This window comes from Arachis ipaensis, chromosome B3, assembly GCF_059453495.1.
Source record: "Arachis ipaensis isolate K30076 ecotype BB chromosome B3, ASM5945349v1, whole genome shotgun sequence".
Lineage (NCBI taxonomy): Eukaryota > Viridiplantae > Streptophyta > Magnoliopsida > Fabales > Fabaceae > Arachis > Arachis ipaensis.
The window spans coordinates 39760471-39832559 of NC_142438.1; the positions used below are offsets into that span (position 1 = coordinate 39760471).

The 72089-nt window shown below is 35.5% G+C and overlaps 5 protein-coding genes and 1 pseudogene across 6 annotated transcripts; 5 read left to right on the forward strand and 1 right to left on the reverse strand.

Annotated features, from left to right (window-relative positions):
- The first annotated feature begins 11748 nt into the window (after positions 1-11748).
- Positions 11749-12513, forward strand: LOC148570374 (uncharacterized; annotated as a pseudogene).
- Positions 12514-12978: 465 nt separating this feature from the next.
- On the forward strand, positions 12979-14965 carry LOC148570375 (uncharacterized). Its single transcript, XM_088507008.1, has 3 exons — positions 12979-13446; positions 13535-14461; positions 14582-14965. Exons 1-3 carry the CDS (start codon positions 12979-12981, stop codon positions 14963-14965), a joined length of 1779 nt encoding a protein of 592 aa, XP_088363134.1.
- A 15490-nt stretch (positions 14966-30455) lies between these two features.
- Positions 30456-34927, forward strand: AMSH1 (associated molecule with the SH3 domain of STAM 1). Of its 2 annotated transcripts, XM_088508917.1 has the most exons (14): positions 30456-30782; positions 31435-31499; positions 31641-31716; positions 31799-31978; positions 32136-32230; positions 32453-32558; positions 32666-32712; positions 32964-33297; positions 33394-33483; positions 33670-33732; positions 33814-33888; positions 33992-34054; positions 34359-34411; positions 34504-34927. In XM_088508917.1, the coding sequence occupies exons 1-14, from the start codon at positions 30669-30671 to the stop codon at positions 34676-34678; spliced, it is 1536 nt and encodes a 511-aa protein (XP_088365043.1). In that variant the 5' UTR covers positions 30456-30668; the 3' UTR covers positions 34679-34927. The 2 variants fall into 2 exon arrangements, with proteins under 2 accessions (XP_088365043.1, XP_088365042.1); XM_088508916.1 differs by having other exon boundaries at positions 30476-30782; positions 32964-33483.
- A 2787-nt stretch (positions 34928-37714) lies between these two features.
- LOC107630337 (uncharacterized) lies at positions 37715-38763 on the forward strand. Its single transcript, XM_016333437.3, has one exon. The coding sequence runs from the start codon at positions 37987-37989 to the stop codon at positions 38623-38625; it is 639 nt and encodes a 212-aa protein (XP_016188923.1). The 5' UTR covers positions 37715-37986; the 3' UTR covers positions 38626-38763.
- A 2348-nt stretch (positions 38764-41111) lies between these two features.
- LOC107632990 (protein FAR-RED IMPAIRED RESPONSE 1-like) lies at positions 41112-43103 on the forward strand. Its single transcript, XM_016336625.2, has one exon. The coding sequence runs from the start codon at positions 41493-41495 to the stop codon at positions 43101-43103; it is 1611 nt and encodes a 536-aa protein (XP_016192111.1). The 5' UTR covers positions 41112-41492.
- Positions 43104-69979: 26876 nt separating this feature from the next.
- Positions 69980-71360, reverse strand: LOC107630338 (uncharacterized). Its single transcript, XM_016333439.3, has 3 exons — positions 70467-71360; positions 70305-70377; positions 69980-70213 (listed from the first exon to the last, which is right to left on the reverse strand). The coding sequence occupies exons 1-2, from the start codon at positions 71049-71051 to the stop codon at positions 70306-70308; spliced, it is 657 nt and encodes a 218-aa protein (XP_016188925.1). The 5' UTR covers positions 71052-71360; the 3' UTR covers positions 69980-70213; position 70305.
- Between the last annotated feature and the right edge of the window lie 729 nt (positions 71361-72089).

The window sequence follows — 72089 nt, forward strand, 5'->3', positions numbered from 1 at the left end:
GTGGTGAATGGTGAAAAGGAGCCTGTGAGTGTAGTGGTTCGAAGTTATCTTGAGAGGATGGCCTATAAGCACATGGTGGGGCTTGTTGGTAACTACAAGGTTGTCCAACATGTCTATTGGCTTGGTATGCATTGTAGAATGGTCTTTGTCCATGATATCTTGGAGGGTGTTGTTGCCTAAAGGGTTGATCAGATCCTCTTGGCTCCATCCATCTTTGATTTCTCTGACCTTAATGCATGTTCTTGTTATAACTTTCACTCCTTTCAACAATATTAAAACCAAACTCAAAGCGAGGGGGTGAGAATTCATAGTAGCTAATAAAAATTAAAAGAAGAAAATAAGAACAAATAAACAAGTAAAAGAGAATTATTTACAATAACACTACAAGAAAATGGAACATTTGTAACAAAAAATTTGTATCAAATTTAAAATTGTTACAAAAAATAGTATTTTGTAACAATAATTAGTGATTGTTACAAAAGGATAATGTTTTGTAACAAAGGAAACAAGTTGTTACAAAACATGATAATATTTTGTAATAACCTGTTTTATTTTGTTACAAATAATGTTAGTTTTTGTAACGAGATGGTGTTTTGTTACAAAATATAGTAATATTTTGTAACAAAAAAAAAATAAGTTGCAAAAATTCAGAATATTTTGTAACAAAATATTTTTTTGTTTCAAAAATTCCAATTGTTTTGTAACAAAACAACTTTCTGTTTCAAAAACTCTAATTGTTTTGTAACAAAAATTTAATTTGTCACAAAATTTAATATTGTTTGTAATAAGTTAATTATTTGTCATAAAATATAAGTATATTTTACAACAATTTTTTTTCAAAATGTTAAACACTTTAAGAATAAAAAAAATTGTGTATATATTTTTTTCAAAATAATTTCATTTTGTTTCAAAAAATAAAATTTAAAAATTATAAATATTATTTTAGATTCTTCTAAAAAATTAATATACAATTTTTATTAATAATCAAATTTTAAAATTAATTAAAATTTAATTCATGGAACTTAAAGAAATTTTAAGTTAAATTATAAATATAAATAAAAGTAAATAAATATAAAAGAAAAAAAAACTACATTACTAAATGCTGAAAGTAAAAAGAAGCTTAGTAGTGCAGTTACTCAGATTTTGAAAAATTAATAATAAATTATTTATGATTTATTTTATTTATTTGAGAACATATTTTTAGAAATTTTTGTATTAATTAAGTACTTTTTTTTATTGATTTAAAACTTTAGTGATTTAAAAACAATGAGGATTTTATATGCGCTAATTTGAATAATTAGATTTTGAAGATTATTTTATAATTTAAAAAAAATTAATTTGATTATCTCTAATTATTGAATTAGAGCGTTTATTTGAAAATAAATTAAGTTCATAATTAAATAAATATTTTTATAAATATTAGTATTAGATTAAAATTAATTTTTAATTATTCTATTACCCTAATTTTATTAAAATTATTAAATTATCTAAAATTTCCAATTTCATACACAAAACCCTAATCCCCAAGTTAAAACCCTAACCCCTTTTACCCAATCCACACACACGTAACCCCCCTTCCACTACTTGTTCAATCTTCAATTAGCCACATTCAGCCTTTCATCACCGCCACATCGCTTTCTTTTCTTTCAAAATGTTAACACCCAGCAACAGAAATCCAAAGAAAGAAAGCAAAGAGAGAGAGAGATACGAGAGTGAGGGAAACAGAGGAAGGAGAAGGCTGCTGCGCCGGCGTCACGCCTCACCGCTGTTTAGCTTCCTTCTACTCTCGTCTGGTCTGCCGTAGGGGAAGCCGTTCGTGATGTCGCTGTCGAATTGGGCTTGTCAGTTCTCACTGCCACTGCTGCCGAGCCGCCATCGATGCAAGAAACCGCGCGCGAGAGAGGGAGGAGTCGTCGAGGGAGAAGAGGTAGCGCAGAGGAGGGAAGCGTTGTTGCCTGCGCCGCTGCCTTGCCTCCATCGCCGCTGGAGCTTCATTGTCGCCGCCGTGGTTGTCGCGGTGTGCGGGCTTCGCGAAGAGAGAGAGAGACGAACGCGAAGGACCAGGGTAGGAGCGAGGCCCTGTTCCGCGCCACCATGCCTTCACGCCGTCAAACCACCACCGCCACTGCTAGGGTTTGACTCTGTCATGTTCTATTGCCGCCGGAGTTAGCCGCTATTAGAGCTGTTGTTCTGCCATCGTCAAAATTGAAGGAGGACGTCATTGCTGTTGTTGCCGGTAGCACTATTACTGTTCTAATTCTGGTCTATTCTTTTATTTAATTCTGTTTCATTTACACACTTCAATTTGTCACTGCCATGCTTGTGAACGATTTGATTTAGTATATTCCTTGTCCTAAATTTCCAGAGTTGTGTTTGCTCTTGATTTCTATTCAATTCGAATCCTTTGTCCTGGTGCAACCATCGTCGCTGCCTTAAGAAATTGACACTGTTGCTGTTCTGGTTATGTTGGAATGCCGCCGCTGCTGCAAATTTAGAACAAAAGAGGGTTTGTCATGTTTAATTTCTGAGTTCGACTAGCTGAGGTAGGAGATTTGTTTTGAAAAATAAATGTTTTAAGTTATGAATGCCAATAAAATTAAATGAGTAACTGCAAATGGTTTATGGTTGCTTTGTGTGAATAATTGTTGGAATTGAGTTGAATCATGGCTGTAGTTGGTGATTGGTTTAATAATTTAATGTAGTAATTATTGACGATGTTGTGTATTTTGAAGTTATACTTGCTGCTAGTACTTGTTGATGTTGATTTTGTGTATGGAATGTTGCTATGGCTGCTGGAAATTGATTTGATGAATCAGAACTTGAGATATGTTATAGATGAGATGCTGAAGAATAGATGCTGTGATAATATGGTTACTTTGCACCTATGATATGAAATTGTGATATATTGAATTAAGAGTTCTTGGGCAACTTTGGTTAGTCAAAATAAAGTTAGAAATGTGATTTTAGATGAATCCTAGGCTTGAATATAGGATTTGGTATGTGAGGTTGTGGGAAATACTTTGTGCAGAATTTCTGCAGAAATCTGCATAATTGGCAGCAGAACGAATGACTTTTTGGGAGTAGTCCAGACCTAATTTTTAGATGAAATTATTTTTCTGTAAAACTTTAGTGTGTCCTGAAAATTTCATAAAAATTTCAGAGAATTTGGCCAAGTGGTTTGGAAGATATGATTTTTTGAAGTTTAGTAGTTGCTGCAGATTTTTTTGATTTTCTGGTTCTGCAGTACCAACTTTAAGATGCTATAACTTTTAATTTAAACATAATTTTGAGTTGATTTCAAAAGGATATTAAAGATCTATCAGTCTATTTTAAGTGAGTACAAGTTTCATATTCATATTTATTTTGTAGACTTAGATAAGTCACTTGGAAGGTCGGTTGTTTGCTGGAAACTCTGAACTGGTTTATGAAAACAGAGCTCCACTTCCAATTGATAATTAATTAATCAAATGAAGTGATATGAACCTGAAACTTGTGGATTCTGAAACTTAGGGATGTTGACTGTAATCTCACCAAAATTTAGAAGCAACGGATTAGAATTGAAATTATTATGGAATTTATGTTATTATGGAATTTATGTTTGCATGCCTTGCCTAGCTTCTTAATCATGCCATTTTTTGTTTTATTTTGTTTGTATTCTCGCAGTCCTGATTATTCGATGTGTTCTGCTATTGGAATTGGAATACTTCACTATTGCTCTAGTTCTTTGATCAGTTTATATTTGTTAATCATATGATCAGACAAATCTGCTTAATATTTTAATTGATTATCTTGGTACAATTCTTAGGTGTCATTACTATCTTTGTGATTGTTGTTTGGTGGTGTAGGCTGTTGAGTTTGGACGAAAGCTTGCTAGCAAACTCTTCTTTTATCATGTTCTATGGTGCCTTATTATTTTACTCTAGTACCTTATTATTTTGATTCTATTTTTTGCATTTTTTTTGGTGATTTTGATACTTTTTGTTTTCTTAAATTTTTGTGTTTTTAGGTAACTACATCATCATTATTAACATAGAAATATTAATTCAATTTTTTTATTAATTTTGTGTTTTTTACAATGCATTGAATTAGGATAGTTTGTATTGTGGAGTTATAGAAAACCACCTTGGAATTTAGTTTACATAGAGCCCTTTGAAAGTGATAGTCGCTGTGATGCTAGGTTATGGCATAAAGGATTAGAAATCTAAGTTAAGGATTCAAGTACAATTTCAAGAGACAATGCAAGACCGTGAGGAGCTAACAAAGAAAATAGATGTGCTCAAAGAAAAACTTAAAAAGCAACAAACACGCCAAAAAGAAGAATAAACTCGAGTGAAAGATCAATTGGAAGCTCAACAAGCTATTGTGAACTCTCTCATAGCGCGCTTTGACAATGAAACAAACTAGACCCTAAAGGTACTCCTAAAGTTGCTTATGGTTTTAATACATTTTCGTAGATGATTTCCATTTTATATTAGTATACTTTAATTTGTATATGGATTTATTTATCACATTTTACTTGTGTCATGGTTGAAAAATGACAAATATCGTATTATTTGGTTTGATAAATTTGGTTGGGTATGACTGAGACATAAGTTGTGAATTGGTTGTGTTTGTTGGAACCGTAGACGGTGGAAATATCCAAGTTTTAGAGGAGGTGCTGCCGAAATTTTTCTAAATATTTTGGATAAAACTTAGTGGAAAAATTATAATTAGTGTTATATCTTGTTTCTAACTTTTTTGTTTCGGTTTTTCTTATTTACAGGAGTGCTGAAATGGTGACCATATGCTACCTTGAGGGCTCAAGAATGTTTTGATGCATAGAGACACTAATCTATGTTAGAACTTTTATGTTTTGGTTGAACTAATCAATGTACTCACTAGCGAATGTTATTTTGTTTCAAGACAATTTTAGCTAAAAGGATCTTGTTTGACTTATGTATGTTTTTGCATATTATATAAATGTAAACTTGCTTATTAAAATCGTTAATATATTAGTTAATTTAAAAAATAATTTAGTAAATTATGCATGTAATTTGTAATAAAAAAAAAGTTGTTATAAAATAATTAATTTGCTTTCGTAACTAAAGAAAAAAAATGTTACAAAATCATGTTACATTTTGTAACAAAATTTTTTAATAGGAAAAGAATTGACTGTCACGAAAAATACCTTCAAGATCAAAATTTGTTACCACTTTTGTAACGGCTTCTGATTTTTTGTATCAGAAAAAATTGTTACAAAATATGGTATTGAATTGTAATAGTTCCATTTTTCGTTACAAAAACTTTTTGTAACGAGACTTACTGCAATAGACCATTTTTTTGTTACAAAAACTTTTGTTTCAAAATTTTGACGTTTTGTAACAATATTTTTTGTTACAAATGCGCCTTTTTCTTGTAGTGTAACCAATAATAAAGCACACGATTGCAGTTTTCCGGCAACGGCACCATTTTGACGTTAGGATTTTTGCTAGTAAAGAATTTTATAAAAATAGTCGCGTTGTAGATATAGTTTCTAAACCAACAGAAATCCCTTCATACAAACGTTTTGGTTGTCACAAGTAACAAACCCCTTAAAAATTGATAACCGAAGTATTTAAACATCGGGTCGTCTTCTCAAGGAACTGCAGGGAAGTATGTTCTTGTTATTGGTTGTGAAGATTGTAAATTGGAGTTTTGAAAATGAGGAATAAGTAATTTAAATGGCAAGTAAAATAAATAAATAACTGTAAAATAAACTTTTGGCAATGTATGAGAAATTAGAAGTCCTATCCTAGTTATCCTTATCAATGATGATGAAGATTGAATCTTAATTCCACTTAGTTAGCCTTTACTTAAAGCAAAGAAAGGTCAAGTGACTAATTAGTTGGATCTTCAAATCCTAGTTAATCCCTAAGGAAATATTGGGATTATTGAAGTTCAATTCAATTAGCAAAGATAACAATTCTCAATCATGTTGAGTTTGATAACTCCTGAGTTACTGATTTCTTAACCAAGACCAAAAGGGAAAAAGTAAATCTACTTGAATAAAAATGTCTTCAGATTGGAAGCAACAGTAACATAAATAAAAGAAAGCAATCATAAACTGAAATACCTCAAATAACATTAATTCAAAGAATAATCTGTAACATAGAAGAATTCATAAATTAAATTGAGAAAATAAGTAATTAAAAAGGAATATTGAACCTGATAAAAAGAGATAATCCTGAAAGCAAAAGAAATCCTAATTCTAAATCCTAAAAGAGAGAGGAGATAACCTCTCCCTCAAAACTACATCTAAATCATGAAAAATAACTAATTGGAGATTCTCCTCTGAATGGATGCATTCCCCCACTTCATAACCTCTGATCTATGCCTTCTGGACTTGGATTTGGGCCAAAAAGGGCTTCAAAAATCGCTAGGAGCGTTTTCTATAATTTCTGGTGCATGGCCTCTATCACGCGTCCGCGTGGGTCACGCGTCCGCGTGGGTCACGCGGTCGCGTCATCTGGAGTTTTCCTTATCACGCGGTCGCTTCAGTCATGCGTCTGCGTCATATGTGTTTCGCTTAAGGCGCGTGATCGCGTCAATCACGCGGTCGCGTCATTGCCATTTCGCGCTGGCATGCGGCCGCGTCGTCCATGCGATCGCGTCACTGCCAGTTTCTCCAAAAACTCCGTTTTGTGCTTTCCTTCCATTTTTGTATGTTTCCTTTCCATCCTTTAAGTCATTCCTGTCTTAGAAGATCTGAAACTACTCAACACACGAATCACGGCATCGAATGGAAATAAAGGGTAATAAAAATAATTATTTTTACATACATCACATAATAAGAAAGGGAAAGTAAAACCATGCAATTTTCATGAATAAGTGAGTGAAGGATTGAATAAATCACTTAATTTGAGCACAAAATATATCATAAAATATGGGTTTATCAATCACTTAAAAAAATTAAGCCAACTTATCCCGAAAAATTATTCTTTGCGCATTAAAAAGGTGCAATGTGTTTTTAAATAAGAAAAATATACCTAATGAGGTCATTGTGATACGATAATGGAGATAATTGTTTTCAACATTTAGTGAGAATCCGGCTATGAGTGCGGTAAAAAAAGTGAAAATAAATCTGTATATCTATATGAATTTTGATCTGTACATTAATGCAATCCTGTAAAAAAAGGAAAGCCAACATGAGATTGTTACTGTTGCACTAGTCACTACTGCCTAGTACTTACTACCAAGTACTCGTGTTTCTTAAAGAACTCAGTTTCTGAAGTAGCTGGATCCCATTCTATCTCATGCTCAACAACAATTTCCTTTAAAAGGTTCAGTTTCTTTTCAGGTGATGGAGCACGAACGGATAGCAGCTCTATTAAAATCTATTCAATATTTACATTTAATTTTTTTTCTCAATATTTATATTTGATTTTAATTTTATCTTTAATGTTTCATTTATTTATTTTGCTTTTATATCTAATATTTTAAATATGTTTTACTTAGACGGTTTACTTCATGCATACAATAAAATTAAAGCATGGTATTTGCATTTATAATCTTTCTTGAATTTATTGAGATAATGCTTAATTTGGTTCCTAAATTTATATAGAGCCTCAATTTAATCTTAAAATTTTAATTGTCTTTATTTAGTCTCTATATTTTACAAATGTAACTCATGTTAATTTCTGGAACAATTTTTTATATACATACGCTAACGAAATGTTAATGTGGACAACCATATGTCACATTGCTGAATTCTATAATACAATATCATTTTGGGTACTGGCATTCAAATAGTAGTGTTTATGTATTTCTTTATCAAATTTTGAGAAGAATGTAATATAATTAACATTATTTCAGATATTTCAATTACCATTATTCCATATTTTTACTTTGTATGTTTGATATTTTATATCAAGTTTAAAGCAATGTTATAAATGGACGAAAAATAATTACTGAAAAAAATAAAAAATACTACTATCGGAATATACCGACGGTAATAGCCCAACCAATTTTTATAAAAAATTTCACAAAAAAATTTCCGTCGACATTACCGTTGAATTAATCGGCGGTAAAATAGCGCGGAGACGTACAATATGGCACTAAAATCCGACAGTAACGTTCAACAAATTCCGTTATTATAGTTTCTCTTTTTCGTCGCTAAATCCGATGAAAATTAGCGTCAGACGGTAAGTAGTTATCAGAGAGGGTTATACCGTTAGATTCATTCTGCTGTTAAATCCGACGGTATTTAATAATTTTTTTACAGTGAGAATACTATAATTCTGATATTATATTAGAGAAGTAAGAGAAAATAATAAAGAATTGATTTGTGTGTATTTTAATTATATAAAATGATACAATATACAAAATTATTTATTGGTGTTAAGAGAATTTAGATAATAAATACGTAATATTCTATAATAAATATTCACATACGTTAAATAATTTTAACGAGAATTAATTGATGTTAATATATTCAAACAATGTCTTTGGTGGAACACTACTTTTTTATTGTAGATTTCGATGAGATGGTGCTTGTCATCATTGGTTTGACATATATGATCAACAAATTAAAGCGACACGGAAAATGTGAACAATGCAATTGGCATATAACAAACAATGGACCATGTAGGGAGGTATCTTATAACAATGATAAATATATAGTTGCTCTGAGTGGAGAGAAGATACTTGTTAATTAAATAACTAATCTTTATACTAATCTTTATACTATGTACTGTAATATGTTGAGAGTATATATATCATAGATGATGTTCTTGTAATAATGCATTATTACAAGAAATATAAGTCAATGAGTGAGTTATAATTTAAATGATATAAATTTTTTTTTAATTTAAAAGTCTTAAATTTAAATCTTAATTCTAATTTAAAAAAAATAATATATTATTACAATAAATAATATTTAAAAGAGATTAATAGTGGTAACCATAAAGATGACCATCATAATGTTGTACAATATAATTCGTCCTTTTAAGAACTATTTTTAAGAAAATACAAATTATGCATAATGAATATCTATAAAAATTTTAGAAGAATTGCATTAAAAAACTTATTATTGGTGGTTGATTTAGTAATAGGATTTTAGTGTATATGACTTTATGTAGCATGATTGAAAAAATTATCAGTAATAGGCTTAATATACCACATTTTCTAAGTTGATTATTGAATAACAATTATACAAAATTTTGTTATTGTCTAATTTCATGATTACATATATTTATTACGTTTTTCGTCACAATGGAAAGAACATGATTGGTATTTATGAGTTTATGAAGAGTATCTCTAAAATGAGCTCAACATTTATGTGTTTATTGAATGTGCTATATTTATATAGACTATTAGATTTATTTAGATTAAAATCAAATACTAATATAAAAGAAGAGCATTGATGGACTCTAATAAATACAGAATATCATAGTATATAAATAAATGTTTTAAATGACAATACTTTAATATACAATACTTTAAATGGCAACAGAATCTTTTATTCTTAAATAATAAAATATAAAATATATAAATACAAAATATCTAAATATTTTTTATTTATTAAAATTAATTATTATACAAATTTTTTTATAATATTAAAAAATTATATTAAAATAATATTTTAAACTGTAACATAAAAATATAAAATAATTAAAATTTTATTTTATATCACTTGATAAATAATTAAATTATTATATTTAAAATTTATTAATTAATTATTTTTATTAAAGATATTATTATATAATATAATTTTTCATAAAAATATTTTTAAAATATATAAAGATTTCTTTTATTTCATTTTTCTTTAGCACACTGCCCAAATCAAACTCTCACAGTAAAGTATGCTGAAAAAAACCAAACAGGACTTAAGGATCAATTAAACTGGCATTATTCGATATAGAAGTATCTGAAATGTGTTAAATAAAATTAATAGTCTAATAAGTAATGACTATATGATACATTATATATATACACGTAGATTATACAATCTTATATATACGTAAATTATATTTTAAAAATATTTTTCAAAAAAATTATATTATATAATAATATCTTTAATAAAAATAATTAATTAATAAATTTTAAATATAATAATTTAATTATTTATCAAGTAATATAAAATAAAATTTTAATTATTTTATATTTTTATGTTACAGATTGAAATATTATTTTAATATAATTTTTTAATATTATAAAAAAATTTATTTCAAGAATTTATTTATTAAAAACATCTTTATTGGTGGTGATCTTGTAAATCCATCATCCAAAATATTTATATAAAAAAAATCAATATCGATCTGGATTCTATGAATACCAAATATCTGTATTATTTGGTACATATCTAGAAGGTCCATTTTCATATATTCTATAAATACATTGTTTACACTTCTTCCAATCTCTATTTTCATTATATATATCGAACTAATGACACACACCTTGCCATCGGAAGCTACAAAAGAAAAGTGTGCCACCAAAAAAATTAAGTCTAAATTCAAACTCATATGTATCCATATACTTCACAAGCCTCGCTCCAAGATCATCTTCTTTGGATTTACAATGAACTATTAAGTCTTTATGCTTTTGCATGTAATTTTGGATGGTCACATGTATTTTTGGTGTAAATTGGCCGCTGCTTAATAATAATAACTAAACCATAAGAAGGAGAAGCCATACCATAAAAATGCTTCGAGCATAAAGACCCATTGATGTTTTTATAATTATATCTCTTTCTCTCTTTGAAATCATTGTTTTGTATATATATATATATAGGTGAATGTTATGGCGTCTATCACTTTCTACTTAAGTTATTAAAAAAGGTAAATAAATAATATTTAATAAATTTTACATAATTTATTTTTTATTTTAAATATTTTAATTATTTTTTACTTTAAAAAAAAAATTAAGTACCATAACAAAGTCACAATAAAATTCACCATATATATAAAATCAAATTGAAGTATTAACTACTAAGGGAGGAGACAAAATTGGGAAGCCCACGTGCCTAATTTAAAATTAACAAAACCTGATATATATGATCCAAAAACGAAAGGTAAGAAAATATAGTTACCTAAAAAGGTGACAAATAAATTCAAATATTTCTTTTTTGATAAACTAAACTATATATTTTCATATTTAAAATTGAGTTCTACTTCAAAAGTTAATCCGTTAATTAATTTATAAAAATATTATATGTACATAAAAAATTATAGACTACTATATATATATATAATTTAACTTATTTTTAATATATAGGGTTAAGTATGATTTTGGTCCCTAACGTAGAGGCCAAAAATTTATTTCCTTCCTCGCCTTTTTTTTGCAACAAAAAGGTCCCTTAGGTTCTGGTTTGTTTTAAAATCGTCCTTTGCCCCCAAAAATAAATTTTTAATACGAAAATGCCCTTAATGGTTGGTATTACTTTCCGCGAGATCAATTTTCCTTTTCCAAGCAACGCTTTGTCTGAGAACAGGGCTCCTGAGTGAAACGTTTGTGTGAAACGATTGTGCGAAACCCTTGGAAGGCCTTCCTGCGACGTCCGGCGTTGGTAGCTTGAGAGAGGTTGCCGGAAAACTTCCTGGGTTGTTAACTTGGCTTCGTTCCAACAAAAATCCCTTGGCAAGGTAAGCATTATGTGAATGTAATTTATCGTTTCGTAATGTGGATTGTGCGAAGGTGTGTGGAAGGGTATGGTTTGAACTGATTGTAGTTGTTGTTATTCATAGTTGGTTGACTAACTCCCTGTGATGATTAATAGGGTTTTTCGGGAAGGAGATGGCGCTCTTCAACATGCGGGTGCACCATGGTGGGTTATTTGGATATGAAAATGGTGTGTTCAAGTACTTGAAGGGTCAATCAACAGTTGTGGAGGACATTGACGGCGATCGGTGGAGTGTGTTTGAGGCATACGAGGAACTGAGATAGCTTGGATACCTGAAATCCAACATTTCCGCGTTATGGTACAAAGACCCAACTGAGGATGATTATGAGCGTCACTTGAAGCTGTTGGGAGGTGACACATAGGCAATTGAAATGTGTACCATAGCAGGGAGGAGAGAGTTTGTTGATTTGTTTGTGGTGCATGAGGTTGAGGATGCCGAGGGATTTCCGGAGGTGGGTTTTCTGGACGTGGGGGGAGAAACGGTAGGTGGCCAGAATTAGAAACCCTTAGGTGGTGGTATGGATTTAGTGGTATTCGAAGGCAATGTAGATAACAGTGATGGAGTTAGGGTTACTGGTCAACAAGAATGCTAGAATAAGGATGGTGGACTGGAATTAGGCCAAGAGGGACATGAGGCGGTTAGTGATGATGTTAGCAGTGGCGAAGACAGTGATGACCCAACATACTTTTCATCTGATGAAGAGAAAAATAGTGTGGAAGACATCCACTTCACTGACAGTGATGAGGTGTACGACTATGAAAGTGGATTCGGTGAAGATAATGCTGTGCCAAATGAGGGTAATGTGGAGAAGGGCAAAAAGGTTGTTACAAGTGATTTGGATGATGAGGATGCAGTTGACAGTGATGAATTGGAGTAGGACCATGTAATAGGGATAGATGCTGATGATGGGGAGGATCATGCTGAGGAGGGGGGGCAGAGGTTTCCAGTGCATAAGACACAAAAGGAGATGAAAAAGTACCAATGGAAGGTGGGGACATTGTATGAATCTCGGCAGGAGTTCAAGGACACAGTGGCGGCCTATGCAGTCAACACAGCTAGGAACATTAAGTTCAAGAAGTGTGACTTGGTGAGGGTCCGAGCTGTTTGTCAGAAAGGCTGCCCATTTTGGTTATATGCACACAGGGTCGGTGAGGAGTCCACGTGGCAACTAAGAAGCATGAATCTCCAACATACCTGCATGCAGACACACCGGGTTGGGATTATGCACAGCAAATGGTTGGGTAGCCAGTTTAAGAAGAAAGTTGAATCCAACCCAAAGATCAAGGTGAAGGAGCTGGTTGCAAAGGCTCACAAAAAATAGAACCTAACCGTTACCAGGGCAATGGCAGCTAAGACAAAACAGGAGGCTTTGAGTCAGATACAGGGCGCCTTTAGGGAGCAGTACAAGCGAATAAACGACTACTGCCATGAACTCCTAAGAACAAACCCAGGTTCCACAGTGATTCTGAAGGTTATTAGATCACCAGATTTTGCTCAAGAGAGACAGAACGTAGAACTGATGAACTATTGTATTTTCCAAAGAATGTATGTATGCTTTGATGCTTGCAAGAAAAGTTTTCAACACTGCAGAAGGTTCATTGGGCTGGACGGTTGCTTCTTGAAAACCCCCCAAGGTGGACAACTGTTGACTGCAGTCGGAAGAGACCCAAATGACCAGATTCTTCCAATTGCGTATGCGGTTGTGGAGGCGGAAACTAAGGACTCTTGGGTCTGGTTTCTGCGTCACCTGTCTGATGACTTAGGCCCACACAACCTTGTAAAGTGCACGTTTATGTCTGATCAGCAAAAGGTAACTCACCATATATCAGCAATGCAACTTGTCCTTGTATACATTTATATATGAACTAATAGTTTGAAATCTTACCTTCTGTAAACAGGGCTTATTGCCGGCGTTTGAAGAGGTCATTCCAGGGGTGGATAACAGGTTCTGTGTCAGGCATCTCTACAGCAACTTCAGGAAGAAGTTTCCTGGTTTAGAGCTAAAGAACAAGATGTGGAGGTGTGCTAAAGCAAGTCATTGGCAGAGTTGGGAGAAGGAGATGAAAAATTTGCGAGTTCTAAATGAGGGAGCATTTAGACATCTCAATGGCATTCCACCAAGGTTCTGGTCAAGATCCAGGTTTACCTTCCTATCTAAATGTGACAGTCTTGTTAATAACATGAGTGAGAGTTTCAATGCTGTGTTAGTAGAAGCAAGAGAGAAACCAATTGTGAGCATGTTAAAGGATATTAGGGTTTATATGATGACTAGATGGGCTGCAAATAGGGAAAGGGTTCTTAATTATCCAAGAAATATTATGCCAATGATTACCAAGAAATTAGAGAAATGGGCAAGCTTAGCTAGGGACTGGAGGCCTTACTGGTCATCTGCTAGCAACTACGAGGTTATGTGTGGTCTAGATAAGTATGTTGTGGATCTGGCTACTGGTGAATGTTCTTGCAGGACTTGGCAAATGAGTGGGATTCCTTGTCCTCATGTCATCAGCTGCATCACCTTCAAGGGCCTTAATTTGGAATCATATGTGGCTTACTGCTACAAGAAGGAGGCCTACATCAAGTGCTACCAGGAGGTGATACACCCTGTAAATGGCCCAGAGCTATGGGAGAGGACTCAATATGATGATGTCATCCCACCTCCATACAGGAGGCCAAGCCACAGACCGGTGAAGAAGAGGAAAAGAGGGGCTGCAGATGAAGACAATAGAAGCCAGACTCATCTGTCACGGAGGGGAGAATTCCAGAGATGCTCCAACTGTGGTGGAGTTGGACACAAGAAGAGCGGCTGCAGCCAGCCTAAGAAGAGGGTAAGAGGGTCTATGATATGCTATTCTAGGGTTCAACTACCATTATGATTGCCAACTATATAATTTTACTGTTATATGATATGTGTGTAACTTTCTATATGATTTTCATAACTATTGTAGGCTCAAAGTTCAACCAAAAGAGCTAAGAAGAATGCACCTAAGCTGGCACCTGGTCAGACAGCTTGGGGAGGGAGAAAGAGGAATACTGCACCATCACCAACCAATCTGCCAGCATCCCATACCAGGAAAACCCCCACAAGGCCCAAGAAACATGAAGCCCGGCCCACCACAGAAGCACCTCAGCCCAAGAAAGCTTCCACCAAGCCCAAGAAAGCATCCACTCAGCCCAACATCCTGGCCCAGACCAAGAACAAGGCTGCATCTTCTGCAACCTCCACCAGCAACAAACAGCCTCCTAGCCAGCCATCTGTGAGGAAGAGGCCCTTTTCTATGATTCAATGCAGTGCACCTCATCTACCCCCATCTCAGTGGGGAAATCTTTAACATTTGAGTGTGAAATCTTTTGTGACTCTTGTGTTAATGTTTTGCAAGCAGTGTTTTTAATTTTGGTATTGGCTATTTACATTAAGAACATTACCTTAGTTACATTGGTTTGAGTACTGTATTTTGGTATTGGCTATTTACATTAAGAACATTACCTTAGTTACATTGGTTTGAATACTGTATTTTGGTATTAAGTGCCTGAGGACACTTGAAGTGTTGCTTCTCTATTTTTTGGTACTAGGCATGTGGAGGCAAACACAAAATATTTGTGTATGTTTTAACTAGTCATCAAATGAAATATTCCATTACTAATTGCTGAATTTTCAGATATTCTATTGAATGCTTTTCTGCTTTGCTCATAAACTACTTCTTTTACATTACAAAATAACACAACTCCACCATTAAAGAAGGTGACAATTTGGGCAACATTAAACAACACTTTTCTTCATTAATTCAAACAGTTTCAAAGATGCTACAAACCTATACCACTGTAACATCACAGAATACCCTCAAACTCTACCCACACAACACAGGAAACCTCATAACATTCCTTACCAAATCATCTATAACCTAAATGCATTCCATTCGGGTGCTTCAAGTTGTAACGATTCTGCAGGAATAAGAACAAAAAGCCCACCCACCCAGCAAAACATAGAGCAGCCACAACCCAAAGCTTGGTCTCCAACTCCTTCAATCTTGCCTTTAATTTCGTTATCTTCCTCCTATTTCTTACAAATTCAACCTCTTGCTGAACACCTCCAGGTTCCGGATCTGCCCATCTAAAGAAATCACACCCATCCTGAACCTAATAGGAGCCACAGAAACATATGAAGAAATCCCAAATTCTCAGACCCACATTAGCAAAATAGGAAGAACACCTTACCTCATAGTATACACAACCCCAAAATCTTCGTCCAGGGTTATCCTTCGTCGATGATGTTCGCAAAATCAACCTCTCACCATGGCCACAGAGTAACTCCTTTGCATCTGAACGAAAACGTGAGGCTCTTGAGCTCTGGAAAGCCATGGACGCCACTGTCTCCTGAACCCTAGCCGTCGACCTTCAGCAGCAGCTCCCGTCGTTATTCCTCCCTCCCCTGCACTTCACATTCATTCAATTTCTTGATTTAATCCTTCTATTATTATTTATTTATATTAATTAACGTTTCCCATATCCGTTAAAACGGTCGTAAATAAACCTAACGACCACAGGGGTAAAATCGTCCGAGGGACGATTTTAAAACAAACCGGAACCTAAGGGACCTTTTTGTTGCGAAAAAAAGACGAGGGACGAAATAAATTTTTGGCCTCTATGTTAGGGACCAAAATCATACTTAACCCTAATATATATTTTAATATGTTATCAACTTATCATATTGTTGGCTGATTTTGTATTTCAAATTTTCAATCACCTAGCATGATTTATTATTTTTGAGAATGTCTAAAATGAGCACAACAATTATATACTTATTGGATAAACTACATTTATATAAACTATTAGATTTAGTTAGATGAAAATCAAAGACTAATATGAAAGAAGAGTATTGATGGACTCTAATAAGTATAGAATATCCTAGTATATAAATAAATACTTTAAGTGACAATACTTTAATACGCAATACTTTAAATGGTAACAGAATCTTTTATTCTTAAATAATTAAATATAAAATATATAAATACAAAAATATGAGTATTTTTTATCCAATAAGATTAATTATTATACAATAAATTTTTATAATATTAAAAATTATATTAAAATAAAATTTTAAACTGTAACATAAAAATATAAAATAATTAAAATTTTATTTTATATTACTTGACAAATAATTAGATTATTATATTCAAAATTTTATTAATTAACTAATTTTATTAAAAGTATTATTATATAAAATAATTTTTCATCAAAATATTTTGAAAATATAATTTATTTAAAATATTATATATAATACATGAAAATATTAACCTCTTTTTATTTTTCTCAATTTCTTTTAGAAAAACGAAATATAGATATTTACTTATATTAGTAAATTTGTAATATGATAGGCATATTTTTAGAACTATATTATTTATTTTGTTTTTAAAAAAATAAAAAAATAAAAAAGTTAATATTTTAATGTATTATATATAATATTTTAAATAAATTATATTTTTAAAATATTTTGATAAAAAATTATATTATATAATAATATCTTTAATAAAATTTGTTAGTTAATAAATTTTGAATATAATAATCTAATTATTTGTCAAGTAATATAAAATAAAATTTTAATTATTTTATATTTTTATGTTACAGTTTAAAATTTTATTTCAATATAATTTTTTAATATCATAAAAAATTTTTGCATAATAATTAATCTTATTGAATAAAGAATACTCATATTTTTGTATTTATATATTTTATATTTAATTATTTAAGAATAAAAGATTCTGTTACCTTTTAAAGTATTGTATATTAAAGTATTGCCATTTAAAATATTTATTTATATACTATGATATTCTGTATTTATTAGAGTCTATCAATGTTCTTCTTTCATATTAGCCTTTGATTTTCATCTAATCAAATCTAATGGTTTGTATAGATATGGCGCATACAATAAGCACATAATTATTGTACTCATTTTAGACATACCCATATATTATATATATAAAAAAAAACTACAATTAATTTATTCTTAATTTGTGAACAAGTGCAGCAAAAAAAGAAGTCAGGTGTCCGTGTGTAGCATTATCCAGTAAATAAAAAAAATATTTTTAGAAAAATTAAAAATTTTTAAAAAACCAATTTTTTTTTCAATTTTAATATTATAAGATTAAATTTTTTTATTTAAAATATAAAAATAAAATAAAGTCCAGCAATATTTAGTAAACAATAGATCTGTAAATTTATTATTTTTTTTTATTTTTAAACTAAAAAAATAAAATTTATTTAATAGTACGAAAGTAAAAAATTCCAAAAATATCCAAAAAATAAAAAACTTTAAATTTTTAAAATTAATATATTCTTAATTTGTGAACAAGTGCAGTAAAAAAAAATCAAATTTCCGGGTTTAGCATTATTCGACGAATAAAAAAATAAAAAATATTTTTAAAAAAATAAAAAATCAAGTGAAATTTACAAGAAAAAATGTCATAAAAGAGAATAACTTCCATCCTTAATGGTAAGTCTATATAAATGATTTTCTCCACATAGGATGAAAAGTTAAAGAACCTGGCAATTAACACCACAGTCCGACCTGAGTTCAGTAGCAGTAGATAAAAATTTCTTCTCATATTTGGCAGCAAATGCCTGCTGAACCTACAATAACTCTAGCAGATTTACACATTTGGGTGCAGCAAAACATACAATAGATATGGCTTCCTTCAAATCTAGGGGACATTCCCTGAGAAACATTAAAAATTTTATGAGATAAAATAACGAGTCAAATGGCATATAGAAGATAGACAAAAACCTATTCTGATCCACATAGATATTGATTTATATTACTAAAAATCCTAAGAGATTTCTAAGCTAACCTGGAAACAAAAAGCTGAACAATTGACAAATAATAAGTGAAAGATGAATAATTCAGGAAAAAAAAAAGGAAAGGGGGGCGTTAGTGCTACTTTTAGTGAGAAAAAAAATACTTCATGTTAACAAATGCATGTTCTACACATTGCTACCTTAATTGTAAATCCTACTTAGATGTCAATGATGTAAAGTAAATTCAAACCAGCAAACAAAGTTAGAATACCTTTGTGCCTCGATTATGGGTAGTCTCACAGCAATTAATTCACAGAACAGTTCAATAATCTCCTGGGCAGCCATCATATTCTCCTCTATGATAATATGCTCCATCTGCATCAATAACCTTTGCAAGAGCAGGTTTTAGTATGTTAACAACATCAATAGCCTTTCAGCTGCTCCGGCTCCAATTAGAGTGTGCATTTCATCGATAAAAAGTATTATCTCATCACTTTGTTTAATTTTCTCCATCAATTTCTTCAACCTCTCTTCAAACTCACCACGATATTTAGTTCCGGCAATAAGCAAATCCATATATGTATTTGTGGATACACTAAAAATCCTACTGCATAGGATAAATTAACTCCCTAAAAGCAACTCATATATAAAAAAAACTACTATTTACTGATATGTATGATTCTGAATCTATTGATTATAATCAAATCAATCCTAATATCAAAATAGCATAATAACGAGCACCACTAAAAGAAAAATCATAAAGGATCATAAAATCCAAAAGTAATAATGATGGCTAAGAAAATCCACCTTTGAGAATAAACTTGAAATACACGAATGAAGTGAGACAAGGATTGTGTTTTGGATGAATTCCTTGAGAGAATCATCTCTCGACGTATATATATATATATATATATATAGGTACAGAAATAAAAAATCCCTTAATACTAGGAGATACAACAGAATCAGATATCTAAAAACAGAAACTATATCAAAACAGAATAACTTATATAAAGCCTATATCTCTAATCTGATATTCGACACTCCCCCTCAAGCTGGAGCATATAAATCATATGCACCAAGCTTGTTACATATGTATTGTATCCGAGGATCTCGGAGAGCTTTGGTGAAAATATCTGCAAGTTGATCGTTGGAGTTGACAAAGGCTGTTACTATTTTCCCACTTTGCAACTTCTCCCTTATGAAATGGCAATCAATCTCTATGTGCTTGGTCCGTTCATGAAACACAGGGTTGGAAGCAATATGTAAGGCAGCTTGATTATCGCACACCAGTTCCATCTTACTCGGCTCACAAAACTTAAGTTCCTTAACTAATTGCTTCAACCATATAAGTTCACATGTGGCAAGTGCCATAGCTCTATATTCAGCTTCCGCACTAGATCTTGCTACAACATTTTGCTTCTTACTCTTCCAAGATATCAAGTTTCCACCAATAAAAACACAATAACCAGATGTAGAACGTCTATCAGATGGAGATCCTGCCCAATTTACATCAGTATACCCAACAATCTGGTTATGTCCTTTATCTTCATACAACAAACATTTTCTTGGAGCACCTTTGATATATCTAAGGACTCTAACAGCTGCGTCCCAATGACTATCGCATGGGGAGTCAAGAAACTGATTTAGGATACTTGTGGCAAATGAAATATCTGGCCGAGTGACTGTCAAATAATTCAATCGGCCAATTAATCTGCGATATCTACCAAGATCTGCAAGAGGTTCTCCTTGATCTGGACTAAGTTTTGTGTTGGAATCCATTGGTGTATCTATAGGTCTAGAATCTAACATTCCAGTTTCTTCAAGAATATCCAGAGCATATTTTCTCTGTGAGATACAGATCTCAGCATTAGATTGTGCCACTTCAATTCCTAGAAAATATTTTAACTTCCCTATATTCTTAGTCTGAAAGTGATCAAACAAGTGCTGTTTTAACTGAGTGATTCCCTCATGATCATCTCCAGTAATGACAATATCATCCACATAAACAACCAGATATATGGAGGTCGTAGAGGAAGAATAACGGGAGAAAACTGAATGATCTGCTTCACTCTGAATCATGCCAAATTTAGAAATAACAGCAGTAAAGCGACTAAACCAAGCTCGAGGGGATTGTTTCAAGCCATATAAAGATCGGCGTAAATGACATACTAAGCCGGAAGACTCCCCCTGAGCAACAAACCCGGGAGGTTGCTCCATGTATACTTCCTCCTCGAGATCACCATGTAAGAAAGTATTTTTAATATCAAGTTGATGAAGAGGCCAGTGGCGAATGGCAGCCATAGAAAGAAAAAGACGAACAGAGGCCATCTTCGCAACAGGAGAGAAGGTATCACCATAGTCCAAACCAAAGATTTGAGTGTAGCCCTTAGCCACAAGGCGGGTTTTTAATCGATCAATGGTTCCATCTGAGCCGACCTTAATAGTATAGATCCAACGACAATGATAAACCATTATTTTATGGTTTACATTGTGCTTAATTGTGTGGTTTTATCAAATCTTTACCCACTTATTCATATGACTAGCATGCATTTATAATTCCTTCCCGAAATTACTTCATGGTTGAATAGCTGCTTCCTAGAGACTTTTAATTTTGTATTTTAATTCTCTTTTAGTCCATTCGATGCCGTGATCTGTGTGTCAAGTGTTTCAGGTTTTATAGGGCATGAATGACTTGGAGATTGGAAAGGAAGCTTGCAAAAATGGAAGAAACACAAGAAATTGAGGAGATGACCAGCGAGAAGTGACGCGGGCGCATGGCTCACGCGACCGCGCGAAATAGAGGAAATTGCAGTGACGCGGACGCATGGCTCACGGGATCGCGCGGATTGGAAACTGCACAAGTAACGCGAATGCGTGGACGACGCGCACACGTGGCAAGGCAAAACGCTGGATGACGCGAACGCGTGAATGACGCAAACGCGTGAATGACGCGATCGCGTGACATGCGCGATCTGCAGAATCTGCAGAATTTGCTGGGGGCAATTTTGGGCCCTGTTTTGACCCAATTTTCGGTCTAGAAAAGCTGATTAGAGCCAGGAAACATGCAGAGACCAGAGAACAATATTCATTCCGCATAATTTTAGTTTTAGATCTGATTTTACTCCTCCTCTAGGTTTTCTCTCTACACATTCATAGTTCTTAGGATTTTGATTTTATTGCTTTTTGGACTGGGATATTGAGAAGAGTTATTACTTCCGTCAAGACTTCGTCATTCTAGTTTGTTTCCTTACTTGTCACTTACTCTTCCATATCCTTCATTTACTCAGAATTATTATTGGATTATTTTTAGAATTTATTAATACAAGAACTATTTTTATTTTTAATTGATCATTTTTATTATTATTTATCATGTCTTTCAATATTTTCCTTTCTTATGTCGTGGATTTTACAATCATAATGAGCGAGTAGTTCCATAACTTGATTGGGAGTTGATTGAAAGGAGGACCTTGAGTTGGATGCTCAAGTGTAAAATTATAGTTGGGTTTCGCGTTGGGTCGCCCTCTAATCACTGACACTAGTCCTTCCCAAGGGAGAGGATTAGAACTGGTGAATAGAAACTGACTTCCAACTTGCTTAACTTTCCTTTATCTGGTAAAGGATAACTGAGCAGGCAACCTTTAATTATCACTTTTATCTTGGGAGAACTCCATCAAGGATAGGGCTTCCAACTAATCTACTCCCGGTCAAGGTTTTTATTTAAATTACATAAATTCTCTGATTTAATTTCCTGTTTATCAACTCAACCATTTTTAGAAAACATCTGATTAATAAAATAGCACATCTTTCTGCAACTCGTTAGGAGACGACCTGAGATTCATACTCCCAGTATTTTAATTTTAATTTTGTGACAACCCTTCTAAATTGATAAGTGGATTTTTGGTTGGTTAAGAATTGTACTTGCAACGTATCTCTTATAACAACAGAAACAAATATCTAAAAACAAAAACTATATCAAAACAGAATAACTTATATAAAGCCTATATCTCTAATCTGATATTCAACAAATAATAATAATTATATCTCTAGTCAAATCAAAACATTAAGTAATCTGGAAAAACAAAAAAGAACACAAACATGAACAAAATATAGTGCGTATGTCACTAGAAGGTTTAAGTAATCTAGTTTTCTAAATATTTAGATTTCTCCTAACAATTTAAGGGCATGCAAGCTAATAGGGGTCATTATATTAAGTATTGACAATGTCAGACAAAGCAAATGAAACTTTATAGAGCGATTGGCTAGATGGCTCAATCTATCTATATAGAGAAATACAATGACTTTATCTTTCAAAAGCAAAACCATACATAAAGAAAATATCATTATCAGATTCCAAGGAACCATTTTCAGTAAATCCACACAAGGCGAAATAATTGCTCAAAATAAATCGTACCAGATGTATAAGCAAAATGCATGTGACTTGTTTGTGCCAATACAGCCTTCTCTAATGGCGGTAAGGAAGCCTCAATGTTTTGAACACGAACCATCAAATCTACGGCTCCTAGAAGCAGTTGTCATTACTTGTTCCTGCAAACCATGAAAAACCTCTGCTGCAAAACTACATTTTATAAAAGCTTCATCAATTGTAAATACTAGAAGGCAAATTGGAACTTCTTATTTTGACTAGTCATTCATAATATGAATAGTAGAGAAGGATTCCAGAATTTAAAATTATATATAACTGAACGGCTCTAAGGTTCAACCTTGGCAACGAGTCTAACAAAAATTGTGAAAGCCATATTCGATCAAAATACGTAGTAGGGTAGAAGGTGGCTTATATAAGAGAATCAAGGTCCAAAAGTGGTGACAACTAGGTAAATGTGCAACTATTGCCTGTGCAGCAGCCATTGCAGCAGCAGATGGAGCCATAGGAGCTTGGCTAAGTGTTCCCATTGAGGTCGTTACAGCTAATGCAGTCATTAGCAAATTATGAGGTGGGTGATTCGACTTACAATCGACTTTTATACATCGCCCATTAAGATAATCATGGCAGACTTCCCCTAATGAGACCCCAATTCCAGGAAAACTAGCACCCCCAGAAGCTCCAACAACAATCCCTCAAATTGATGCTTAAGTTTTTTATTTTGTCAAAATTAACAACAACTAATATAAAATCACAGAAATCAAATCAAATTACATTAATTACAAAAATAAAAACAATTCTATAATAATTAAAATCACAGAAATCAGAGAGAGGATGTTACTGGAAGGGAGAGACTGACGACGGTGATGAAAAACGAGGAAGAAGGCGAGAAAGACGGCGACGCTCTCTGGAACGAGGAAGACGGTGACGCTCTCTAAAATGAGGAAGATGGCAACGCTCTCTAACGCGATGACGTTCTACTCGGCTGGGTGAGGCACGCGCGAATCCTGCGGCGGTGACCTTGGCAGAGCGCCGTAGAGGAAGCTTCTTCGTCTTCTTTATCTTTTATCGGAGAGAAGAAACAAATTTAAAGAGAGGAGAGAGAGTTGGGTGAGAAATCCAAGATAACAAAGAACAAGTATTTTTTTTTATTTTTTAGATTTTTTTTTTGCATGAATGATTGATTAGGGTTCATGCAGAATGTCAATAAAATTGAAATAATTTTTTTAATATAGATAAATAATTAAATGTATTTTTATTTTTATTTTTAGATTATTTAAATTTTAAAACAGTAAAATTAAATAATTTGATTAATCTAAAAAAATAAATTTTGTCTAATATATTAAAAAGAGTATTTAAATCTTTTAAAAAATTAAATGAAAAAATATTTTTTATTTTTATTAAATTATAAAATTATTTTAATAAAATTAATGATATGATATATATATTTTTTTAAAAATTTGATGCTGACGTGGAAAATAAATTTCACATAGTTTATTGTTATTTGTCTATATTTTAAATGCATCGATACGTATGAATTTATCATCATACAGAAACAAACACTTTTTATTTTTTATTGCTTCTATTTTACTCTATGTTTACTTTGAATTTTTTTTTATCTAAGTGATTATTATTAATATTCATAAATGTTCAATTATGAATATTATATTCATGCGTTTTTCTATACAAGTCATTTATATTCACGCGTTTTCACATTTTTCTCCGTGCTTCTTCTTCTTTTTCGGTGCCTCTTCTTCTTCTTCTTCGTAATTTTTCTCTCTCGTTATCATCGTCATCAACACCACCACCACCACCTCCTCCTCCTCCTCCTCCTCCTTCTTTTTTCATTGAAATTTCTTCTCCTCTTTTCTTTTTCTCTTTCTCTTTCATCATCAGTTATCTCACTGTTGAAGATAATAAATAATTCAGGTTCAGATTGTCAATTGAACCAGAATGAAATTGATCATTGTTTTGAATCCAATCAAGTGGCTAAGGTGTGGTTCAATTTAGAAAAAAAATATAGCATTAGAGGAAACATTTTTCTACAGCAAATTTGGGTGTAATACGAAGATATTTGGGTGTATTTTAAGAATTTTTTAGTGTATTCGGATAAGTTCTGTATAATTCAAAACTCTTCTTCTTTCTCCTTCTCATCTTCTACTGTTTCTTCTTCTTCTTTTTTTAATCATCATCACCATCTTCTTCTTTTTTTTCTTATTCATCTTTTCCTTTTTATTTTACCTTCTCAAGTTTCTTCTTATTTTACTCTATTAACAATAATAAAAAAATCAAACAAAAAAAAAGAAGAAACACATAATGCTGCAAAATTACTTTGAAGAGGATGAACTTACATTCATTTAACTAAAAGAAAGAAAGAAATAAGAAAAAAAAGAAGAAGAAAAAAATGCAGTATTAGAAAAAATATTTTTCTGTTTTTGCAGTAAATTTTGGTGTAACACGAAGATATTTGGGTGTATTTTAATTTTAATAAGTTCTGCATAATTCAAAACTCTTCCTCTTCCTCCTCTTCATCTTCTACTGCTTCTTCTTCCTCATCTTCTTATTTCGTTTTCTTATAATTCTTCTTGGGAGAAAAAATTAAACAAAAAAAAATACATAATGTTGCAAAATTAATAGAAATAGGAGAAGAAAAAAAATGCAGCAACAACAATAGTAATAAAAAAAAGATGAAAATGAAACATGCGAAGAAAAAGGAGGAGAACGGAAAATAGAAGGAGAAAAAGAAGAAGGAATAGGAGGAGGAGAAAGAGGAATGTGAAGAAGAAGAAGTGTCTTCTATAACGGTGAGTGAGAGCACGCTTTGGAAACGGTTGAGTGACGCGCGTATTATCATACTCCAATGAGTGAATAAAAAAAAGATGAAAATGAAACATGCGAAGAAAAAGGAGGAGAACGGAAAATAGAAGGAGAAAAAGAAGAAGGAATAGGAGGAGGAGAAAGAGGAATGTGAAGAAGAAGAAGTGTCTTCCATAACGGTGAGTGAGAGCACGCTTTGGAAACGGTTGAGTGACGCGCGTATTATCATACTCCAATGAGTGAATGTAGTTTTTGTTAGACTTAGCCCAACTTATAAGATTTGTAAGCTAAAAAGACTTGTATGTGTAGCATAACTCATTTATTAAATGATGTTATTGATTCTATATAACTAACTGAAGGTTATGAAATAAATAAAATTGAAAATTAAAATACAAATAATATATAGTTTAAAAACATATCAATTGCTATAAAATTCGTTGGATTTCACAAATCAAAGTGCAAGTTTAGAATTTGATTCACTTGACTTTATATTCGAAAAACATATTTAGTTAATTTTAAAATTAGAATTCCTCTTTATATATATATATATATATATATATATATATATATATATATATATATATATATATTGTGTCATTATACAAAAAGAAAATATGATATGTATTTCCATGATCTAAATGCATGCTTATGTAAATAATTGAATTTTTGAACTTTTAGTTAAATATTATTTTATTAAATCTCATATCATTATGATTTTAGACAAATATGTAATGTTTTATTGAGTTATTGTTAAATAAACTAATAAAAATAAACTTATAAAATTGATAATGCTTATAGTTATGGTTATGTTAAGTTACAAAAAGAAATACAATTCTACCTTAAGTTATAAATACCAGCTTTTATTTTTTTTTCTTTTACTGATCTTATTTTTAGGGTAATTTATTAAAATAAATAATTTAGCTTCTAATTTTATTAAAATGCATTTTTTTCATAAATTATATAAATCACGACAGAAAACTACGGTTTACAAATGAATGTAAATCGCTATAGGTCGCAAATTACGTTCCAAGCCAAACTGCACACGGTAGGGGTGTCGCAGTTTGTGTGTAAATTACAAACGTCCATGTTTCGCTTCTATATCTCCATTTTTTTGTTCTACATCACCATACATCACTGTACTCCTAGCATTAGTCTCACTCTTGATTCTCACATCAAGCTCCCCAATTCTCATGTTATTCCGCTTTTTCTTTTTTATATATATTTTTTTGTTGATTTTTTCAGCGACCTTTTTTATTATTTTGTTTCAATTTTATTAAAAGATCAATTTTTTGGGACCTGTGATGTGTTTATTTATTTAGTTTTATTTACATTTTTTTCTTCAGGTTATGCCTTCTTTAATTATTGGCTCATTTCGTTAGCTAAGTTCTCTGTTATTTGATCAAGGGAAAATCTCAATGATGTTCCTAATTCTTACTTTTTAAGTTTAAGAATAATTTATTTTTATATAATATCAAATATAAAATAAATTACAATCTTAAAATAATTAATTGCATTTATATAGATCAACCATTAAAAAATAAGACTAATAAATTAATCTAGGGGTGTGTATGGGCCGGGTGAAATCGGTTTGATGTGATCCAGATCCGACTCGAAATATATACCGGGCCTATTTATTAGACCCGAACCCGGCTCTAGACCCGATGAAACCTATACACTTTCGGTCCACGATTATACCGGGTAAAAACCGAGTGAAAATCGGGCCGTTAACATACATTACCTTGATGAATAAGCTAGCATGTGAAAATATCCAAATTTCCAAGACTCCAACCATTATTTGATATGGTAAAATTCATTTAGAAAAATATAACAAGAACCAACCCTTCTCTAAAATTAAAGCATAACCATAATCAATACTAATATTGTCTAATAACACCAAATATTTAAATCAATATAAATAGCACAATATTATGCATTAGTCTAAAATCTTATGCATTTTAAACATAAAACATTAACTTATAGTTTTATAATAACTAATAACACAAAATATTAAGATTTACCATACTTAAATTCCACATAAGAATAGTCATCATCCATCACTAATAACACAAAATATTAATTGTGTATGATGATGACCGGGCCGACTTCGGGTGACCCGAGTCATGGCCCAGACCCGACCCGAAATAATGACCGAGTCTATTTTTGAGACCCTTACCCGACCCCTAGACCCGATGAAATCACACCAAAATAGCTCTTAAAGTGTTCGGGGCCGGGTCGGATCTTCGAGCCGGGCCGGGCCATGCACACCCCTAAGTTAATCTATTATTCACCATAACTCTTTTAATTCAGGTAGTACGTACTCAATACTAAATAAAAAAATTTAACAAATATACTTTTTCAATCCTAAATTTTAGAACTAAATTGACTATAAATTGAACAAATGTATTTCATGTTTGATATTATATAAAAATAAATTGTTAACTTATTAAAAAAAATTAAATAACTAAAAATGTACATTTAATAAAAATATAATTTTATATTTTAAAATATTAAAAAATACATTTTAAAAATAGACCAGCTGAACATATTTTTATTATTTTTAACATTTAAAAATAAAGTATCTTCTAAAAAAATTTAAATGTAAAAAATTGAAAATAAAAATTATTTAAAAAAAAATAAAAAATAAAATCTAAACCTGTTCTTAACAACCCCTTCTCCCTTTATGTGAAAGATCCAAATTTATTATTGTTTAAATAAGAAGATTCAATATGATCATTCCTTATCCATCCTAATATTCTAATGAAAGTCATTTCGCTTGCGACAGCAGAAAAATGGCTGCTGCTCTATTTTGTAGGCGTCGCATTTCGCTGGTACCATGACTGAAATGATGTGCAATTTTATTTTGTATTTAAAGAAATAATCATTTTATTTTATTTATTTATATAAAAAAGCAAAAACCACACCGTGGTCGTCAAGCGTTACCGCGTCAGGGGCTTTCCACTTATGAGATGTCATACATGAGTGAAACACAGAAGCTTAATTAAAACTATGCTAAAGTTGAAGGTTTAGGTTGAAAATATGTTCAACTGGAAGCAAAAAAACGTATACACAGAAACCGCGAGACCCCTGCCGTTTTTAGCCATTTTGCATATCAACATAAACCGCAGCAGGGGTGTAACGGTTTATGGACGTTTGCAATTCACACACAAACCGCGACACTCCTACCGCAGATTATGTGCAGTTTGGCTTCGAACGTAATCCGCGAGACCCCTACGTTCATTTGTAAATCGTGGATTCTATCGCGGTTTACATAATTTATGAAAAAAAATGCATTTTGATATCTATTTTGCAAAATATGTATTTTGATAAAATTGGAAGCCAAATTATTTATTTTGGTAAATTGCCCTTATTTTTATGCTTTTACTTTATCTCATATTTTTATTTTAATATACCAAATAAAAAATGATATATTTGTGATATATTTTAATATTTATTTATAAATACAAATTTAAAATATAAAATAATTTTAACGAAATACTTGAATATAGATTGAATATAATTATTGTTATTAAATATAAAATTTCACATACAAATTATTAAAATATTCTAATCAAATTTAACATTAAACAAAAAAAATTAAAATAAAACTCATATGAATTTTTCTATATTTATTAAATTATAGGGTAAAGTATATTTTTTGTTCCTAAAGTTTGACAAAAGTTTTAAAAATATCTCTAAGTTTTATTTTGTTTCAATTTTGTCCCAAAAGTTTTCGATTTGAATCAAATATATAATCGACGGCTAAATTTTCAAAAAATTTAAGACCAATTTAACAATAATGCATAAAAATTATGCTTGATTTACTTGTGTTGAGAGGTTGTTCTTATGAAATTGTTGTTGAATCGGTCTTAAATTTTTTGAAAAATTAACCGTCAGGGATATATTTAATGCAAATCGAAAACTTTTAGAACAAAATTGAAATAAAATAAAACTTAGGGGTATTTTTAAAATTTTTGTTAAATTTTAGGGACTAAAAATATACTTTATTCTAAATTATAATATCGTGGTTCCGTGGACATAGTTTAAGGGTTTGTTTGGGTGAGCTTCTAAAAAAAGATATTTTTTCGAGTTATCTTTTTTTAAAAGATCTTATGAAAAAGTAAAAGTAACTTTATGTTTGGGTATCTCATACAAAAAGATCTTTTTATTTGTCAATTGTGTTTGAATATTTTTTGGTGACTAATTATGTTTGAATATAATAATATAAAAGTACTTTTTTATTTATTTATTACATAAAAAACATCTTTTTTCAAGGAAAAAAATCTTTTAAAAAAAATGTAAATTACAATTTCTCAAAAAAAGATATTTTTTTTTTATTTTTCTAGTACTTCTATTTTTACTACTAAAAATTTACCAAATACACTAAAAAATAAAAAGATTTTTTTTAATCAAAATAATGCAATCCAAACCAGCATTACTACTTTAGGGCTTGTTTGGGTGAACTTCTAAGAAAAAATCTTTTTTCGAGTTATCTTTTTTTAAAAGATTTTATAGAAAAGTAAAAGTAATTTTATGTTTGGATATCTCATGTAAAAAGGTTTTTTTATCAATCAATTATGTTTGGATATAACAATATAAAAGTACTTTTTTGTTTATTTATTACATGAAAAATATCTTTTTTTAAGAAAAAAAATCTTTTAAAAAAAGATGTAAATTACAGCTTCTCAAAAAAGATCTTTTTTTTATTTTACTAGTACTTTTATTTTTATTATTAGAAATTTGCCAAACACATTAAAAAATAAAAAAAAAATTTTAATAAAAAAAAGATCTTTTTTTAACAAAATAATAGCGACCAAACAGTTTTATATAAAATTGATTGATTTTAATTTTACACGAGTTTTGTAATTTTGTTTCTGATCCAAGCAGACCCTCAACCAAAATCCCAAATGACATGGCAAATTCTGATCTGTGTGCCGTAGCCGCCATTGACGACAAAGAACCAGAGCTAAGCTACAGCTTGGACCCTGAAACTGTGTCGTTTTCTCTACCGTAAAAATCGCAGCTTTGGCATATTCCGTGTAAAAAAGATGAGGTCTTCTTTGGAGACAATCAACATCGCTGCAAGTACTCAGAAGCTTGAAGTTGATAATCGAATTTCTCTTCGTTTCTACTATCGGATTGCAGATAATATCCTCAAACAGGTATTTCTCTTCTGTTCTTCAAAGGCGTTATTATCTTCGAGTAGGAAGGAATTGTGGATACTCGTAGTTGGTGATGCTTGGCTTCAACTCGTTGATAAAAATCGATGCTTTAGCTGGTTTTGTGCTGTTTAGATGAATATAAGCATACCCTTCATTCGATTTAAGGTCTAATTTAGATTCCTGGTATGGATTTTGTAGTGATCCATCGTTTGCACTGAAAATTGGTTTCAATTCCCTGACGTTTTGTGTCATAGTTGATGGCAGTTATTTGTTCACTTTCTAGTGGTGTTGAATACCTGTGAAATGTGCAACCTAGTATTTGACTCATTGGGTGACTATTCTTTCTTAGTCAATGGCTATTTGCTTATTTTCGAGTTGTAAAATATCTTGTGTTTTACTAAGCAAATAGCCATTATCTAAGCAAGAATGAGAGAGAGAGATTGGAATTTTCACCAGTTAATTGCTAATTGTGAAATACATATATCATCTGCTCAACTGTTGCATTTAGAATTTCTAAGTTTAGTAGGATATATACCAGTTAATAGGTATTCTCTTTATATCTGGAAACATTACTGCGGAAACTATATTTAATTTCTTGTTACTTTGTTCTGCATGCTTTCTCAGCTACAAATATTATTTTTTTTTATTGCAGGCGGATATCTTTCGTGCTGAGAATAATATTGTTGATTTATATATCATGCTGCTAAGATTTTCTAGGTAATAGAAGTTCTTGTCGTGATATCGTGTGCTATCATCACTTTGGATGGTTTAAACTTTAAATACATTGCTTTATTATTATTCAATATATATAATTTTTTTCCATACTGCATTGAGTGTCTTTCTGTTTGGTTTGGTTAGCCTGGTCTCTGAGACAATTCCATGTCACCGAGACTATAGAACATCTCCACAAAGCAAGAAAGTATCATTAAGAAAGGTTAACATTTTAACGCTTGTCTTTTAGTCAAAATGTGTTGGACATTGTTGGATGTAATCTGATTTTCAAACTCTTGCTATAGAGATTGTTAAATTCTATGAATGAACTGGAGAAGTTGAAACCACTGGTACGACAGAAGATCATTGAGTTTAACAGCAGGCAAGCATATCAACACAATGGGTGGGAAAAAAATCATTCAAATAGTTTGATGCATTTTTCTCCAATGAAAAAGGAAACCTTGCCTAGTTACGGTCTAATAAAGGTAAAATTGTGAGAGAATTTGTACTGAAGGTTGTAGCCTATCAGTGATAATCCAACAATTAGATCTTATGTTTGAACACATCTTTTTCTGTTTATGAGCTCCCCACCTCTTCCTGGAAATTTACTTTGTTTCCATAAGTTGGTATATATGTGACCAGGAAGTCAGACCAAGAGCTGGAGAGTTTGTTTCCGAGGGATCAAGGGGTCAGCCTTTTTCTTATGCAAAGCCTATTGACGAGAAAATGAGACGATTGTAAGTATTGAACTCTTCTTCCATGTGTAATTGGGCTCCTTAACGCATAATCAGTACTGCATGTATAATTTGTACTTGCTTTCTCCACAGACATGAACTTATTTGATGGTTTTGATTGCATAGCTATCTTTTGATTGTCACATGAGACTTGTGCATATGAAATTGGATAGAGATACATGTAATTTGATTCGTAATCCTTGCAATTGTGCTCTCTTTTTGTAGATCTCTAACTCTCCCACGTCCAACAGATGAAACTCTCTCTAGACATTCGATTCTTGGTCCCAGTGGGCTTAACGGGCAGTGGCTACCACCTATAAGTGATAAACGGGTATGTTAGCATTTAGTTATGTCTTTCAACTCTGTTAAAAGAAAGTCATCCTGAGGTTGATTTCTAATCCAAAGACTTTGGTTTCTAAACAATCATCCTGGGTGTAGGTCAGGTATCCATCCAACATTGATCTCTCACCAATTGAAATTCCAAGGTTGTGGCACTATTTTATTCTATTTTGCCTTTTCTTCGTTTTTTGACTTTACAATTGTTTCATGTTATGCATCTCATCTCAGCTTTTGTAAAATACTAGTTTATTTCAAGAAAATTTCAGCAAATGGGTCTATTTGGTTTTAACTTTGAGGTTTGGATTCCATACACGATGCACCACTGAGCTGGTTTATCTGTTTAAATTGATATACTAACTCCATTTTGTCCTATTGGATTCTGTATCTAAACTACCAGCCTACAACAAGATTTGGAAGATGGATCTCAGAAGAAAAAAGATAATAGCACTGTAGAACACAATAATTTGGATATGAATTCCAGTCTTACTCAAACTGAGGACTGCCAGGCTCAGCATGCTGATGAACCTCCTTCTCTTATCTCTTTTGAAGAAGTAACAGAAATCACTCCTCAAATAGAAGTTATAAGACAGCCTTCTCCGCCGCCTGTACTTGCTGAAGTACAAGATTTGGTTCCTCCAGTTTCACATCAGGTTAATGATGTGGAATGTAAGATAGAGACCACATCATCAGATAATTTCCTTTGTGGCGAGTCTCCTTTGCAACTACACATTGTGAGAGATAATAAGATTTTATCATTAATCTTTGGTGAATTCTTCTTTTGGTTTGGAAATTCTTCCACTCTTTCCAATGATTGTTTCTATTTGCAGTCAACTGCTATGATGGACACTTTTATGAAGTTTGCGAAATCAAATACTAAAAAGAATTTGGAGACTTGTGGAATTCTTGCGGGTTTGCTTGTAAGTGATCCCATTTTTGGCTTAAAGTAACATTCAAGAATTGTTGAAAACAAGTGATCACAGTTCTGTAGGTTCTAAATTTTTCACCAATGTTGTTGGTCTTATCCTTGGATTTGTCTCTCTTAGCTTATGCTTTATTTCAATAATGAACCATTGACTATTATTTTGCAAATACACTTGATGCAGAAAAATAGAAAATTTTATATTACGGCTCTAATAATCCCAAAGCAAGAGGCTACGTCAAGTTCTGTAAGAACTCGTTCACAAAACTTTTGGGAAATTATTATTATTATTATTATTGTTATTATTATTATTATTATGATTGAGCAGTGTCAAGCCACAAATGAAGAAGAAATATTTGAAGCACAGGATAAGAGATCACTTTTCCCACTTGGATGGATCCATGTGAGTTTTCAGTTTTCTGCTACTGGAGCAGTAATGCTTATGCTCGAACCTTTTGACTTATTTATAGCCGCATTTGTCTCATATGTTAATTCTGAATTGGCAGACACATCCTACACAATCTTGTTTCATGTCATCCATTGATGTACACACCCATTATTCATATCAGGTGAGTTCATGAGGTTTCTTGAAAGAGAAAGTATAGGAATTAATTTTTAGTTTGCCAACAATAGCCAATTTCTTTTCTAATTCTAGAAATTCTCATTTTTTGGAGGATTTAGGGTTAAAGTTTATGATTTAAGATTTAGAATCTAAGATAAACAAAATAATTTTAAAAAATTTGGCTAAGTTGGCTTCCTAGTATTATTCTGAGAGAATTGTTATTTCACTCGATCAATATACCCGAGAGCTTCCATGTACGTTTGATAGTTCTTTTGTCGTAACTTATTCGAATTGGAATGCTTTCTCCTTAGATTATGCTGCCAGAAGCTGTTGCAATAGTCATGGCACCAACTGACAGTTCAAGGTAATGTTGCATCTCAAACCGAATATTTTTTTTTTTATGTCCGAGGATGATTAGTCTCTCACTTTCGACGACTACAATGTGTGGATGCACAGAAAACATGGCATATTTAGGTTGACAAGCCCGGGCGGCATGTCGGTGATCAGACAGTGCCCGCAGCGTGGTTTTCATCCGCACAATCCGCCGCCAGATGGTGGTCCCATCTACGATACATGTACAGATGTTTACATGAATCCTGATTTGAAATTTGATGTCATTGATCTACGATGATTATTAAAAAAAAAAAAAAACGGGTTTGTTAAAAAAAGAGTGTCCTGCCATGCCAATTGTTCATATTACCATACTTAAATAGGTTTTATAATTAGACTTAAACCATTAGAGCAGCAAGCCTTGCTGCTTTATATTCTTTGCTTATTTTGTAACTATTGACCAGCTTGCCTGTTTGGCCATTTATTCTGAATTCCATTCGTGGCGATTTCATCAAATCTAGTTAATACACTGACTCTGATTGTTATCTTACTTCCATGTTCCATTACTATATTCAGCGTGGTAGTTAAATGAAGAGTTTTGAGAACCCTACTATAAAAAATAAAAGGTAGTATTTGTACTTATCTTCATATAAAGTTGATAGTTGAGAATCGTTAGATAATTTGATATATTTGACTAAGGTCTTGTTTGAGAAGGTCCATAATTTTTTTTTTAATTTTTAGCTTATGAAAAATAATAGTGCTAATGTTTGGTATAATTTTTAAAATAAAATTATAAATTTTTAAGAAGTTATTTAAAGTGTTATAGAGAAATTAAAAAAATTAACTTTTTTGTATTTTTTTTTTGAAATAAGTATTTTTGTAACTAAAAAATTAAATATAAAAAATTATTTTAATTTATATTTTTAAATATTAATAATGAATTAATGACTAAAAAAATAAAAGTTGATTATCTTTTAGTATTTTTCAAGTTGTTTATTCAAATTAGTCTTCAATTATTATTTAATAATTTTTTTTTTGCCAAAATAAAAATAAAAAAGCAGCAGCCGGATTAATTTTGAGAAAATGACAAAAGAATGAACTAACTAAATAATGGGATATTCAGAATTATTAAAGAGGAAAATGAGTAGATTATGTTGGACTAATCCACTGTTCATATTTGATAAAGTCATTTGATCATTCTAAATTGGTCACTTGGGGAGGTAGGTGAAACAATTCGCCACTGAAAAGATCTTAATATAAATATTCTTGATATCATAACTGCATGGCTTGGGTCATGGGCATGGCTTTCGTCATGAATTTTGACGGAAAATTTTATATTAATTAATCAATAAACAATGGTGGTTGGTTTGGCTTGGTTGCTGAGTGCTGACGTAAGTAGTTAGTGGCGCTTGAATGAAAGCCATAACCCATAAGGCGGTGACGGTGCATTGAGGATAGAGTATTTATCGTTATTCAATTCTTTGAATATTTCCAATTTCCAAAGTCTTTGAAACTCATGTTGTCAATTTTAAGATATCTGGGAATCATTGGTCCCAAAGTAACAGAATCATAGTAACAAGCAGATGGCTCTCATTCTCTTGAGAGATGAACATGGTATGGTACCATCTTCATAATTGAATCATTGTACAGTGTATCTATCTACTAGTACCAGTGTCCTCTTATTATTAGCTTTGTTTATTTTTTTCGTAGACGGTACTTTTAAGTTTGAGAGGCTAAAGCCTAATTTATCTTAAATCTAAATTTTATTTAAAAAATTTATTACTAACAAAAATTATTGCGTACATATAATAGAATTCGAATCCATACATTTAGACGACTAAATTGATCTCTGGAGCATCCATGTTACTCCCTGCTATTATTAGTTATAGTGAAATGGAAGTGATGTATGCTTTGTTTGTGGGCTCCACAGGATAGTTGGGGAGTGGGTCCCATGCTATGGGCAAGTATTGAGCATTGGAGGTATTGAGGTAAGGACTATTTTGTCATTCTCCCAAATCACTCACATGCCCAAGTTGTCAAAAATGGTTGTCTTTGTAAGAGAAACACTAGTTTTCGGTTGGGTTATCTGTCTATCAAGTATCATACTAAAACTTTTATTTTCTTAACCCTTGTTAGAGTTTACTAACAAAGGCATCAATAGCTTCTCTCACTCTTAACCTTATGATTTATCTTTGTACCTAATCCTTTAACCTTCATTTGTCCTTGCATAATAATTACTTGTTTAATTTGACCAAGTTAATACCCAAATGAATGGATAAATCTATTTCCGTGTCATGTGATGTCATCTATAAAATAATTATAATTCAAAGGGCATACTTATTGGAAGGAAAAAAATTGAAATAGTTACAGATGAGAGATTCGGTCCTTAACATGCTATTAAATGAACATCCCACCTCCACCGAAAATGAAAGAGTTGGTCCTTGCTAACCACCTTAATTATTACTTTGTAAAGCTTTTGTAAAGAGCAATATTGCTCTGGTCTACATCTGATTCTCACAATCTTGTGCTGCACTAAACCTTGAGTTAGAGTGCTTCTTCAATTTTGTTGAAATTGATTGACAGGTAGCTAGACTGTTCTTTCATTTCATTTTATTTCTTGATAAGGAGTTTAGATTAGATTTTAATGATGATGACTATACTTCAATAAACCGTACAAATATTAATTTTCTCCGAAACATATTGTCTTGTACTCTTATGTAAGTGACAAAAACGAAAATTGTATTTTCCAAGAGAAGGGTGACCAACCCAAAAAGATTTCAGTTTGATCCATCCACGTGTTTGACGATTATTCAATTCAACTTGGTGTTAAATGAAATCAGTTTTACATGTCCTTAAGAAATCATCTATTATAGATATAGGGAACAAAAAGATGTAGCTAAACCAATCTAGAATTTTTATTTTGACAGTACTTCCCCATCTAATCTAACTGATTAATTAATATAAATAAAAAATTTGCTGACACAAGGTTGCTCTACCTTAGATTTATGCATAAACATGATGGGGATTGGGGAAATTGGGATGATGAGAAACCCCCCAAAATTAAATAATCTATAACTCCTTGAATTCAGCAAAGTTTGATTGTGTTTGCAGTCACACACCTACTCTAATCAAGCAACATTTGTTTTCTTTCTTTACAATTTTCCAAATAAATTGTCACTAATATAACATACACTTTCTCTTTTGTTCTTTTCTTTTTATGTCATATTCTGTGTCTTCACTTTTGTTTCTACTCTCCAACAGGTCCCTCTTTTCTGATGTTCACTCCCTCTTGAAAGTAAATTAGATGAATGGTACCACACCACAAAGTAGCTAGCTCTTCTTTTTATATGTATATAATGGTCTATTATTATTATTACTATTATTATCTATTTCCTTTTCTTTTTTGACTTTGCAATGAAAAGCGACTCTATTATTTTAAAAATTTGGTTTGAAATTTCAGTCCCTTAATTAAGGCTCTATTATTTCCTTGCTATGTACATCAGCAGTGATATATATATTTAGGTTAATTATTTGATTGAAGCTTAATTGGTTGGAACTTGGAAACACAGCTACCTTTTGGTTTGTGCTGTTTGTTAAAGTTGCTTGGTTATGTTGTCTGAAATAGTTGCTCCTCGTCTTTCATTCTCCCTTGACGACAGCGAGGAGAAGGATGTTCCTCGAAAAGACACACTGCTTTTGGATTCAAATGAAGATGAATTTGAGTTTAGCAGAAACAACAGCATAGATTATGAGTCATCTTGTTGTGCAGATGAGGTTTTCTCCAATGGAGTGATGATAACAGAGAAAGAGAAAAGCAGCAGAAGCCGAAAGCATATGCGGTATATGAAGCTTCCTCCACTTCCATCGTCACCAACAAGCAAGAACAAGAAACTAGAAGAGAAGAGAAGCGAGTCAAAGTCTTCGTTCTGGGGATTCGGTAGAAGCAAGAGTCTCAACAACTGTGATAGAAAGAAGAAGTTGATGTGTTCTTTGAGTCCTCTAATGTTGCCACGAAGCAAGTCAACAGGATCAGCATCAGTTCCTGTTCCAAAGAGCAAGCAGCAATCCCAATCCAGATCAGTGATGATGAATATGTATCCTCCTCGATCATCGTCATCATCATATGCAAATAATGGTCATCGTGTTAGTCCTGTATTGAACGTTCCAACCCCTGTTTCTCTCTTTGGTTTGGCTTCTTTCTGGCGTCTCGGAAATGCTAATAAGCTTCGTAAGACTACCAAGAACTAATCAATCATCTTCTTTTTGCTTTAGCTTTTCGTTTATCGTTTTATCATAAATCAACTCTTAATCATGTACCTGTACATATATGTCTATAGCTTCTTCATATTATGTCAATGTGAAACGATGCTCTTTCAGTTCAACTAACCACTATTTTGCGATTAATTCACCAAATATATTGACCATTTTCTTACTTTATTCTAATTCTAATCTAATGCCGTGTACGGACCGCCCTAGATTTAGGGCATTAACATTTTAGAAACAAAACCAACTTTGGATACTCCAATAAAAAATTATGATTGTCAATTTTATTTTGATTATTAAATAATAAATTATAAAATTTAATTTTTTATATATTATAAAAATATTATTTTTATTTAAAGTGTAATTAAATGAATAAATTACAATTTTTTAAATAAAAATTATTATAAAAAAAATATTTTTAATATTTTTATTGGAGTAGTTGTCAAACAAAATAACGTGCCTGTGCCTTTCAAGTTTCAAGACAAACAACTAATTTTAGGGTCACATTAAACTTGTACTCTGTACTAAGAAAAATAGAAAATAGAGCCTTTTTATTAAGGGTACTATTCATTAGCGGAATTCTCGAAGCGATGATACAGACTTCTTGGATCAAATCAATTTAATTTAATTTAATTTAATTAGAATAAAACCTGATTGATGCGCCCACAGCTAAATAAATTAGACTACATATATTATGGATTTGGTCTAATATTTTAAAAGTTATTGCTTCTTTGTAGATCGACCAAAGAACATGTTAAAAACGATATTTGAATGGATATGTAATTTATTTTATTTATAAAATTTATCATTTGGTTATATTAATTATGATTTTTTTTCAATGCAAGAACAGTTTATTATGTAACATCTTTATTATTAGAATGTCACATTTTTTATTGCGTCATTCTGATAATAAAAATATTATGATGATTTTTAAATATATCTTTATATAGTAGAAGTCTTTAACTAAAAATCGTATCAACTTTATTTTAGAAAACCAAAAATATTTTTTTAATCTTAAGATCGAATACCCATACATACAAATTATTAACAACACTAATATATATTCACAAGAAAACTTATACAAATAATATGACAATAGTATATATATAACTTCTATTTATCTTTACAAGAGGTAATAATAAGGGTGAGAGAACATCTAATAAAAATTAATAGAGTACAATCAAAAGCTCGGCAAAAATTTCATAAACTTTGCATCTATTTTCTAAAAAAAATAAGGTTGTAGGAAGTGAGAATTTAGCCACTAAATCTCATCAGAGAATTTTAGAACTGTCATAAAAGGATATATATATATATATATAAGAGAATTCATTTTGCAACAGTAATTATTGTTCATCTTATGAATTCTTTTACCAAACTATTCAATTTCACAAAACTTACCAATATTTCATTCAAGGAAGCTTTTACGGTGGGGAAAGTATTTTTTGGTCCATCAAGGACCAGGTTAAAAATTTGAATTATAAATAATTTTGGGACTCATTTAAAAATTTTGCAATTGAGCATTAGGTTCTATTTGGTGGTGATGTGGCATAGAAATTATAATGTTAACTGCAATTTAAAAAAATGCAATTCAAATTTAATTAAAAACTGAAATAGGTGAGGTGTTTGTATCTGAAGAGAAACATAATTGCCACAAAAAGTGCTGAGAACGTTTCTTGAAGGCGGATGGAGTAACGAAGAGGTTTCCCATTCGAATATATTTCGGTCATCCACAATTACTCCATGGAAGAACTTGTTGATGAGGTAGTCTTCTAGCACCAGTTTATGTTCGAGACCTTTTTTTTGTGGTTGAAGTCGCTGTTGTCGATGATCTAGGGTTTAGGGTTCTTATTATTGACCAATTTGGATACCCATTTTTTTGGGGTATTCCTAGAGATGTTGCTGGTAACCTGTGTCGCAGGACATTGAAATATTGTGGTTGTTACAGGATCAGGCTAGGGGGATGGAAGGAAGCTACACAGTCTCTTCGAACATTCGACAACGACCGCAAGTACAGGTGAACGTGTGTCAGTTTCTTTCTTTTGCTATAGTGGATAAATGAGTTGCTGTGAAGTGCATGTTTAGTAAGATTTGAACTCAGGAGTGTTCTTGTTTTGGCTGGGCAGGTTGTGACAGGTGAGACAGTTGGTGTGGATGAAGAAGATGCTGAATATGGGGAGGATTACGAGCAGCAACACGAGCCCGGGATGATTGTCGACAGAATTGGGTCATTTAATAGAATAGATTTTTCTTCTTTGACGTATGAGGAGATGCGGAGGTTTGAGTTTGTGGACTTGCAGACAGCTTATGACTTCTACAATGAGTATGGGCGGATTCAAGGGTTTTCTATTCAGAGGTCAAAGGTTGGAAGAAGCACAAAGATTGGATCGGAGGGAGAAATTTTATAGCAGATTTTTGTTTGCTCGAGACAAGGTGAGAGAGACACCAAACATATTCATCGGGTAGAAAGGAAAATGGATCCTCGACCAATTACACGATGTGGGTGTGGTGCACAAATAAAGGTTCACGTTGATCAAAGCACTGGCCGTTGGTTCGTAGATAAGTTTTGTGATGAACACAACCATGAGATGCTAACTGCAAGGTTCCGGGGGTTGTTGCGTTCTCATAGAGTAATCAAGGAAGGGGACATGCATCAAATTAACTCGATGAGAAAAGCTGGGATGCGTGTGCCAACCATATTTCGTGCATTTCCCACCCAATGCGGGGGATTTGAGACAGTTGGATTTGAAATTAAAGACATCTACAATGCAATAGAGAAGCAAAGAAGAGTGAGGGCGCGTGATGCGGAGTGTGCCTTAAAGTATTTGTGATGCCTAAAGAGGAATGACGCAAACATGTTTTGGAAATTCTCATTGGACGAGGAGAGGAGGCTGCACAATATATTTTGGTGTGATGGTACTAGCCGACATGACTATAGTGTGTTTGGGGATGTTCTGGGGTTCGACGCAACTTATGGGAGGAATAGGTACAAGTGTCCGCTTGTAATATTTTCGGGTTTGGATCATCACATGCGGACTGTGGTATTCGGTTGTGCAATTCTGAGCAACGAAGTAGAGAAAAGTTATGTCTGGTTGTTGCGAGCATTTCTTGAGGCAATGAAAGGACAAGAACCGAAATCTGTGTTGACCGATGGAGATTTGACAATGAAGAATGCAATTAATGCTGTCTTTCCAAATGCACATCACAGGCTGTGCAGCTGGCACCTGCTACAAAATGCGACTGCCCGCATTGGCCGGCCCATGTTTCTTCGCAAGTTCCGAGTTTGCCTGATGGGTGACTTAGAGGTAGATGAGTTTGAGAACCTATGGAGCGATATTGTGGAAGAGTTTGGGTTGCAACAAAACCCGTGGATACTAGATATGTATGAACGCAAGCATATGTGGGCTAATGCGTATATTAGAGGAAAATTTTTTGCTGGGCTGAAGACGACGTCTCGATGTGAGGCATTGAACATGCAGATTGGGAAATTTATTGGGAACGGATACAATCTACATGAATTTATTGAGCATTTTCAGCACTATCTCGAGTTCATGAGAAGAAGAGAGCTAGTCGCCGATTATAGATCTGTGTATGGGCAACCTATTTTTAAGTCGAAGTTGGAGGCCTTGGAAAGCTATGCAGCAATAGTATACACGAAAGATGTTTTTGAACTATTCCGGGAGGTCCTCCTTTTGTCTAGCAATGTAAGAGTTGTATCTTGCAAGAAAACTAGCACGTGTTCCCTGTTTGAGGTTACCATGTACTGCCGGGACCGGTCCTGGAGTGTGGCTTGGGACAAGGCGGATGACGAATTTACTTGCTCATGTTTGCGTATGGAATCATTTGGCATTCCTTGTGTGCACATGGTGGGGGTGTTTGTTTATCTGAACATCACTCAGCTTCCGGTGAAGACCATATGCGAACGATGGACGAAGAAGGCCAAGCAAGCGGCAGTGGACCCATCTGGACAGGTAGGCGAGATTCCTGATGCTGCGTATATGAGCATGCACGCAGCTTTGCTAAATGATTGTAGAGAGTTAATCAAGTTGGCCTGCCAGTACTTTGAAGACTACTCTGAACTGAAATCCATGATACGAAACCAAAGTAATGTGTTGAGAGAGAAGCATCGGTTAAGGGTTAGCATAGCTGATTGCGGAGAAAAGGTATCCGTTCGCGATCCGCTGCGGGCGAGACATAAGGGATGCGGCCAACGAGGGTTAACTGCTAGGGAAAAAACTCGGCGTGTGCAACGTTGCAGTAAGTGTGGTAAAGCTAGCCATAACTCCAGGAAGTGTGCGGAGTTCGGAAGCGAAAGGCGCAGGGGCATGGCCACAGCGATGGAGGGTTGGGAGAACACGTCGGCGGCAAAGGAGGGTAACTACACGGATGAAATGAATGTGAGTGGCATTTACATTTTACAAGAAAGTTATCTGAATTTGTGTGTTGCTTATTTCGGTATGACATGATACCATGTACCAGTTTGATCAGCAAGAATTTCTTTGTTATTTTATGGTTGCTAGCTTGTTGAATTAGGTATTAATCCCTCTATTTGCTGGTGCCATTTGGCGTTTTAGGTTGATGAAGATGAGTTTCCCATTTGAAGATTTCGTTTCTGCAAATGCATGATGTGTAATGAAAATTTCAATACTTAGTTCAATTTTTTTATATGTAATTCATGATTTGGTTTGGCGTTTGGTTTTTGTGTGAAGATTTTAGCAGCCACTCTCTTTGCAATGACATGCTTGCATGTTGCAGCTGGAAAAAGCTTTTATACATATTTTTGACTGCATTATAATCAACGGTATGCAAATGTGACTTTTATCAAGCTTCATAAATCATATTTGTTTAACATCTTCAAACAGGATTGTCAATATAAAATGGTGGTATTATATGGAGTTGTGTCATTACTTCCATTTTACATATGAATTGAATATCATCATTGTGATAATTAATTATTTTTTAATAATTTCATGACAGTAATATGTAAGTATATAACAACATGTCGATTTTATAAACAAGTAATTAATTATTTGTATGCATCAAACTCCTTTAATATTTATCAACCCGTATTAGTTCACAGCATTAAATTTGTAAATACTAGTTCTTATGAAGAATGGAAAATAATATACCTTCAAGAGTGATTACACATAAGTTGTTGATGTGTATTATCGAGAGCAGGATCCATCCTGATTTATATACGTAGAATGGAGTGGTGCTGACTGGGTGGGGTTGGATTTGCATTGGGAAAATAGTGGATATCTGTGTGGAGGTTATTTAATTTATGAGGTTTTTGGCAACATCAACTTTAAGAAAATAAATTTTATAATATGGAGGCAAATTATGTGTAATTATTAATGAAAGAATTGAATATCTAATAAGTTTGAAATACACATTTAAAATCAGGAAGCATTAACTATAAGGCCATGTAATCTTCAGTTTACATCCTCGATTATGAAATGCACAAACATGTATATGTAGATGGATGAAGCCCATCAGACTAAAGTACTTTCATTAGGTGACAATCCAATAACATTACAACTAGGTGCAGTGGATGCAACCACACTATTGTCGATCAAAATGCAAAATGTGCAGCCAAGTACTTGAATTTTGCCATTTGGGGAGAGGTTGTGTCCAACGAATTCAGTTCCGTTTGTGGATACTAAGCAAAAAATACAACCATGCAAAATACAAAGTTTGCTGCAACACGACATTACCAAGAGTGCCTAGAGACATCCCATGACATGAAACTATTGCCTTCTATAGTATCGACGGCATACACTTCAACGTTATGGAATTGCCTACAACACATGATTCAAAATGGTAGGAACTGAGTTTACTTAGTCTGAGCATATATCACCCTAGCAGACTAGATGCAAGAAATTGACGGAAATTTGAATACATTAAACCATAATCAGCCACTACAAATATTATGCAAAGCATCAAATTCCCTTCAAGGTAGCACGTCAGCCATGGTGCGCTTGCTATTCCAGTCGATGACAGTTCTCTGGAGAAATTCATCCCGCATTTGGTTAAAGTGCTCAGTCGCAAAGCCGAGGGCAGTGTCAATGCGGATTTTGTCAGCCAGCAGGTCGATATTGTTATGCTGCGTTGTCACAAACATGATTAGAGTTATGTTACCGTTGCCCCAAAAAAAAAGAGCAGTTTCAGTACATAGGTAACTGTGGAATATTGATACTAGATACGTACTCGTTTTTTGCCAATCGGATTTAATGTAAAGTATTGCTCCATCTGAAGCCAGAGGAGCACCCAGAGCTTGTCCTTGTAGCTAGAACAAAACGACAAGTATTAGGTGCTAAAGCCAGTATACACCCCAACAAAAACATGTCTATTATTTACTAGAAGAACTGCCTTACCAGTTACCCATGTTAGGGATTCCAAGTACAAACTCAGGGTTCCATTCAGCTAGTGGAGGCCTGCGGCCCAGGAGATTGAGATCCGAAAATTTCTCCTTCAGAATATAATCCAGAGTCCTTGCCTGCAGAGTAACAAATCCATATATCTCAAAATTAACACTAAATGCATGGTTAGTAAATTGGTATAATGTTTTATGGCCCAAACCATGTTTATAAATTATATTTCACTTAAGGTGGCTTACTTTTTATTGCCCCAACCGTATTTTGCAAAGCAACATTAACGACATTTTGACTAGATTGTACTCACTCTAGATAGCCAAACTCACTCTGCTTGGCCCAACCCACTTCAAAAGTTATAGAAACAGCATGTCACCTTGTTTTCGGTCCAGTTTCATTAACTCAACCTAGTTGAGAAGTAACACCAACTACATCATAATTAAATGGGGTTCATACCATGGGCCCAATCAAGTTTTACAATAACCCTATCTTCTTGTAGACTAAATTGGGCTCTCCTTTTGGCCCAAATCAGGACACACCTGTTCAAACAAAAAATTGAGGATTTTTTGAACCCAGTAAATCCAACACGCATCATACCCAAGATATGATAACACCAAAGTCTGACCTAGAAAAAAAAAGAAAAACAACCAAAGCATATCCCATTGTTGGTACATGCAGATACCCTAAACATGCAAGTAACGTAGGCAGCTATAATTCCCGGTTTTGGAAAACTCATCACAACTTTCGCAGCGTATTTCTGTCTTATAATTGAATCATCAGTCGGATAGCAATCCATAAGCCACATCTTCCCACCGTTGATGTCCACAACGACCAGGTAGAAGTGATCCTCTCCAGTAACATGTACTTTGTCAGCCATTTGGATATAGATCTGCCAGAAACATACAGAAAGTTATTCCTATTCCAGCTAAGAAAATTGACACTTGGAATGCAGACGGATATAAGCTTCAAGGCAAAATACTAACATATCTTAGTGCTGCTGGTCTTGGTAGCCAATCCCGAAAGAAGAAGGCAACCACCTGAGAGCCATCTATGTCTAGATCCAGTATGAATTCCTAGAGTCGAATGGACAACAACGTTGAAAAAAATAAGATCTGGGACAAATAAGTAACTTGATAACCATAGCCAACCACCAAGTCGAGATGCTCACCGAGAAATGTAGCGGGAGTGACCACACAATTCGCTGCTGAAGCTGGGACTGGGTCCATGATGTTTTGTATGCCATGAGCTGCATAATATACACAGATGGTTCTTGTCCCGGCTGCAGGCAGTAGAAATCTTCCCTCTCTAGCTTCATGTCACCTCTCTTGAACAACATTTCACTAGGGTTCATGGATTTCCGAAATATGTAGGCAATGGATTGGGCTTCATCGATACAATATTTCATTCCTTTGTTGATCTTGAACTTCACACGAATAAACTGTATTATATACTAGACTTGGTTAGCCGACATATGTTTGTATAATCAAAATCGTCCGGTAACGGTAACATGACAACCAAAGTCAAGAACGACTTACAGAAGGGAACGTCACACCGACCGTAGTGGATGACATCGGAGATGCGCTCTCACGGGGTGCCCTTCTCATCTTTCCAGATTTTTTCATCTCTTCCGAAGTTAAAAGAACTTAGGGATCTTGGATGGGCTATGGTAGCCTCGAGCTGGACTTCCGAAACTCACAATGCTATCTCCAAATCTCGCCTAACCAAACAAATCGAAGAGTCATTAGTTAACCAATAACCATGCAAACAAGCTTAACTAGATACATGTTCATCGTAGAAGACGATTGACTTGAAGACCATTACCGCAAACTGAGTTCCCTTCATTTTGGCTGAACGGTTATCTTGTGGGTCAACCCAAGAGCCACCCAACCACAACGTGCTCCTGGTTGTCATGGTGGGATGCATTGATTTGGCCGCATCCAACTGGATCATAGAGCCCAGCATTATAGTATCGTCCGACCACACACCATGTAGGCTTGGCATGCAGTGATGATCCTGCTCAACGGTAATAGACACCATGGGACTAGAGCCAGGTGTGGAGTTCACTTCGAGCATCACACCCGATTTCGGTGGTAGCGGTGTCAGTGTGTGCTCCGAAACAATGCTTTTTTCGTGGGTCGGAGTTACTCCAGCGGTGGCCGTTGGTACGTCGGATCCACCACCGCCGCCGGGCCGGAGAAAGCTTTCCATGCAAGCCTCAACTAAAGCCATCCCTCGCCGCATGTCCTCCGCCAGGCTTTCCACTTGATCGGCTTCCTTCATGTGGGTCTGTAAACATGGAAGACAAATACAATTTTAATGCATTGGAAAAAATAAACCTCACTGCCTGGTTACTCCAATAGAGACCGATAACGAATCTTATCAATGCGAATACAATTTGCACTTACATCCAGCACTTTCAACAGGTTTTGGCTAAGCTCCTTCATCGTGCCATTCACCTGGAGAAGGGCAGTGGTGATACATGCAGCCTAACCGCCAGAAGAAATTGGTTGTAAGTCTATGATCAAGGTCCAACATCATTTTAAGCCACAAAAAAAAAAAAAGCAAATTCTCGTACCTCTCCCTCCTTCAAATCTTTGGAGTCGTGATCCATATTCTCGATTGCATGTTCGGACGCTCCCTTTACTTATCCGCATCTTTAACCTTGCCTCCATCATACTCACCGTCATTTTCCCCACCCGGAGCCACAATGTTTCCTCCTTGTTGGTCCATATCGTCCACCACCTCTGTTTCCATCTCTGAAGTTGCAGACACTACAAACTTTAACCCTTCGTCCACATAGATTAATTTGTAAAATAATATATGGCAAAATATTTGTTGAGATAGCAAGAGTTGACTCTACTTCCTTTTAACGTTGGGACAGGTGATCCTCCCACCCATCACTTAGTGCAGTAGGAGAGTAGTCTGCACTCATAGCTCCACCCAGACCTCATCATAAGCTGTCAAAATCAAATCTCGTTGTCAGGAGGCATGGGTGAGAGTAACTTCCCCTCTTCATGGGTGCCTTTCTCATAAGGGATATTTCGGAGTTCATAGTCTTAACAAAATTAGAAGATGCTAATTCACAATAAAGATTTTCCACACGATACGGCATTTTTTTACCTACTTGAACTTGTGAGAGAATATTCCCTTGGCCTATTGAGTTGCGTTACCTGAATGTATGACAATATAAATATTAGTTAATATTAATTTTTTATAATTTTTTGTATAAATTATAATTTAAATAATTAATATAAATAATTGATATATTTAATTAATAAAAATCATTAATTAAATAAGTGGTTAACATAATTATTTATAATTTAATTATTTAATCATTTGCCATCTGTGAAATTACATATATTAAACGTATATGTAATGTAATATAGAAATTTAATAATTTTGTTTAATAATTTACAACATGGCAAAAAGTTGTTGGTTGCTGGTTCATATGTCTTTTACAGGGATCCTCAGCCTTGGTTAGTAAAGGGATTCTCTCCACTATTCACCTAAGTGGCTTTTGGATCCCATGTGTCAGAATAAAATCTCCATTTATTTTTATTGGAATTGCATCTATTTACTACCAATGGAGCTGCTCTTACCTTAGTTGACTCTTACCCTAGTTGAACCAGTGTCATCCTTGAGCAGTTGAATAAGTCACTATTTAGTGTCACATCACCCTTTGCTTCCACTATTTTCCAGGTGAAATGACTACTGATGCAACCATCACTCATTCAAGTACAACTTATACGCTTCCATGAGTTCCTTCCGGCACAATGTTTATGGATGCTTTGTAGAATCTTATCTTCGTGGATACTCCGGAGCACTACCAAAATTAAACTGCCAATTACCTACAAATTCAAGTTACACGCATTATTTGTGAAAATTTCGATTGGATTTTTTTGGTCTAAGACTTTCTATGCAACACATATCAGTTAACCCAGCATTGTCTTTCCGGAGAAAAACATGGCATCAACATCAACTACATTTAAGTTACAGCTTAAGGCGACAAAAACAAAACCATCATGAATTCAATTTTTTTACTTCTCCATCTAACTAATTTATTCAAAACGGGAATTCTTATCCGAATTTGGTTAAAATTACAATGGAGGATGCTCGGTTGTTTTGGGCACACAAATATTTTATAAATAACAATTTGTTGGTTGCATCGGTATTATTCAAAATAATCAAGAATGAATCATTGAGGGAAATAAGTTACGAAGGTTAAGGAGATCCAATTCATTTCTGCTTAACAATACATATTTCCATCAATACAACAATGCAGTGACACACACAACATGCATCCACATGATGTAAAACACATAACCAAAAATCGGACACAGCTACATTTTACAGACCAACAAAATAAGAACTCACACATAGCGGAGCCATGTGCAATGCTTTCACTAGTCAAATACTTATGAACCGCCGAACATAGCATACACCAGAATCAACCGACTTTCAAAGGAAATTGTTACTTGCTGCGAGTCTTCGTCTTGAACAAGTTTGACATCTGATCCATTGCCTCTGTTAACTGCATTAAAAGCTCTCTATTTTTCACCTCTAGCTGAGACACATGCCCCTCTAGCATGGTGACTGCATGTTGAAGTCGCGCAATGGCACTTGTTGTGCCAATGCAACACCACATTAAACGATCAGTTACTCAAAAATAAACCAAATTTCTTTATTCACAGTTTAAAGTAGAAAAATTCCAACTGTATCGTAAAAAAGACATACCGTCCGAACCCGGGGGGTGGTATTCACTTTCATTGGGGGAAGTCGGCTGTTTCTCCAGCGACACCTGATGCGAGGATGAGTTAAAACAAAGATGCGGTCCACCACTCTCCGCGTCTGCTGTGAATTATACGGCATGATGAAGATGGGTGTCGCTTGCACTGGCCGAACCAGAGGCAGCACCAACAGGAACCCCCTCCGCTAGTGGTAAAACATGAAGACCTTGGCCGTTGTTTGAAACTCCCTCACACTGCCCGTGTATGTAATTAACCCATGCTTTCCAACCCGCTTCAAAGCTCCGATACCGGCGATGCAGATTCCTTGGATAGCCGCTCACCTGTTGCTCTGCCGCCTCCCAGGTGTTGTATATTCCGGGTGTCCGTCCCCTAAATACAACGTAACACTCACCCTCTACACGAAGAGACATGTGGCTTTTTGAAACCCTCCTCCACTTAGTGTATGAAATACTTTCAGATTTAAGAAACGAATCCAAGTGACGACAATTGGAGTTTTAGTAGATGAAGTGTCTTGCCTCACTCACTCACTGATTACACTCTTACCGTTCATTTTATTATTGAAAACTCACACGTCAGCATCCCAAGAAATCATAACTGAAACTTTATTTAATGGTTGGTATATGTGCAAATAATAATAAATAGTTTAGAGAAGAAAGGGTCAACAGAAAAATAAATAAGATGAACTCACAGGACACGGTTACATTTAAAAGTTTGATTATGTGAATATAATTTAGAAATGATATTTCATATTTAATAAATGAAAGCTTTCGACCCTTTTGTAATAAACAAGTTAAACGTTTAATTACAAATATGAAGTCATTATACATGCTTCTATATATAATTTTGATTATAAATATAAACATAAAATCACTATATTTTTATATAATTATGTTGTAAACTTAATTCCGATTACGGGGCACAAATATGTAGTACTTATTTATATTACTTTCATTATATTTATATACACCATTTTTTTATTGAATAAAAATTAAACGTTAATATAAAAAAAATTTTGTAGGCATTTTAATAAATATATAATATTCTATTATCTAAAATAAACTGCTTTTAATATATAATACTGTAAATAATAACATAATCTTTTATTTTTAGATAAATAACATAACATATTTAAATTTCAAAAAAAAATATATATTATTCATTTAAATTAATTATGATGCACAAAATATTTGAAACATTAAAATGTAAACATAAATTCTATAATAAGGCAGCTTACCTAAACAAAATGGCAAATCACAGGTATAAATCAATGGCAAGATATAAAATTACGTGTAAGGATAATTTTGATTATGTAGGCAGTAGAAGATTGGCCTAAAGTATAAAATAATTTAATTTATTTTAAAGTTTGAATTATGTAGGCAGTAGAAGATCCTCATCCTCATCCTGAAACACATCTTTCCCATCATCCAGAGCTCCACCCTGTCCGGATTCTAGTACCATATCATCAATACCGGCCATCATAATTGCAACATCAACCTCCGGCCCAGTGTCAACCCTAGCTCTATCACGAGATGGGATTAGATCCACATTGAACGATGGGGAGGCCACTAAAAATATCTTAGGCTCAAATCTTTGTCCACGTGAGTTACTTTTCTAGGGTTTAATAAGAACGCAACTAGAAAAATGGTTATCTTTGAATATATCCGAATCTCTGGTATGAAGAACGTAAGCAAATTCTTGAAATTGAAACCAATACATTACTTAAATTCTCTGGTATGAAGAACGTAAGCTCATGACTCAGACAGAAGATTAAGGCAATAAAAAGTGTAAAATGTAGAATGAAGTGTGTACGAGTGAAGAGAACCCGAAGGGCAGCGTCTTTTCCCTTTTATATCTAATCCTAATTTGGTTTGAAACTAAAATAAAAACAGTGAAATCTAGACCTAAAAGATTTTGTTTGTAAATGAAAAAATCTAAAACAAAAAATTACAATAATTAAAAGCCAAATCCACTAAAATAGCATTAAAACTTCCTGAGTTATAACTTAAAATAAACAGCTAATAAAGATAATCTTCAAGTATAATTGTTACAGAAATATAGATAATCTTCACGTCTACATAATCTGCTACAATGTTCCATACGCATATTGGTGCGTGCGTACGTAATCCCCCACACTTTCCGTATAGCAGCATTACCAGCAAGTGCACTGGGTCGTCCAAGTAATACTTGAGCTAGTCAGGGTCGATCACACGAGGATTGTGGCTCGAAGCAAGCTATTGTTGTCTTGCAGGTCTTAGTCAGGCAGAATCAGAAGGTTGTTGGATTAAGTATATGGAGTTGGATGAAGTATCATGAAGCTATGAAAGGAATACTGAATTGTAATAAAGTTAAAGCAATAATAGGAATAGACTTGAGAGTCATACTTACTTTGCCTTTCTGAACTCCAGTACTACTGTCTTCTTTGCTTGTGAATGATCTTCTTCTATGGCAGGCTGTATGTGATCAAAGCCATTGCTCGTGGTCATTGATCTCCTCTCCTGCAAATTGAATGCCATTGGCCGTGGTCATCTAATCTGACGAAGGGTGAAGCGCTTAGCAAGTCATTCTTCTGGCGATCCTACTTAAAACACCACAGATAAGGTCAAATCTTCCGGATCAGAGAACGCTGCTTCTTTGGATTCTAGCCTATACCACAGAGACCCTAATCTCCACAGAAATCGGCTGAACTGGTGTCTCGAGAAGTTCCAAACTAAGTCGTGGATTAACAGTCTGAGAGATGTATAAACATAGTTGTTGGCTTGTGCTTTTCCTTTCGAGTATTCACACGAACCTAAGTAGACACGGGTGTTTGTCAGGCACGTTCGTCTTAATGTGATTAAGAGCTAACTTGTTAGATCATCCTATTCACCACGATGAAGGTCGGGATATACATCTTAGAGATAGATCAAACACGGATCGAAGAAGAAATAATAGTACTTTTATCAATTCATAGGACTCAGCAGGGCTCCTCCTCTCAACCTAGGAGGTTTAGAAACTCATACTGAAAGTAAAAAATAATGATAAACCTGAATAATGTGTAAAAGGTTAGAAGGACCCTGAAATACATAATTAAAATCCCTTAAACAGTAAACAAATGACTAGTAAGGGTAAAACAGTCTATCTAGTGTTAAACTCCACTTCCGGGGCCCACTTGGTGAGTTCTTGGGCTGAGCTTTAGTGAGATCCACGTGCTATGAGGCTTCTACGGCGTAAACGCTGGCTAGGGGGTCCTTATTGGGCCTTTGGATGCTGGGCTCTGGTCTTTGGGCGCTGGACGCCTAGAAGGGGGGCAGGAAGCTGGTTTTGGATGCCAGTTTTGGGCCTTCTAATCCGAAGCAAGGCATAGACTATGATATATTGCTGGAAAGCTCTGGAAGTCAGCTTTTCATAGCCGTTGAGAGCGCTATATTTGGATTTCAGTAACCCCAGAAAGGCTCTTCCGAATGTAGGCAGGTCAGATATGGACAGCATCTGCAGTGCTTTTTCTATCTCTAAATCAGACTTCTGCTCCAACTCCTCAATTTCAGCTAGAAAATACCTGAAACACAAAAATTCATAGTAGAATCCAAAAATATGAATTTAACACTAAACCCTATAAAAACTTAATAAAAACTAAATAAAACACACTAAAAACTATATGAAAATGATGTCAAAAAATGTATAAAATATCCGCTCATCACATATGCTGTGTTTATAGAATTGTAACCTGGTAAACATGGGTTCCAATTGTTCTATTTAGCTAACTTGCCTTTTATTTTATATTATCTGACGAATAATTAGATTATTATATTCAAACTTTATTAACTAACTACTTTATTAAAAACGTGTTTTAAATTTAATATTTATAATTAAATACTTATTATATTTAATATCATCCAATTCTTTCATTAATAATTAAAATATATAAAATCATATCATATTTTATTTTCTATTATTCTTAAATATTTTTTATTTTGTTAGTTAAATTTTTTATTCTTTAACCCGACCACACTCTGATATATATATACTAAAAATATTAGTGCAAAAATATTTTTTACAAAATATTTTTTATGATACATAATTTACTAAAAATATATTTTGTTAAATCTAAGAATGAATCATAACTTGCTACCTGATTTTAATATAATTATGTATGATGGAAAATTATTATTATTATTAAAAAAGGAACAAAATTAATAGACAGTATACAAATTAAAAAGTTATCACCTATTTCATTGTAGGAAGGTGAACATCTTACTGAATTATTACATACCACTAAAGGAACTTAGTTAATATATAAGGTGTGTTCTGTAGTACCTATTATTTTATTATGCCTATGATGACTACAAAGAGGTGCCAAACCTGATTTTTCTAAAGAAACTTTGAACTAATAGTTAAGGTAAACATTTTAAACGGAAATTTGGAGAAAATAATTTATTTATGCTAGAAAAATAAAGAGAAGATAGATGTTAGCACATCCTCTATAAATGCTCAAATATACATGAATTAGGTTTTCTGGGTTTGAGAAGACCGATCATCATAGCAAACAAAAATTAAATTATATTTAAAAATTAAAATAAATTTTTGTTTATATTTATAAACACTAAAAATTCACAAACACTAGAATTTTAAACCCATACAAGAAATAAATAAAAAAATGAAAATCCTTTTATAAAATTAATTTGGTTTTAAAAAATAAAAATAATTAAATTTAATTAACATGAATAATTTAAAAAAAAATCTTTTTATATAAACAAAATATAAAATAATTATCAAAATTAATCATTGGGTATTTTAAAATGAGAGACTTTAGTCTCTTAGATTTTAAAATAGATAAAACCGTCTCCAACATTTATTTTCGTTAAACGATCCGGTCTCTCTCCAATTTGATTCGAAAAGTTAAGTATAAAATTGTCTCTAAAAATTCAAAAGTAATATTTAAAAATTTTAATAGTCATTTTGATTAAAAGAATCAAATTAAAAGGAGACTGTATTATCTAACAAAAAAGTAAATATTATGGATTGTTTTGTGTATTTTAAAACTTAGTAGACTCAAATATTTAATATTAAAAATTTTGAAGACATTTTTGGATAATTATTCAAAAAATATTACATAATTAAAATTTATAATTTTAAATTAATATTACAATATTTAAATTAAACATTTATAATTTATAAGATATGTTAGTGATCATGAATACTAATAGAAATAATAGAGTTTTTCTCTTATTTTTCTTTTTTATTTTTTCCCTATCCCTTGTAAATTTTGTTTTTCTTTTTTTTTTCAAGTAATGTATAAAAATGTAAATTTGGTAATCTACTATTAACGTCTAAAGAAAAAAAGAAAAAAGAGCAAGAGAATTCAATTAAACAAATTTTATCATTTTCAGTACTAACTAAGCAAGCTTTCTTTTATAATCTTTTTTCAAATGTCATACATTTATTGGTGGGTCAACAATTGACCACCACTAGACACCATTTCTTATGCCACCATAGAACTGGCCAACATATAAACCTACTTATACATGTATAGAATTATTATTACTTATTTTTTATTAACAGCACTACAAGCTTACAAAATACTATATGGTAATTAATTTGGAGTTCAAAATCCCAATCTATGGATATCTTATCATTATTATTTTCTATACGTATCATGTAACTTTGTTTAAATAAAACTTCAGAAATTTTATTATGTGCGTAACTAACTTAAATAAATAACATTAAACTTATAAATACATAAATAAAAATATAATATTATACAAATCAATATAAACACATAAATGACAAATTATAATTTTAATGTTTACTAAATGATTAACAATTATGAAGTTCACATTATGGGAGTTAGTAAATAATTAAGTTCTTGATTTAAAAAAATGAAACTATAATTAATGTTACGGATCCGGCCCACCATCTCGGATCCAAGACCGAACCCAACACCGGTTCTCCGGGTCCGATCCGTTCCCCACTTCTAGAAGGCCCGAAAACGGTCTCTCTCAGATTCCTAACCGACTTTCGAATTCAAACATCTCCCTTATCTTAGCCAAATAAGATAAGATAAGATATTCTCCATCGCCTATAAATAGAGGACCCAGGTCCCTCCAGGTATTCATTCATTCCACACACTTTCTACCTCTCAGATCCATTCTGACTTGAGCGTCGGAGTGTCTTTGCAGGTACCTCCCCCCATCGCCCCAGTCAAGTGATCCGGCATCCGCCTCGACCCGCAGGTTCCCGATCCATCTCTCAACCCGTACCAGAGACATCTTGTACATTGGCGCCGTCTGTGGGGAACCTGCGCCATCCGGGCCCGATGGGGGACGTCCTAGAGGAAACCCCCTCAAGCCAGGATGACTCTCAACCAATTAACCCGACCCCCGAGCACCGTGAAGTCACAAACCAAGCAAGAATAGCGAGCACGGTCCAAAACGCGAACAATTACGACGTCACGGACAGACGACGTCCTGAGAAAGCCAGCGACAAAGCAGCGCAGATCATCCAGGATCTCTGCCTCCGGGTTCAGGAACTCGAAGGCAAGATAACCAATAAAGGAAAACACAACAACGAGCACGGAAGCCATGCAACTTCCAGATCAAGATCTCGCCACGGTAGATCGCCAACCCGACGACACGACAGAAGAGACGGTCGCAGTTCATCACGCGATCACAGACACGAGAAATCACCAGAACGGCGATACAACAAGAAACATAACCGTAGCACCTCTCGAGATCTGAGCCCTCAACACTACTCAGACGAAGATCGGAGGGACCGAAACACCAAACGCACGAGAAACGACCACATAATAATGGGCGCTACACCCTTTACAGAAAGAATCCTAAGAGCAAAACTCCCCAAAGGCTTCGACAAACCTACCGATATGAAGTACGACGGAACTAAGGATCCCCAAGAACACCTAACGGCTTTCGAAGCCAGAATGAACCTAGAAGGAGCGGCCGACGCGGTCCGATGCAGAGCCTTCCCGGTAACCCTCGCCGGGCCAGCGATCAAATGGTTCAACGCCCTCCCAAACGGATCCATAACCAGTTTCCACGATATCACACAAAAATTCATGGCCCAGTTCACTACAAGGATCACTAAAGCCAAACACCCCATCAGCTTGCTCGGGGTCACACAAAAACAAGACGAATCCACAAGAAAATACCTCGACCGCTTCAACGACGAATGCCTAACGGTCGACGGACTCACGGATTCCGTCGCAAGCCTTTGCCTGACCAACGGACTAATGAACGAAGATTTTCGCAAACACCTCACCACCAGACCGGTATGGACCATGCATGAGATCCAGAACGTCGCCAAAGACTACATCAACGACGAAGAAGTCAGCCAAGTCGTCGCGGCCAACAAACGGCAGCACGGCAACAACCAACGCGGCAATTCAGCTCCTCACCATAACGCAACACCCAAAGAAAATCAACGGGACCACCCGAGGCCGACCAACCGGACACCGAGAATAGGCAAATTCTCCAATTACACACCCCTAACTTCACCAATTACCGAGATATACCACCAAATAGCGGATCGAGGCATCATTCCGAAAGCCCGACAACTCAAGGAAAGGACAGGGGGCAACAAAACCCTCTACTGCGAATACCACCGAGGCTACGGTCACAAACACAGGATTGTTTCGACCTTAAAGACGCCCTTGAACAAGCCATACGAGACGGCAAACTCCCAGAATTTACCAAAATCATCAGAGAACCGAGACGCGCAGAGAGAGACAGGTCACCGGAGAAAGAAGGACGTAACCCGAGAACCCAAAAGCGACCCCCAAGAGAAAGTCCAGAAGAAGACCCGACCATCATAGTAAACGTCATCACGGGCAAAGATGCACCATGCAAGTCAAAATCCAAGATAAAAAAAGACCTCCAGGTAATGGCCGTCAGAAACCAAGCCCCAACTCCCGTGTCCAACAAAGCAATAATCTTCCTACCCGAGGACTACCAGCACGGCACCGCAGCCGAAGACGCACCCTTCGTGATCTCGGCGAAGATCGGAACCGGACTAGTCCGAAGAATACTAGTAGACACCGGCCCAGATTCCAACATCCTCTTTCGAGGGGCCTTCGACAAGCTTGGGCTCCGCGACGAAAATCTCCAGACGCACCGCAACGGCGTCACGGGACTCGGGGACAACTTCCTCAAACCGGAAGGCTCCATCACACTCCCCCTCACCATAGGAACCGGTGACAAGAGGAGGACGCTCATAGCCGAATTCGTGGTTCTAAAAGACTCCACTGCCTACAACGTCATCCTCGGAAGAAAGACGATCAATGACTTTTCGGCCATCATCTTTACCAAATACCTCCTTATGAAGTTCGTGGCGGAGGACGACTCCATCGGGACCATCCACGGAGATCGGGAAATCGCGGCAGAATGCGACAACACCAGCCTGGCTTTATGGAAAAAATCCCGCGACGCAGCCGGGATATTCCTAGCCGACCTAGACGCCCGACAAGACGGCCAACCTAGACCCGAACCGGAAGGCGACATGGAGAAACTGCAAATAGGACAAACCAAGGACGAGTACACCTTCATCAACAGGAACCTCCCCTATGACCTAAAAGAAGACCTTTCCCAATTTTTAAAACAAAACAGAGACCTGTTCGCTTTCACGCCAGCCGACATGCCGGGGATAGATCCCGACTTCATGTCCCACCAGCTAGCCGTGAACCCCAAAGCCAAACCCGTAGCACAAAGAAGAAGAAAAATGTCAGCAGATCGAGCGGCCGAAGTCAAGAGACAAGTACAAGCCCTGCTCGAAGCAAACTTCATCCGAGAACTTCCCTACACGACCTGGTTGGCAAACGTTGTACTTGTAAAGAAATCCAACGAAAAATGGCGAATGTGCGTCGACTATACGGACCTCAACAAAGCCTGCCCAAAAGACGCCTTTCCCCTGCCGAACATCGACGGACTAGTGGACTCCGCATCCGGACATCGATACCTCAGCTTTATGGACGCATACTCCGGCTACAATCAGATACCCATGCACCGACCCGACGAGGAAAAAACGGCGTTCATCACCCCCGACGGCACGTACTGCTACACAGTCATGCCCTTCGGTTTGAAAAACGCCAGAGCAACATACCAACGGCTCGTCAACAAAATATTCCAGAACCTATCCGGAACAAAACTAGAAGTCTACATAGATGACATGCTCGCCAAAACTGACTCCGACGAACAACTCATCAGCGACCTCAAGGTCGTAATGGACACCCTAAGAAGACACCAAATGCGACTCAACCCAACAAAGTGCGCCTTCGGAATGGAGGCAGGGAAGTTCCTCGGCTTCATGATCACACAACGCGGAGTTGAAGCCAACCCGGAGAAATGTCGCGCCATTCTCGAGATGACGAGCCCAAAAAACCTACACGACGTTCAGAAGCTCACCGGTCGACTGACAGCCCTATCTCGCTTTCTCGGAGCATCAGCCCAAAAAGCAATCCCCTTCTTCAAACTAATGAAGAAAGGAGCCCCCTTCATGTGGAAAGAAGAGTGCGAAGCGGCATTCCAACACTTCAAGAAAACCCTGGTGGAACCACCAATCCTCGCCAAACCCCAAACAGGGGAAACCCTGTACCTATACCTCTCCATAACGGAAGAAACACTCGCGGCGGCACTCATCCGAGAAAACAAGAAAAAGGAGCAAAAACCTATATACTTCACAAGCAAAGTCCTACAAGACGCAGAGACCCGCTACTCGCGCCTAGAAAAACTAGCCTTTGCCCTCCTCACGGCGTCCCGACGCCTGCGACAATATTTCCAAGCCCACCCCGTAACGGTTCGAACCGACCAAGCAGTCAAACAGGTACTACAGAAGCCCGACCTAGCGGGTAGAATGCTAGCATGGTCCGTCGAACTATCCCAATTCGACATCAAGTTCGAACCCCGATACGCAATCAAAGCACAGGCCATGGCCGACTTCATCGCAGAGATGACCCCAGGAAACACCCCTCCCGAGGCATGGAAACTACACGTCGACGGCTCCTCGAACGTCACTTCCGGAGGCGCCGGAGTCATTCTGGAAAGCCAAAACGGCGTCGTGATCGAACAATCAGTCCGATACGATTTCCCGGTCTCAAACAACCAAGCAGAATACGAGGCCCTCCTGGCAGGCCTAACCCTAGCCAGCGAAGTCGGGGCAAAAGTCCTGGAGATCAACACGGATTCGCAAGTAGTCAGTTCCCAAATCAACGGAGACTACCAAACGCGAGATCCCCTACTACAACAATACCTCGGCAAGGTCAACAAACTAAAAGAAGAATTCGACCAGGTAATCATACAGCACGTCCCCAGGGAAAGAAACGCCAGAGCCGACCTCCTCTCCAAACTTGCTAGCACCAAACCAGGACACGGCAACAAATCGCTAATTCAGGAGGTCGTCAAAACGCCGTCTGTATCCTTAACAGCCGACACCCACCTGACACACTCCCACCACAAGTCATGGACCCACCCCATCCTACAGTATCTCCTCAACAGAAAACTGCCCGAAGACCCTAAAGAGGGTAAACGAATAAAAAGGGAGGCCGCCGGTTATACGGTCGTCGCAGGACAACTATACAAACGCGGATTCTCGCAACCCCTGCTCAAATGCGTCGAACCCGGGAGCACGGAATACATACTACGCGAAATCCATGAAGGCTGTTGCGGCCACCACGTCGGAGGTAAAACCCTTGCCCAAAAAGTCATCCGCGCCGGCTACTTCTGGCCCACGATCATCCGGGACTCCATGCAACTAGTGAAAAACTGCGATAAATGTCAAAGGCACGCCAACATCCACCAAGCCGCCCCACATCAGCTCAGCATCATATCGGCAGAACGGCCATTCGGCACCTGGGGGATCGACCTTGTCGGACCTTTTCCCACGGCACCAGGCCAACTCCGATATCTCATCGTCGCCATAGACTATTTCACCAAATGGATCGAGGCCGAGCCGCTAGCCTCTATCACGGCGACCCAATGTCGAAAATTCCTTTGGCGACAAATCATCACCCAATTCGAGATCCCCGAGATCGTCATCTCGGACAACGGAACCCAGTTCGCCGACATAAAATTCAAGGAATTCCTAAGCGGACTACGCATATCCCACCGCTTTAGCTCGGTAGAACACCCCCAAACAAACGGGCAAGTGGAATCAGCAAACAAAATAATAGTCAAAGGCCTCAAGAAACGACTCGACGAAGCCAAAGGGCTATGGGCAGACGAACTCGGATCGGTCTTATGGTCATACCGCACGACCCCCCGGACAGCTACCGGGGAAACCCCCTTCCGATTAACCTACGGCACAGAAGCCATCATCCCAGATGAAATCGGCGACCCAAGCCCGCGAAGAACAATCGGAGGCAACGACGAAGAAGCAGAACGAGACCTCACTGGCGAAATAAGAAGCGTAGCCCATCTCAGAGAGCTAGCCCTAAAACAAAGAATCAGCCTGAGATACAACCACGGAGTCATTCGGCGAGAGTTCACAACAGACGACCTCGTCCTACGACGAAACGACATCGGTCCCCCAACCCCGGGAGAAGGGAAACTCGCCCCCAACTAGGAGGGACCATATAGAATCAAAGCTGCAATCGGAAAAGGAGCGTACAAGCTCGAATGGCTTAACGGCAATGAAGCCCCGAGAACATGGAACGCCGCCAACTTACGGTGATACTACTCCTAAAACCAACCCAGGTCCCCATTTCCCCCCCCTCCCCCGTTTTCTTTTACGCTTTCGCTTTACTCATTTGCAAAATTACATTTACATTTCAAAAACTACGCCTATGTATCAAACTCGGGTACTCTTTCCCGCCAACAACGGAGGGTTTTAACGAGGCCCACCCATCAATAAAATCACATTACAAAGCTATCCCTAAATTCTTTATTTTTTCACACAATGTCCCAAATACGGAACAAAAACACGGCCACAACTGGAGGACCGATCACCCTCCAGGCCCAACCCACGGATATCCATATAAACCCGACCACACGACGGTCCACTCATCCCAAATACGGGAAGAAGATTAATTAAACGGAATAGCTTTAAAACAAAACATACGAAAAGAGCCCGAACGGCTCGAAAAGTTGTTAAAACAAAAAACCAAAAGTTACGGAGTCACGGTTACACGGCCCACGGCCAAACCAAAAAGTATCCAAAAAACAAAGTAAGTCTAAAAGAGCGGGAGAACAAAGATTACAAAGATAAAGCTACTCGAGGTCGACTATCCGGCCATCACGAACGGTCTTGAATGCTCCCATCACGGACACATCCACTCCCGGAGCAAGCACCAGAGCCTGCGCCTTCATCGTCTCCTCGGTAGCAGCAATTGCATCCTTAGCATCGGCCAGCAGTTCCATTTTCTCCCTCTTCAATGCAGCAACCTCGGCATTCAGAGCCTCCGTCTCACCAAGAAGTACGGCAGCCCGGGAACCCGCATCGGAAGCCTTGCGCCGCTCCTCGCCCAGCTGAGAAAGGAGTGAAGTCTCAACCTCGGAAAGCCGGAGAATCTCCGCCCCGGCTTCCTCAGAAGACTATACCCGCCTTCCCCCTCGCAATCTCGGCAGCCTCGAGCTCCTCCTTCAACTCAGCCACCTCGGCCTGAGATTGGCGAAGTTTCTTGTCCAATAAACCGACCTGAGCCATCACGGGCTCAGCCTTCCGAACAACAACAGCAGAGCGAAGGAGAGCACGATACACTGACTTGGCCTGGAACGAGACATCACAGCCATCAAAATAAGGCTCCGTACCAGGCATCAAATGCTGATCAATAAAACCCGGAGCATCAAAACGACGATCCATCACACTTGGCACCAAACCCTCCTCAAAAGTCTCGCTGCTCGGGTCCTCAGGCCTCTTTCTCTTCCGAGAAGCCTCAGCAGCCGACACTACCACAACCTCAGGAGAGTTCACATGACCAGGGGAAACTTGAACCTCGGCCCGTGCAGCCGAAGGAAATCACCTCCTGGGAAACCGGTTGAGATTCCACGGCAGGATTGGAGACAGGGGTAGAAGGAGACGAGGATCCCTCCTCCCGGCCCATCGCCGCCTTCAACCTAGCCAGAGAAGTCAGCCCGCCAGCCATCTCAACTGAAAGAAATAAAAAATAACAAGTTACAAAAAGGCAAGAATAGAACATATGAAATCGGGAAAAGAAGACAAGGCACACACCGATATACGCCCGACAAGCCTCGGGATCCCCCATAACGTCCCGAGGATTCAACGGACGCTCACCAAACAAATGCCACAAAACATTGGCAACGTCCTTATCCTCCTGGGACAAGCCATCGTAGGTGAATTTAGTTAGAACCGACGGGCCAGCCTGGAAATTCCAGTATGTCGGAAACCGACGTACGCCCTCCGGCGACAGCCAGAATGGATGGTGCCCCTGGACAGGACGCACCTTGAAATACTCCCATTTAAAACCATGAAAAGAATCCTCAAATAAGCCAAAAATACGGCGATGAGGCTGAGCACGGAAAGACATATACCCCTTCTTATGCTTCCCCTCCTTAGTCGGGAGAGTGCATAAGAAAAGAAAAAGAAAAACAGGAACGGAAGCCAGAAGGTCGAGATACCGGCACACCAACTCAAACGACCGCACAGCAGCCCAGCTGTTCGGGTGAAGTTGAGACGGCACCACAGAACACCGACTCAACAGATCCTGAACAAACTGCGAGAAGGGGAGTCGCACGCCAAGACGAGTGAACATCGACTCATAAACCCACATCCAATCCGGAACGGTGGGGGAATGCAGATTCAAGTAACAAACGCGCTCGTCGGCATCCGGGAGGACGAGCTCATACCGCCCCTCCTCATCACCACCACCACAGATGGCCCCCTGATCACGGAGCCGTTGAAGGTCGCCCTCCGTCATCCGCGACGGAATGCCCCATACATCACTAGTCACCCAACCATAACGATTGGGAACGCCCCTGGAAGGGGCTACTGGAGCCCTCACACCCTCATTTCTCCGCCGTTGCATACCTAAAACAGGGAGGAGCACCACCATCAGCCTGCTAACCCTAGACAGAAGCAAGACAGAAATCTACACACCACTACCAAACCAACGCGGCGGTACACCGCCATCACTGAATGAATACGGCGGTGCTCTCCAAAAACTCAACAACTACCCCCCCAAAGAAACTAGTTCAACGCAAAACTAAAAACAGGCAGAACAATGCATGGCAAAAAGACAGAGCAGCATTCACAAAATAACAGGAAAGAATAAGCGAAACGCGCTAACCTGGAAATGCAGAAAGAACACTTGAGGAAGCTCGAAAAGCAGAAGCAGCAAGCAAAAACCAAAAAACGAAAAGACCACAGAGAAAGGAGGAGACTTTCTGTTCAGATAGAAATTCTTCAGAAGAGAATGGAAAAAGGAAAAAGAAAGGGAAACGAGCGAGGGAACTGAAATAAAAATCCAAAACGGTTTCAAAGAGAGGGGTGAAAAGACACAATTGCCCCTAGGCGCAGTTAAAGCTAGTAGGGGCAGAAAAGGGAAAACGTCCCTTCACATTTAATGACCCTCCCTCGAAAAAAGAAGCTAATAAAGCCTCGAAGAACGCAACAGACACGGCAGAAGCGGAAGAGTCACGTCAAACCAAAAAACGGTCAGACGAGCCCCCAAAGCGAAACCGAAGCCGAGGCACCGATCTCCCTCCAAAAAACAAACGAACTCCTGAGACAAACCGAAGCCCACGGACAAGCATCGCGCCTTTCAAGCGACAGACCGACCTTGTTCGCTCCCCCGCTGCGGGGGCAACTGTTACGGATCCGGCCCACCATCTCGGATCCAAGACCGAACCCAACACCAGTTCCCCGGGTCCGATCCGTTCCCCACTTCTAGAAGGCCCGAAAACGGTCTCTCTCAGATTCCTAACCGACTTTCGAATTCAAACGTCTCCCTTATCTTAGCCAAATAAGATAAGATAAGATATTCTCCATCGCCTATAAATAGAGGACCCAGGTCCCTCCAGGTATTCATTCATTCCACACACTTTCTACCTCTCAGATCCATTCTGACTTGAGCGTCGGAGTGTCTTTGCAGGTACCTCCCCCCATCACCCCAGTCAAGTGATCCGGCATCCGCCTCGACCCGCAGGTTTCCGATCCATCTCTCAACCCGTACCAGAGACATCTTGTACAATTAACATTTAAGTTTGAGTGATTTGGTGAAATTTAGACTTCTAAATTTTGCATAACATAAGAAATTTCAATTAGAAAAATAAAAATTTAACCTGAGTAGTCCTCAAAAATATAAACATCTACAATATTCATACCATACGTACATATTGATTCTTCTTTTTTATTTTTTTTTTTGTCCGAGCATTGATCCGTAAATGAATTCAATTACGTTACTTCCCAATATTTTTTAACCTTCAAGGATGTGGCATACCACATGCATCCCAACACTATAAACTAATTAAACTCTTATTATTTTTTTTTTCGATGAAAAACCAATCAAACCCCACCCAACTGGGCCCAATCCTACAAACCTAAACTAAAGCTCCAGTAGGGTTAACCTTTTTTTATCTCATTCACTTCATTTCATAGAAACTGACGCTACAAAGAAATTACCGGCCCAATCTATCTTTTTAACCAAAGCCCAATATCTCCACTCTACACACTAATATCATCTAACTCAGCATACTTATACTTAATCTCTTGGGCATATTTTTAATTATTAAAAAATAAGGGGGTACAACAAAAACTGGACCTTCTATTGTACAGCTCTCATCCTCACCACATAATAGGCATCTTCTAAGAAAGATCTTGCAGCACCTTCTTCAACTTTTCCCACCATAGCTAATTCCTTCATTCAATCACGGCTTCCTGTCCAAAATTTAATCAGCATCCAAACCATCTTAGAGTCAATCTTTACAAACCACCACAATCCACCATAATCAGAACCAACAAGTCATAATCACAAGTAATCACACAAACAATCAATCAATCAATCACACATAAATAACAATTATGACAAGTAGTACAATTAGCGGTTAACAGAATATCAATTAGACAAACTAGGTAATTATGCAGTCCAAATAATTTCAAACAAATGCAGTATGATGCATGCATGTCCTACTGGTCATGAGCTCACGTGTCGATTATACTGCCAGACCTGACACAAATTCGGTTGGCAACTCCCGGATTAGCCTCTCTGTTGTCCTACCACCTTCTCCTGAAGGTATACTCAAGGAGTAACGTTCTGAGGGAGAGTGCCTTATCACCTTCCTCAAACCGTGTCAAAAAACAACGGAGACTGTCGTCTCACCTTACAACCAGAGAGAGACGTGGAAAAAATTTTGAGAGAGAGTGCCCTACTACCTTCCCCACTTCTAACAAACAATCAAAAGAGAACGTGAGAAAAATATTTCCGAGGGAAAATGTCCTACCACCTTTTCCACTTCTACATCGCAACCGCATTCCCAAGAGGAATAATTTCAAGGGAGAGTATCCTACAACCTTTTCCTGAAGGAATACTTAGGGGGTAATATTTCGAGAAACTAGTGTCTTACCACATTCCCCTGGAAGCAAGGCCACGTCAACACGCAAGCGGGACAAAATTCACGTCCTTGTCAATTCAGTGATATATCACAATCATAATCATAATTACAATCAAGCATAATCAAGATCATAATCAAATGCACAATTCTATATAATCACATCAATTACAAGATTAATTATTCTCATCGCAACAAGAGAGAAAATACTTCATCCTCAACTTATCTGTTCACAATAAGAGAGGAAATCCTTCATCCTCAACTTGTCTATTCGCAGCAAGAAAGAGAATCCTCAATCTCAACATGCCTATTCGTGAGTGGAACAGTGCCACCGTCCTCACCGTGGGAGGGACAAAACCACCATCCCCACAATATCAAGTATAATCATTATCATTATCAAATTCATCATCAATCTTGTCATCGATAACCAACCTCAAAATTCTTCTCATTTAATCTCACATGTCATTCTTTAATTAATCATTTTAAGGACTAACCAAACCCAACTCTTAAACTTCGTAAGTTTAACTTTAAAGTACTTCCAAGGTTCTCAAAATCAATTTTAATTTCATTTTTTAAGTTTAAAACATTTCCAAACGGCTCAAAAATCATTTCGTTTTGCCAAATCAAATTCAAATGTTTTAACTTCTCTAAAACCTCTCAAAACAGAATTCTTCAATTAAATTAACTAAATAAAACTTCAAAACAAAGTCTCTAGTCTTTATGAAAATAGCACCAATTTTTATTATTTTTAGTATTCAATTTCACTCAAATACTTATAGAAATTTTGGTAGCATCTTCTCTAAAAATCGGACTTTGCCACTCGTCAATGATCTATCCAAACCATCTCTCAACCCTTTTCTCAACATATCATTCGACATAAATCAAGAAACTGATCATAATCACAGCCACAAACACAATAACATCAAATCAAGCACCATTCATAGCTACAAATCAGTCTGTTCTCAATAATATCAAACAAAAGTTTCGCAATTGATCATTTAAATTTTCTTAACCTCTTACTTAACCTTTCATTAACCTTAATTTTAACAATTCATTAGCCTTTTATCAGCAATTATTCAAACAACATATTTTCAATAATTATTTCATCATAATTCAATTTACTATTCAACACAACCAATTCAATTTATCGAGAGCGGCAATGAAAGCAATTCCCGTCAGCATTGTCTTTCTCTTCTGGGGTGTGTGTGGAAAGGGGACAGCGTGAGGTTAGAGGGAGAGTAAAATTAGTGTGTTGAAAAATTAGGATTTGAATAATTGGATAATTTTAATAAAATTAGGGTTAAGGTAGTAATTAAAAACTAAATTTAATCTAACAATAATTATTTTTAAGAATACCATTTAATTATCAACTTATAAATTATTTTTAAATAAATACTCTAGTTTAAAAATTAAAGATAATCAAATTAATTTTTTTTATTTATAAGATAAAAATTTAAAATCTGAATATTCACAATAAATAATACAAAATTCTTGTTATTTTTTAATTATTAAAACTTTAAATTATAAATAAAAAATACTCTATTATTATAAAAATTATATAAATTCTAATAAATTTTAAACTCAAAATTTTATAATTTTATTTTAATTATTTTTTATAAAATAATTGTTTAAAAATAAAATTATAAATAAATATTATAAATATCAAATAACTCATAATTTAATTTTTAAAAATTCAGAATCTTACCTATTACATTAATAACTTTAGTTCAACATAACCAACATAATTGTGTATATGGATACATCTAGACACCTAGTTGCAAAACAGATACCACTGGAAACAAATTTATATATTGGAAGAGAGAAGGCAAAGGCATGAGAATATATTTTGTACTGTTTTAACTTTTGTTAATTATTGGCATCTATTAAATATTGCTTACGTGACACAATTAGAAAGAAGAATATAATAAATTTATTTTATAATGATTTAGTAGCAACTTATATGATAATAATAATAATAATAATAGATTTTGGTTTGTATCCCACTAATCCAAATTGGTTCGCGAATCACAACAGTTAAAACTTTTTCTGGACATGGTCACATGGGTAGGGCCGGATAACCCAACCCAACAGTTGAACTTTTTGTTGGTCAGTCCCTCATGACCTGAGTAGCCCACTACACCCAACCCAATGTAACCTTCTTAAACAAACCCATTTACCAACCAACTCAATGCGAGACCAAAACCTACTTATGAGAGTGTCAGAGAGCTTGAATTCTGTTCTATATTTCATATTGACCCCAAGTCGATTAAAAATGTTTAATAACTTATTATGAACTAAAAATAAGATGCAATCGCACCCTAAATGAACTATCTTAAGATTGATGCTTAATCTCATCTATTGATTCTAGGGGGTATCAAGCGCCAATTCTTGAGGGGAAATGTTCATTATGCAATTAGGAGATTGATATCATGTATTGATGTGCATTCTCATTTCCATATTCCTTTCTCTTTTTTTTCACTTTTATGAATTCAGCACATTTTAAGTCTACAATTGGTTCTATTTATTTAAATTTATGAGTAGCTTTCAAAGTTTACCTACAACGTCAATGTCCATACCTCTTGATACTTGTTAGTTGTTTCTTAGCCAAGCTAGCTAATGAGACTGGCTAACAGAATTTCAAGAATGATCCATCTTCATGCATAACATGCACTTGCAATCACCTGTATAGACGACATGAATTCTACCACAGTTGATAAGAATCTATCCATGAAACCAAGAAATCATGGTGACCAAAAAATCTCACTCTTAAACCTATGACAAAGATAAGACAAACCAAACATTGCTTTCCTACTCTTTTCTGGGTAAACTCTGAACTATTTTCACCAACAAACAAAACAGCTTACCTGTTCCTTTCTTAGGGCACCTGGTCTTGCCTCTCAATCATGAAAAAGACTCCTTAATCCAACTCATTTATGTCACACTATTTTATTTCCATTTATAATTGTTTGTGACTTTGTTCTTGGGCAATGCATTTGGCTCTGACATGATTGCATATTAATATTTAATAATTCTAGCTAAACTTCTCTACTAGATTGTTTTGGTTATCCAAAGCAAATCTATCACTAGCCATTTATACTGCATTAACTCCTCCAAGCCAACTCTATTCTTTACCCTTTATTTGGTAGCCAAAAGGATAAACCTTTTACCATATTATTATTTTATTCAAATTGATCTCAGAAAAACAAACTATATCATTAATGTCCTAACCGAGTAATGCTAGAGAAACAATAATATAAAATTATCTTATTCAATTAATACCTATAATTTTATGGGCAATATTTATAATTATACATTTATTGTATTTAAATATTATATATTTATTTCAGTAGTAATTAATGAATAAAAACAAAAGCCAAAAAGGACAAATTGTGACTCCCAAACTATGCTCCGAAACATTTTTGTTTTAAACTCACTAGTGCAAAGAGTATAAATCCCACTTTCTCTATCCATAACTGATAATTGATAAAATTTGTGCCATAAATAACTCTAGTAAATATATCAATAGGGTATATCATATATGTTCTTAACTTGTTCAGGTAGATTCACCTATAATGCCCATTCAGGAAGAATAAACTCATGTGGATCGGTAACAAAATTCCACCAAACAGAGTAAGACCAATATTCTATGACAGACTAAGAGAAACTCAATACCTCCAAATTTTTTGGAACAGCAGCAGCTCTACCACAAAGTAGAGAAACCAAAAAAGCATTATTTCCGTTTCTTGAAGGCATTTCAAAGCAAGTAGTAGTAGTTTAGTTTATGTATAGAATGACTCTATTAGAATGTACAAGCTGCTATAGTTCAGATAACAAAATGCAAAACAAAAGGATTTCATTGTTACTGCATTCAGTGTTGTGATTTACATGGACAACTTGGTGGTTACCATTATTTATGTGACACTGTAAGACAAAAAAGTCAGGAAGAAGCATTGCCATCATATGATTCCAGTCCCTGCATGAAGGACCAAAAAATTAGTGAGAAACATCCACTTAGTTATTCAATTAAAATTCATAGCTGCATGCATGCAATTCCTCCAATTTACCTCATTCAGGGACATCAGGGACTTTGTAAGATTCTGCACTGACCTCACTGAGCCACAATCCAGGAAAAAGGGTCTGAAACAATAAAAAGGGAAACACATTCAAGAAAGAATACAAAGCTCATAATTTGAAAGTAGCAAAACAAAACATAATTGATATCGTACATCAAGTTGCCTCTGCACAATTCTAGGCCTCTTCTTGGGCCTCCGTGGAGGCCTGGTCCCAAGCAAAACCAAGAAATCTTGTTCAATCTCTGCCTTGGACAATGAAACAGAAAACTTGGGCTTTTCATCCGTTATCTTTTTGGGGGTCTCTATGCCCACACCAACCACCATAGCTTCAGGGATAGAATCAAGATTCTTGTGTTTTTGATCTTCACGGTGCGTCGGCGGCGGCGACTTGCACACAGCTCTTCTTGTCCTGAGATTCCATGGCCTTGCGTGGTTGTTGTTGATGGTGGTGTTGGCGACGGTACCTTCCTCAAAGATTGAAACTTTGAGCTTATCGGCGGCGTCTTTGAGATCCACCATGAGCTTCTGGCGGACGGCATCGATGTTGTCGATGTCGCCGGTGGCTGTGGCTTTGCGCTTGGTGGAAGCGAGAAACCGCGGGTCGGGATGGGATGATCGGCGATGGTGGTCGTCGGTGGAGGAGACTTTGACGCAGCGGAGGAATCTCTGGTGTCCCCATTTCAAGCAGGGCATGGAGAAGTTGTGCAGTGCCTTGGATCTTTCTGGCCCCATAGCCATGATTCCTCCTTCCTCGTACACTGTGGGAGACACTTGATCGATTAATAATTTTAGGGGTGAAAAGGTTTGGTTTTTGTTAGCGGTGTGTGCCTGTGAGAAAGAGAGAGAAAGAGAAAGAATGAAATTTTTGGGTTGGAGGAGTTGAGTGATGGATATTGTGTTGTGTTGTGTCTGGAAACTCACCCGCGAAGCTTACTTCATCTCATCTCTTTATATTTATATATATACATGCGTCTATGCCTCATTGGAAGAGAGAGAAACAAAGAAAGAGAGGGAGGTAACGTTCCCTTGGAGTTGGGCTTGCCAAACAACATGCTTTCTATTCCTAAGATAAAGCAACCGCATTATGGCGCAAACTTAATTTATGGGACACCATCATTCAGCAAACTTAATTTATTTTATATATTTCAATTACATGGATTGTTTGGTAATTTAAAGGTATTTAAGTTGTGTTTAGTAATGCCATTTGAAGAGGAATTAGGATTTGCTTGGGTCATCTTTTGAAAAAAATCTTTTTTGAGTTATTTTTTTTTTTTTTAAATTTATGAAAAAGTAAAAATAATTTTATGTTTAGGTATCTCATATAAAAAAATTTTTTTATCTATCAATTATATTTGGATATAATAATATAAAAGTATTTATTTATTTATTTATTATATAAAAAAATATCTTTGTTCATACCCTGGCCCAATAATAAAGGTCCAGGATCCAAGCAGAGAAGCCCAACCCAAAGGGTTGGCCCTCCCCCAGTACCAGCCTTCATCCCCAGAAGTCGGTACTGAACACGACCTGCTCCAAAGAAGTTGGATACGAGGATTAGCTGGCAGATAACACTCATTCGAATGAGTAACTGCCCCTAGAAACTCTCTAACCACTTCATAGGGCCATATCTTAACCTCCCTAAGATATGGGAACGGTTATCCACCTAAAAAGGTGGCACTACTTCAGCGGTGGTTATTGGTTCACCACTATAAATACACTGACACCATTCAGGTATCTCTAAGTTCCAATACTCTCTAACCTGCTCACACTCTTGCT

Bases quoted from the DNA above. Each gene is read 5' to 3' on its own strand.
- LOC148570375 (XM_088507008.1), top strand. From the start codon at position 12,979: ATGGCAGCTAAGACAAAACAGGAGGCTTTGAGTCAGATACAGGGCGCC. The intron at 13,447-13,534 runs GTAACTCACCAT...TTCTGTAAACAG, and splicing joins TTATGTCTGATCAGCAAAAG to GGCTTATTGCCGGCGTTTGA. The intron at 14,462-14,581 runs GTAAGAGGGTCT...TAACTATTGTAG, and splicing joins GCAGCCAGCCTAAGAAGAGG to GCTCAAAGTTCAACCAAAAG.
- AMSH1 (XM_088508916.1), top strand. From the start codon at position 30,669: ATGAGGTCTTCTTTGGAGACAATCAACATCGCTGCAAGTACTCAGAAG. The intron at 31,717-31,798 runs GTTAACATTTTA...CTCTTGCTATAG, and splicing joins AGAAAGTATCATTAAGAAAG to AGATTGTTAAATTCTATGAA. The intron at 34,055-34,358 runs GTGAGTTCATGA...CTTTCTCCTTAG, and splicing joins ACACCCATTATTCATATCAG to ATTATGCTGCCAGAAGCTGT.
- LOC107630337 (XM_016333437.3), top strand. From the start codon at position 37,987: ATGTTGTCTGAAATAGTTGCTCCTCGTCTTTCATTCTCCCTTGACGAC.
- LOC107632990 (XM_016336625.2), top strand. From the start codon at position 41,493: ATGTTTTGGAAATTCTCATTGGACGAGGAGAGGAGGCTGCACAATATA.
- LOC107630338 (XM_016333439.3), bottom strand. From the start codon at position 71,051: ATGGCTATGGGGCCAGAAAGATCCAAGGCACTGCACAACTTCTCCATG. The intron at 70,378-70,466 runs GTACGATATCAA...TTATTGTTTCAG, and splicing joins TTGTGCAGAGGCAACTTGAT to ACCCTTTTTCCTGGATTGTG.